Below are 72,089 nucleotides of genomic sequence, written 5' to 3'. Positions count from 1 at the left end.
CTTAACACTATCGGAAACCACCTCGATTACCCCTAATAGTGGAAGCAAGAGAAGCTTGGTAAGAATTCATTTCTGGAAATGTAGAACACTAAAAGCTGCCACTTCCAAGGGATGACTTTTTGAATTAATTTATTGTCACTGAAGGAAGCATGTGAGTAACAGATTACCATAGGTGGTGCAATGTTAAAACTCCCATTGAGTAAGTGATCTATTTTCCCACTTCTGGTCAACACCAGGTGAAGGACATGAACGCAAACAGCCAACCTATGAATGAAGGGACAACAGCGAAACGAATCAGACTTGAGCCAAATGCCACTATGAGGTACTGTAATATCAACCAATCCTTTGTTTGAAAGTTTTTGTGTTATTGCACAGTGTGCTGTTTTGCTCTTTCTCTGAATGTACTCACGCTATTGCAATGATCCTATATCCCACAAGTGTATTCAACGTACTCTTTTGAACTTAAAGCAGCTTCTTTGGATGAAAGGTTTACTGAATATTTAAGCACTTAAAGACTATTCTGAACATTGACAATATTTCCACTAGGTGGCTCCAAAGAACACACATCTGAATTTGATCCTTCATTTAAGTCTGGCAGTGCCGGTTTCAATTCTGCAATATCTGCACTGCTGGTTTCTACGCTCCCATATCTGTGGTGCTGGCTTCTCATCTGCAATGCTAATTTGAGACTGCAGTATCTGCACTGCCGGCTTATAGACTGCAGTATCTGCAGCGCCCGGTTCCGGACCGCAGTATCTGCAGCGCCCGGTTCCGGACCGCAGTATCTGCAGCGCCCGGTTCCGGACCGCAGTATCTGCAGCGCCCGGTTCCGGACCGCAGTATCTGCAGCGCCCGGTTCCGGACCGCAGTATCTGCAGCGCCCGGTTCCGGACCGCAGTATCTGCAGCGCCCGGTTCCGGACCGCAGTATCTGCAGCGCCCGGTTCCGGACCGCAGTATCTGCAGCGCCCGGTTCCGGACCGCAGTATCTGCAGCGCCCAGTTCCGGACCGCAGTATCTGCAGCGCCGGCTTCCGTACCACAGGCGATGGCACAGTGGTATTTTCGCTGGACTAGTAATCAAAAGTAAAGTTCAGTAAGGTTGCATGGGCAATGAGGGAGATGTCAGTTGAGTGAGGCAGAGGTCGAGTGAGTATAATTGGGAATTTGTTTCAAAGTGGGAATTCAACAGGTAAATATTTTTCTTTCTTGTTTTTTTATAATTAATTTTTTATTTAAAATATATTTTTTAACAAGTCATAATGAGTAAGCGTACCAAAAAAAGCTTACAGTAGAGCAATAATTCAGTACACTCACATTTGAAAGAGAAAGAAAGGAAAAGAGAAGCAGGGGGAATAAGAAGAAAAAGGAAAGAGAAAAATAGCCCTCCCCAGCGCACCCTCCCTAATAGTAAATAGTAAGAAAATCAACAACAATCGTAGGTCCGATATAGTTTCACCTGATATAATACATACAACCTAATTAAGTTCAGTTATATGAAAGTAGAGAACTGTAGTTCCTCAAAGTAATCTAAGAAAAGCTGCCAAGCCACATAAAACCCATCCATGGAACCTTTCAGGTAAATCTTTTTCAGGTTTAATTTTAGAGTAAGAGTCAGATTCTGACCCACAACTAATAGCCTTTAATAAGTCAAACTGCCCAGTTAGATAGGCAGCTGCCTGATAGTGGCAGTTTTCTGTCAATCACCTGAAAGCCTTTGCCTGAATACGTTTTGATTACTATAGCAGGAAGCCAAGCTAGAGAGTGACTCATCACAGCTCTATATAAGAATGGGACTTTTCAAAGCATACAGTCGGTAAGAGGCGCATGGTCAGTGAGGGTGACTGCGCCTGAGTGACATAAAGGCCAAGTGCATATACTTGGGAATTTGGTTCAAAGCAGGAATTCAGTGCATAGGGGAAAGAGATGCTTTAGGTAAGGTTTACTGCAGGAAGTAAAGTGTGCTGAGTGGGGACTAGGTGAAGGGTGGGGAGGAGGTGTCTTTTTTTCTTGTACTCTTTTCAGCCTCCAGTATTTGATTTCCACTTTGGGGCAGCAGAAGGAGCAGGTAAATCAGTAACTGGTATTATTAGAAACTGTAAGTACTGTATTGTTTTATCATTATTTTAAAGTTTACTGGCAGTGCCAAAACCTATTGGGGGTGTAGGCTTTATTAATTATAAATTAATTCGCAGTTAATTAATTAGCACATATTGGAGATGGCTGGGCAGGTGATGTGCTGCGATTACAGGATGTGGGAGCTGCTGAATACCAGTGTGATCCAGGACAAACGCATCTGCAGTAAGTTTCTTGTGGCTGCAAGAACTTCGGCTCAGAGTTATCGAGCTAGAGGCTGAGCTGCAGACACTGCGGCATATCAGGGAGGGGGAAAGTTACCTGGACACTTTATTCCAGGTGGCGGTCACACCCCACAGGATAGGGTCTTCTGATTTGGTCAGGAACAGGACGGTGTGACTGCAAGTGAGGCAGGCAAGGGGACCCAGAGGGCAGGAGTGCAGAAGCCTCAGCCCTTGCAATTGTCCAACAGGTTTGAGTTTTTTTCAGCTTGTTTGGATGAGACTGGGGGCTGCAAGGTCGATGAGCTAACTGGCCATGGCACCGAGGTACAGGAAGCCCATTCGAGCAGGGGGAGTAATGAGGAATGTAGTGGTAATAGGGGACAGTATAGCTAGAGGGATTGGCACTGTCCTCTGCAGTAAAGAGGGTGAGTCCAGACGGCTGGGGTGCCAGGGTCAGGACACCTGCTCAGGACTGGAGGGGAACTTGCAGTGGGAGGGGGAGGACCCAGTTGTCGTGGACCATGTAGGTATCAATGACATAGGCAGGACAAGAAAGGGGGTTCAGCATAGCCAATATGAGGATCTTGGCACCAAATTAAGAAGCAGAACCTCAAAGGTCAATCTCTAGATTGTTACCTGAGCCACGTGCAAATTGGCATAGAACAAATCAGATTAGGGAGATGAAAGCATGGTTCAAAGACCAGTGTGGGAGAAGTGCGTTCTGGTTTGTGGGGCATTGGCACCAGTACTGGGGAAAGTGAGATCTGTACTGTTGGGACGGTCTACACCTGAACCGTGCTGGAACCAGTGTTTTTGTGAGCCGCATAACTAGGGAAGTAGAGAGGGTTTTAAACTAAGTAGTGGGGGCATGTGATCAAAGTTTGGAAGATGTAGTAAATCAAAGAGTAGAGGCAAGGCAAAAGAAAAAGGTATATCACAGGAAATGAAAAACTGACCATGATAGGAGGGGTTAGAGAATGCAAATCCAACAGTAAATCAACAGATGAGACTAGAAGTTATAAAAAGAATTAAAGGATAAAACTAAAGGCTCTGTATCTGAATTCACGAAGCACTCAAAACTAAACAGATGAACTGAGAGTACACATAGAAATAAATAAGTACGATTTGATAGGCATTATGGAGACATGGCTGCAGGAGGACATGGATTTGGGACCTGAATATTGAAGAGTGCAGAATATTTAGGAAGGACAGGAAGTGAGGAAAAGGTGGTGGGGTGGCTCTGTTAGTTAATGATGGTATTAGCCCAATAGAGAGGGATGACCTAAGTTTAGGAAACCAGGATGTGGAAATGGTTTGGGTAGAGATGAGAAATGATAAAGACAAGAAGCCACTTGTGGGAGTGGTGTACAGGCCCCCATAACAGTAACCACATGGTAGGGTGGAGCATAAAGGAAGAAATAATTGGAACTTATCAGAAAGGCACGATAATCATGGAAGGTTTTAATCTATATATAGACTAGAAAAGCCATATGAGCAGAGGTAGCCTAGATGAGATCATAGAATGTTTTCGGGATTGTTTCTTGGAAAAGCATGTTCTGAAACCAACCAGTGAGCAGGCTATACTAGACCTGGTATTGTGCAGGGAGATGGGATTAATTAATGATCTCATAGTGAAGTCGCCCCTAGATAGCAACAACCATAATATGATTGAATTTTACATTTAGCTTGAGGGAGAGAGGAGTGGGTCCGATACCATGTTTTCAAACTTAAATAAGGATAATTATGAGGGCATGAAAGCAGAGCTGGCTGAAATGAATTGGCAAATTAGGTTAAGGGGTAGGTCAATAGAGATACAGTGGCAAACATTTAAAGGGATATTTCAGAATACGCAGAATAGATACATTCCAACAAGCAAGAAAATATCCAAGGGACGGATGCACGATCTGTGGTTAAGTAGAAAGGTTAAAGATAGTATCAAACTTAAAGAAGAAGCATATAATGGTGCAAAGACAGGTGGATGGTCAGAAGATTGGACAGAATATGAGGAACATCAAAAGATGACTAAGAGATTAATGAGAAGGGAAAAATTAGAGTATGAGAGAAAGCTATCCAGAAGTATAAAAACAGATAGTAAGAGTTTCTATAAATATTTAAAAAAGAAACAAGTTAACAAAGTGAGAGTTGGTGTTATAGAAATTGAGACTGGAGAATTGAAAATGGAAAACAGGGAGATGGCAGATGAATTGAACAGGTATTTTGCATCAGTCTTCACTATAGAGGATACAAGTAATACCCCAGAAGCTGTTATAAATCAGGAAATGGAAGGGAGGGAGGAACTCAGGAAAATTACAATCACCAGAGAACTGATACTGAGCAAGTCACTGGAGCTGCAGTCTGACAAATGCCGGGGTCCTGATAGACTACATCCTAGGGTCTTAAAAGAACTGGCTAGTGAAATAGTTGATGCATTGGTTTTAATTGGCCAAATATTCCTAGATTCGGGGAAGGTCCCATTAGATTGAATGATAGCAAATGTAACCCCACTATTCAGAAAGTGGGAAACTACAGGCCAGTTAGCTTAACATCTCTCATAGGGAAAGTATTAAAAGCTTTTATTAAGGAAGTTGTAGTAAGGCACTTGGATAAGCTCAAGGCAATCAGGCAGAGTCAACATGGTTTTGTGAAAGGAAAATCAAGTTTAACCAACTTATTGGAGTTCTTTGAAGAAGTATCAGGTGCTGTACATAAAGGGGAACCGGTGGATGTACTGTACCTAGATTTCCAGAAGGCATTTGACAAAGTGCCACATCAGAGGTTATTGCGTAAAATAAAAGCTCATGATATACAGGGTAACATGTTGGCATGACTAGAAGATTGGCTGGCTAAAGGAAGCAGAGAGTAGGCATAAATGGGTCCTTTTCAGGTTGGCAAGATGTATTGAGTGGTGTGCCACAGGGATCAGTGCTGGGACCTCAACCATTTACAATTTATATAACTGACTTGGATGAAGGGATGGAAGGGATAGTTGCCAAATTTGCTGATGAGACAAAGATAGGTAAGAAAGTAAGTTGTGAAGAGGACATAAGGAGGCTATAAAAAGATATAGATAGGTTAAGTGAGTGGGCAAAGATCTGACAAATGAAGTAAAATGTGGGAAAATGTGAAATTGCCCATTTTGGCAGGAAGAATAAAAGAGAGGCATAATATCTAAATGGTGAGAGATTGCAGAGCTCTGAGATGCAGAGGGATCTGGAAGACTTAGTGCATGAATCACAAAAGGCTAGTACAGCAAGTAATTAGGAAAGCTAAAAGAATGTTATAATTTATTGCAAGAGAATGGAATACAAAAGTAGGGAGGTTACACTTTAGTTATACAGAGGAGTGGTAAGACCACATCTGGCATACTGTATACAGTATTGGTCACCTGATTTAAGGAAGGATGTAAGTGCATTGGAAGCAGATCAGAGAAGGTTTACCAGACTAGAGAGGCCCAGACTAATACTCTGGTGACATGAATTTAAATCTAATTAATTAATAAATCTGGGATATAATATTAGCCTCATTAATAATAATCATGAAACTACCAGACTGTCGTAAAAATGCATCTGTTCCCTTCAGGGGAGGAAATCTGCCATCCTTACCTGGTCTGGCCTACATGTGACTCCAGACCCATGGCAAATGTAGTTGACTCTTAACTGCCCTTGGAAATTGCCTAGCAAGCAGCTCTGTTGGAGGCAGTTCTCCACCACCATTGCTCAAGGACAATTAGTGATGGACCATAAATTCTGGCCTTGCCAGCAATCCTCACACCCCGAAAACAAATTAAGAAAATACTTGTGGGGCTCTTGACCAGCTCTTTCAATACCACATTGAATTGACTCCTAGCTCTTGAGTATTCAGTTAGCCTTTGCTCAGTCATTATGCATGTTCAAGGCTGGGATCAATAAATATTTTGACTCCAAGGGAATCGAGGAATATAGAAATTGGGCAGCAAAGTGGAGTTGAGGTCGAAGGTCAGCCACAATGGAGCAAGTTTGAGGAGCTGTTTGGCCTACTCCTGTTCCTGTTTCTTTTTTTCCAGTATTGTCAGTGGATTAATTAATAGTTTGGGAAAAAAAGCAAAACACTCCACTCTGTCAGCCCTAGAAAATTCAGGAATTTTCATCCTTGGGCATGTGGAGCAGCACCCATAGTGTTCATAGTCCGTAGATGGTGTAGCCAATGTAACTGGGTAGCGACACTAAGCAGTACATTGCATAACTCTGTGCAGGGAGGATTGTAGTTACAGCATCATATAATATCAAGCGGAGACCATTCACCCCATGGAGTCTTCCTCGACTTTTACAAAGAGCAATCTAGTTAGCCCCATTCCTCCACTCTTTACCCATTTCCCTCCTATTTTTTCTCCTTCAAGTATTTACCCAATTTCTCTGAAGTCTACAATTGATTCTGTACCTCCTATTCTAACTGGTAGTGAAGTTCAAGTCTTGACGACATGTTGCATAAAAAAAGATTTTCCTAGTGTCGCTTCTTTTTTTCGCAAATCATCATAAATCTGTGCCCATTGATTATCAGCCCTTCAGCCACCGGAAACAATTTCTCTTGACTTTATCTGGACCATTAGTGATTTTAAGCACCTCTTATCAAATCTCCTCATAGACTTGTACGCTCTAAGGAGAACAGCCCTTACTTTGCATATAATATGAACTGTATCATCTGGCCAGAGTTTATTTGTTTCTGCCTATGTGCTTACCAACTAGGGTTTATGCTGATTCACTCAGAAGAGCACAGTGAATCATCAACATGCTTGGCATTTTCCAAATCAAAATATCGGCCAGTCCATAGTGTAGCTTTTTGGCCTGCCCAATGTGAAATGCACACCCTTGTTGTATGTTGATTTATCAAAGCCTGGAGGACTTGAATGCAGATTGGTAAAAGTGAACTTACTGATCAGGCTGGAGTTTAGCCAGTTGAAGCTGTGAAGCTCACCAGTAAAGACTATAATTGTAATGCTACCTGGAGCGCTAGTTGATGCTCCTGATTTCCTGGATTCTTCCAGTGCAAAATCTTCCAAAAGGTTGGCAACCTTACTCACTGGGACTTCTAATAATGTTGTGAATTTTGTTGCTTAAAAGGTACTGCCTAAGCTGCTGTTGGGACAATGTGACTTGAGTGTTGTTTTGAACTGGTTCCAGTAGCAACAGCAGGAGGCCGATACAGCCACCATCGTAGAGACCCTCAGGATCTTTTCTAGATGCAAACAAAATATATTGGACACATGGATTGTCTACTCCTAGGGAGAGGGTTAAATGTTTGGAATATATGAGTTAGGTGCTTACACACCTAGCAGATTCATCCAACAGTTTGTGAGAAAACATTGACTAATATTGTTTCTACCTTTCAACATAAGGAAAGCTAAAACTTTTGTTCTTTGCTTCAGTCTTCTGAAAGAATGACCCAAGAAGTATTTGCAGTCACGTCGCAACAGTTTCTGCTGCTCAATGCTTTGAGTTTACACAAGAGAGTAGCTGAGCCTTCTTTAGCCAGAAGATCCCAGGCTCATTTTCGCGTTGGTTCATCTCAGCCAGGGTGGTACTAGGATCACTACAATTAGCCTTAATGTCATTGTGTTGGGGAGAGGAAAATCAGACAACATTCAGACCCTCAAAGTTAGCAATACTGGAACTCCATATGTATGTGTGTGAGTTGAGGGCCAAATCAGGCTCAGCTGTCAATGCACCCTCTCTATCCCCTGTATTGCATGCCAATACTCACCAAAGCTTACATGTGAGAAGTGGACAATTGTGTGAGTTTCTTAAAAAGTGATCAGCACTTTTGAGCCAAACCACAGCAAGTAAGTGATGACTTTGAGAGGGGCAAAAGTCGTCAAAAGAAACTAGAATCAAATTTCATCCGTCTTGTAATATTTGCAATGCATCCTGTTTAGCAATTTGTGTAACTATATCATTAGTTATTTTTGTTAAGGAAAACCTCTCTTGACTTTTCTAGGCATCAGGATGCTGAACCCAGAACAGAGCAGACGGGCACCAGTTGTATCATTCTCTAAAGTTACTGTTGATCAACAAGGACTAGACACCATTTTGTATGTAGAGTGTTTTTTAAGTATTGTAATCTTACCATGGATTCCTCACAATCAAGCTGACATGTCTGGTTTGAAGTAATATTCTAGGAGTCGAAACTTAAACCGATGATTTGGAGATAACTGAAGAGTTGGCCAGATTGACAGAAGATGCTCCTCTTGAAATCTACTATGGTTTCATTTTGTGACTCAGTATCTGCCTCCTGCTGCTGTTGTGTGATGTGAAGCACCATGAGGACTACTCATAGGGAGGGAGTGAGGGACAACCAGGCAGCCTGTGTTAACACAGGTGCTAACTCACTATTCCATCGGGATTAGCCCTGGAGTTCTGTCAGACTGGGCTTCGAGTGCCAAATCATTCAGACCTGTTTGATCATATTTCTTATCTTCTGTTTGTTGGTTGAATTCCATGGTCTTGGAGGTTGGGGAGGACTTGTTCTTAACACTGTTGCTTTATTGGTAGTTAAGTCTGAAATGGGAATAAGAATGACTGTTCATATCAGCAACTTGAGCAATATGAAAGTTAATGGGAACTTGGATTGCTGAGCTGCATTCACACATAGGCTAAAGGTTATATAGCACAGAAACAGGCCATTCTGCCCAACCAACTGATGTTTGTGCTCCACATAAGCTTTCTCCCATCTTTCCTCATCTAAATTGTAACCACCTATTTCCTTCTCCTGCACAATTATAGTGTAAACCAATTTTAATATAAAACAGCAAATGGAAGTAGAGGCCCACTGAGATGGGTTGAATTTGAAAATCTGAGCAGTCTGAAAATCTGTAAATATTTGGCATGAATGGCGATCTTTAAACCAGATCAAAAATATGCTCCTTGTTGTAAGTGATGTGCAAGATTATAACCAAAAGGTTGTATGGTGTTACTTGCCAGTTTTACATAAATGAACCATCAAAGAGCAACCTGCATTTGCTCTTACCTTTGTAGACTTGGTATTGAGCCTTAATGATTGTTTTGAAGGAAATGGCCAGTGAAATGTTGTTAAGTGTGGAATTTTGCAGCTTGCAATGACACCAATTTGCCTTTATGTAACAGAGCTAAATGTTGGCTCCCTGCGCCCCCACCCTGGCTCCCCATTGAGCTTCACGAATGCCCAAATTTCCCGACCCGGCGCGTGGAAGATCATACTTCTCTCACAATTTGGAAGAGTGAAGTCATCGACAAATTACCTGAATTTGCTCATTAGCAGCGTCCAAGTGATCGATTAAGAACCTGATTCAAATCTATCTTAAAGCAATTTTGATTTGTGCTGTTGAAAATACCAAATGTATCTTTATTTAACAAGCAGTCTCCAAGCGGCCATTCCATGAGCCAAGACAAATATCTCTGTCACCAAATGGAAGCCTTAATTAATAGTTTAATTGTTATGTGCTCTTAATTGCAGCACATTCACCAATTTTATTAGTGCTAATTGTATAATGATCCTGCCTCAGTCATTATCAAAATAGCTAATAATTTGCATTGCATAATAACGACCAATAAATTTCCATCAATATTTTAAAATCGTTTGGCTGTGTGCATCATTTTTTCAACATGTACCCATTCTTATCCGTGTGATTTTCACTAAAAATGTAGCCATGCTTCACTCACAGCCCAAAATGATGAGCTTTTGTGCTTATAGAGAATTGGGGGAAAATATTGAATGAACACAGATGTAAAGCTGCTGTGCAGCGCAAACATCTTAACATTTATATTTTAAGTACATTATTTGATTAAAAGATGACTAAAATGATTATTTTGTTAAGGGAGTTTTAAAAACATCTTTAGTGGTCCTTCATGTGTGTGATATTGTTACAAAAAATTGACCCTGTTCTTTTTTTCATTCATGGGATGTGGGCGTTGCTGACTAGACCAGCATTTATTGCCCATCCCTAATTGCCCTTGAGGAGATAGTGATGAGCTGCCCTCTTAAAAACGCCGCAGTCCACGTGGCATCAGTACACCCACAGTGCTGTTAGGAAGGGGGTTCCAGGGTTTTTGACCCAACGTCAGTGAAAGAACTGCAATATAATTCCAAGTCAGGATGTTGAGTGGCTTGGAGGGGAACTTCCAGGTGGTGATGTTCCCATGCACCTGCTGCCCTGGTCCATCCTGACTTGGAGCTATATTGCAGTTATTTCACTGACGTTGGGTCAAAAACCCTGGAACCCCCTTCCTAACAGCACTGTGGGTGGACCTATGCCATGTGGATTGCAGTGGTTGAAGCCAGCTCATCACGATCTTCTCAAGGGCAGTTAGGGATGCCCTGGTCCTTCTAGATAGTAGCAGTCTTGGGTTTGCAAAGTGCTGTCTAAATAACCTTGGTGAGCTCCTGCAGTGCATCTTGTAGATGGTGCACACTGCTGCTACTGTGTGTCGGTGGTGGAGGGAGTGAATGTTTGCGGATGGGTGCCAATCAAGCAGGCTGCTTTGTCCTGATGGTGTCAAGTTTCTTGAGCGTTGTTGGAGCTGCACTCATTCAGCCAAGTGAAGAGTATTCTGCCACACTCCTGATTTGTGCTTTGTAGATGGTCAACAGGCTTTGGAGAGTCACGAGGTGAGTTACTCACCGCAGGATTCCTAGCCTCTGACCTGCTCTTGTAGCCACAGTATTTATATGGCTAATCCTGTTCAGTTTCTAGTTAATGGTAGCCCCAGGATGTTGATAGTGGGGGATTCAGCAATGGTAATGCCATTGAATGTCATCTCTTGTTTGAGATGGTCATTGCCTGGCACTTGTGTGGTGCGAAAGTTACTTGCCACTTGTCAGCTCCTGGATATTGTCCAGTTCTTGCTGCATTTGGACAGGGACTGCTTTGTTGTCCGAGGCGTTGAGAATGGTGCCAAACATTCTGCAATCATCAACGAACATCCCTATTTCTGACCTTATGATGCAGGGGAGGTCATTGATAAAGCAGCTGAAGAAGGTTGGGCCTAGGAAACCACCCTGAGGAACTCCTGTAGTGATATCCTGGAATTCAGATGTTTGACTCCAACAGCCACACTCATCTGTCTGTGCTAGGCATGACTCCAACCATCGGAGAGTTTTCCCTTTGATTCTCATTGACTCCAGTTTTGCTAGGACTCCTTGCTGCCAAACTCAGTCAAGGGCAGTCACTCTCACCTCCCATTGGTAGTTAGTTACCTGTTCTTATGAATCAAATTCGAAATTCTCAGACTCTCTACAAAAAGGTAACCTCTCCTAAACAATTTTGGCATGTAAGATTCTATTTTCATTAGATTTGCAGCCCATTTGAGGCAGATTTGCCCAATTTATATTTTTTGTGAGTTTCTTCATGTAGCAGAATCATTTTTTTAAAATTAATTGTTAGAAGACATTATAATTGAGTAAGTTTGCAGGAAAATTATATTCTAGATTAAATCATGAGGAATGTATTGCTTTGAATAACTGAATTTTATATTATAGTTTATTAATTATAGCTGTGCTCTAAGCACTTGTGAACATTGCAGCTTAATGTCTTTATTTCAATGTCTCTATTTGAAGTTACATGCAAGACTAGTGTTAAAGCATTTATATTATTGCAACTTGTTCAAAAAGTATTTTGAATCACATTCCATCTCCTGTCTTTTTTGTTAGAAAGTCAAAAATGAACAGATAAAATGACTGACATCTTGATGGATAGAGATCTGGCAATGTGTAGGGCTATGACAAGGTATGACATGGGTTAGCATCTGCTCCCTCTAATGTAGCGAGTTCCTAATCTCAGCTAGGCTGCTTTTCGGGCAGTCAAGTTACATCCTTATGTATTTAGAAAAGAAGTAGGGGGCCAAATCAAGCAAACTGGAAACAAGGAAGGAGTTGACCGACCCACCCTCCCATTGAAAGTGGTGCATTTTTTTCATAAAGGGAAAAGTATCAATTCTTGTTCGTTTTTAACATACAGTGTTTTAACACTGGTCAATTGTCTAACATTTGTCCACTTTTGTACCCATGGAATATTTGAGGGACAATTCACTGACCTCCACTCCCAGCTAGGAGTTTCAATAATATGAAGCACAGATGGTAGATGGAGTGAAAATTGACCTGCTCCCTCCTCTGGTGCTGTTTCTGTTGGGTAAAAATTCAGTTGTCTTCCCTCCCTTCTCCAAGAGACCACAGGAACTGTTAGTGATTCAGGTCGAACTAGTTTATTTCACTGATACAATGGTCAAGGTCGAACGTGTGGGACCAACTACTGAATGACAGTTGGCTTTGTAAAAAATAAGTGGGGGAAAATGTTTGATTTAAAACAAACAGTAATTATGGCTGTTGAATTTAGAAACCAAGTTTTATGTGCCTCCCAATATTTCAATCCAACTGCTTCTTTTCATGATGCAATCATTGCTATTTGAAGCAATCTGTTTTGGCCTCTGTTGTTTTGGGATTTCATGTTATTTGATGTGGTCTGAATATGCTTAGACCTGCCATATGAAGGATAATTCTAAGCAAGTTTGTCCGATTGCCCATGGAACTCTGTGAAGGAAGTTTCCAACATGGACTTTGTTTTTAAAAATTGGGCAAAATTCTTCTTCAAGTTCATAGACCATTAAGAAGAGGTTTAGCATTTTGCTCCTTTATTCACTGTCAGTTTGGATCAGTTAGCTCTCTCATCTGTTAAGTTAGCCAAGCTGATGTGCTCCAATCTGTCATGACCATTGATTCATGCAACTCTGACTTCACGGTGCAGTGGTGAGGGAATGTCCCATTGACACGAGAAACCTGCCTGCTCCGGTGGATGTGAAAGGTCTTGAAGCATTATTGAAAGAAAAAAAGGGAATCTCCCAATACCTTGGCCAATATTCCACCGCAACCAAGACAACTGGGCCAGAGACTCCTGTCAAAGAAAATGGTGAGGTGGGTGGCAATTGTCATTACTTTTGTGCCAACGTTACAGCAACTTCAGGCAAGGGGAAGATGCATGGTTAAATGACAATATCCAAAAGTTGCTGTCCAAGTTGCACCACTGCGGTTAGCTTCACAAAAATAACATCTTGCTATTTACCTCATCATCGAAATTCATGAAGTTGCTGTGTTGGCATGATAAATACAAACTAAACACCACAGAATGTTATATCTTGCCATTTAAAGCATAGGTACCCTTTTAACAATGTGATAACTATTAATTACTGACAATTCTGACACTGAAAATTAACCGTTACAAGTTTGGAGTCTCATTCCTACAGCTGTAAAACCTCAAACATTTAACAAATAATATTTTATTTATTTTTTACTTTTCCTTTCTGTCCCTCCTCTCTCAATCCAATCTTTCTTTTCCTCTTCATCTTTAACATCAAATTTACCCGCTATAATTTATGCTTCCTTCAGTCCTTCCACTATTAAATTCTCAATGCTTCAATCTGGTTATGAAGATGCGGAGTTGCTTGCCCTGTTCACCCAGGCTCCAGATGCCCTGTTTCTCTTGCTGCGATATTATCAACTCTCACTTTCAACAGCTCGGCATGCAAAAAATTGAAAATCCTAGTCAAGTCTGGCTAATGGCAGACGCTGTTAGATGTTCTGCTACAGCAAAATCTGACCCTCTCTTATCTATACATTCATCATTTGATGTGTACAAATTGTCTACTTTGTTTATCTGCACAACAACAGTGATTGCACTTCAAAAATAATTTACTGTGAAGAACGCTGTGACAACCTGAGGATGAAATGAGGTGCTGTTTAAATCTTTTTCATGCTTCCCTTCTTGTCTGTCAGCCTTTCCATCTCAATCTTGTAATGATTAAGTGGAAAACTCAATCATCATACTAATTTTTGCACAATGAGTTTCCATATCAGAAAAGTTAATTTTTAAAAATCTTAAATAAACAATTAAAAACACTAACATTCTTTAAGTTTAAATCTATTTAATTGGGATTTTGTTTCAGCTTGTGCAATACATTGCACAATTGTAGATAAATTACCATTTTTATTCATCTAATTGAAACATATTTTCAGGATGTCAAATGCTTAAGTGTGACAGGAATTTGAATGCCAAATAAGATTAACGGTAAATAAAACATTCTTTCATTGAACAGTTGCTTTCCAAAATAAGACGACAAGTCATTATAAAGAATAATTATTCCTTTGGTTGCGTGCTGGCCTCATGCTGAGTCAGAAGCAGGCTTCGCACTTGATAAAGCTGCAGATTTTAAAAAGCTTGTTGTGAGCTGGCAGCTGGGGAGATCAATAGGGTTTCAACCAATTACATCTACTGGAGATGATGCCAGAGAGGGAAAAAAAACAATGAGAATTAGAGACTGAAACTACGTAGCAGAATGTGAGAAGCTGAATAAATCTTAAAAGACCTTCCTCTTGATTAGGCCAGCCGAGGAAGATTTGAAAGACAGGCTGGAGACATTCAGCTGGTATGTCAGCATCTGTTGAGAGAGGAGAGAAGGGGGTAATGTCTTAGATATTGATCCTTTTAAAAACCGTTTTAGATTTCCACTACCTGGGGTTTTATGCTTTTTGGCCTTATGGTTAAAAATTTGGATATTTTTCAAACAGTGGGAAATGTATTAAGTGACAAATTCTAATTCTGCCACCACTAGTAGGAGTAAAAGAAATAAAGTTGCAGCCCAGAGAGAGAATTATCACCTGAGTGAAACAAGGTGCAGGAGCCAGGTGTGTGTCTTTTTCCCCTCCTGTTATGAATTAAGGAGGGCAACACCTTATCTGGAAGAGGATGCTGAATTTTTGAAGAATGGCACTCCAGTTGAGTAATTTAAACATTGGGCTGTGAAATAATTTAGTGCTGAAATGTTGCTGCAAAATCCTGTCTTGTGCTATGGTTTTAACACCTGTTGTTCCCTGGAGTACCTGATGATAGGCCTCCTCGGTGAAGAGTTATCTTTTGAGCAGAGAAGGGTGAGTGGTCACTTTGTTAAAGAGTTTTGCGGTCACTGCAGATTCCGACTTTCTTCGCCCCTTTCTTTTGTAACCTGGAGGTTGCCTTGATCCAAAAGTGGTCGGTAATGGCGAAACGTCAATTGAATGGCGCTTCTTTCTTGAACCTATTGGCTGAAAACACACACAACCTTTGTAGACGTTTCCTGGCCAAGTTCTTAAATATCTTCTACCTTTTTAAAAAAGGAATTAACCCACATTACTGAAGTGTAGTTTCTGCTTTGAGGGCATTAAGAGTCAACTACATCAGCTAGGCCTGCAATCATGAGAAGGCCTGATCAATTAAGAGTTGACGTTTCGAGTCCTCATGACCCTTCAAGAGAACTGATTGAATATTAGAAGAGGGGTGAAATATAAGCTGGTTTAAGGTGGGGGGGTGGGGGGGGGGGCGGTTGGTGCTGGGGGGAGAGAAGTGGGGGGGGGAGGGGTTTGTGTCATTGTAGGGACAAGCAAGCAGTAATAGGAGCAGATAATCAAAAGATGTCACAGACAAAGGAACAAAGAAGTGTTGAAGGTGGTGATATCTAAACGAATGTGCTAATTAAGAATGGATGGCAGGGCACTCAAGGTATAGCTCTAGTGGGGGTGGGGTGGAAAGACTAGCAGGGCATACAAGATTTAAAAATAATGAAAATAGGTGGGAAAAGAAAAATCTATATAAATTATTGGAAAAAACAAGGAAGGGGGAAGAAACGGAAAGGGGGTAGGGATGGAGGAGGGAGTTCAAGATCTAAAGTTGTTGAATTCAATATTCAGTCTGGAAGGCTGCAAAGTGCCTAGTCGGAAGATGAGGTGCTGTTCCTCCAGTTTGCGTTGGGCTTCACTGGAACAATGCAGCAAGCCAAGGACAGACATTTGGGCAAGAGAGTGTTGAAATGGCAAGCGACAGGGAGGTTTGGGTCTTTCTTGCAGACAGACCGCAGGTGTTCTGCAAAGCGGTCGCCCAGTTCACGTTTGGTCTCTCCAATGTAGAGGAGACCGCATTGGGAGCAATGAATGCAGTATACTAAGTTGGGGGAAATGCAAGTGAAATGCTGCTTCACTTGAAAGGAGTGTTTGAGCCCTTGGACAGTGAGGAGCGAGGAAGTGAAGGGGCAGGTGTTGCATCTTTTGCGTGGGCATGGGGAGGTGCTATAGGTAGGGGTTGAGGAGTAGGGCGTGATGGAGGAGTGGACCAGGGTGTCCCGGAGGGACCTCTCCCTCCAGCAGTACCGCCGCACCCTTTTTCAAAGCTGCACGTGCCCCCAGTTTCATTTTATTCTTCGTCTCACCCAACGCCTCAACAAGAAACTTTTTCTCTTTCTCTCAAGTGCTAAGAAACGCAAGCTGCAACAACTCATCGACACCAACACCCATCTAGGACCCTCCATCCCTACCTGTCCCTCCATCCCCATCCCATCTTCTAATCCCAGCCCCGGCCGTGTATTCACTATACCCCCTGACCTTCCCCTCTCCGATGCTGAACGTTCAGTGCTCAGCAAAGGACTTAGTTTCATATCCTTACGCCCTCATCTCAATGAATATCGGGCTCGGCACGTTGCTGAACTCTTCTTCCACCGTCTTCATCTCCATGCTCACTTCTTTGGGCAGGAGTCCTCTCCCCGTTCAACGGATCCTTTCACCCACCTCCAATATTCTCCCTCCACCTGGACCTCTCCCTCTGGATTCTTACCTTCTCCTGATCTTTTCATTGAGAACTGTCGGCATGACATTAGTCGTCTCAATTTCTCTGCTCCTCTCACCCATTCTAATCTGTCTCTCTCTCAATTTACTGCACTCCATTCTCTCAGGTCCAACCCCAACATTATCATCAAACCCGCTGACAAGGGTGGTGCTGTTGTTGTCTGGTGCACTGACCTCTACCTTGCAGAGGCTGAGTGTCAACTCGCAGACACTTCCTCCTACCTCTCCCTGGACCATGACCCCACCACTGAACATCAAGCCATTGTTTCCAGGACTGTCACTGACCTCATCTCCTCTGGAGATCTTCCTTCCACAGCTTCCAACCTGATAGTCGCCCAGCCTCGGATGGCCCGCTTCTATCTCCTACCCAAAATCCACAAACAGAACTGTCCTGGCAGACTGATCGTGTCAGCCTGTGCCTGCCCAACAGAACTCATTTCTCGTTATCTTGACTCCCTTCTCTCTCCCCTTGTCCAGTCCTTTCCCACCTACATCCGTGATTCCTCTGACACCTTACGTCACATCAACAATTTCCAGTTCCCTGGCCCCAACCGCTTCCTCTTCACCATGGGCGTCCAATCCCTCTATACCTCCATCCCCCACCAGGATGGTCTGAGGACCCTTAGCTTCTTCCTCGAACAGAGGCTGGAACAATGCCCACCACCGCTACTCTCCTCCATCTGGCTGAACTTGTTCTCACACTGAACAATTTCTCCTTTAACTCCTCTCACTTCCTCCAAATAAAAGGTGTGGCTATGGGTACCCGCATGGGCCCCAGCTATGTCTGTCTCTTTATGGGGTATGTGGAACATTCCTTGTTCCAGTCCTACTCCGGCCCCCTCCCACAACTCTTTCTCCGGTACATCGATGATGACTTCAGTGCTGCTTCATGCTCTCGTCGGGACTTGAAAAAATGTATTAATTTTGCTTCCGATCTCCACCCCTCCATCATTTTCACATGGTCCATCTCTGACACTTCCCTTCCCTTCCTTGACCTCTCTGTCTCAATTTCTGGTGATAGACTGTCCACCAATATCCATTACAAGCCTACCGACTCCCACAGCTACCTCAACTACAGCTCCTCACACCCCGCTTCCTGTAAGGACTCCATCCCATTCTCTCAGTTCCTTCGCCTCTGTCGCATCTGTTCTGATGATGCTACCTTCAAAAACAGTTCCTCTGACATGTCCTCCTTCTTCCTTAACCGAGGTTTTCCACCCACGGTCGTTGCCAGGGCCCTCAACCGTGTCCGGCCCATCTCCCGCGCATCCGCCCTCACGCCTTCTCCTCCCTCCCAGAAACATGATAGGGTCCCCCTTGTCCTCACTTATCACCCCACCGCCTCCGCATTCAAAGGATCATCCTCTGTCATTTCCGCCAACTCCAGCATGATGCCACCACCAAACATATCTTCCTTTCACCCCCCCGGCGGCATTCCATAGGGAGCGTTCCCTCCGGGACACCCTGGTCCACTCCTCCATCACCCCCTACTCCTCAACCCCTATATATGGCATCTCCCCATGCCCACGCAAAAGATGCAACACCTGCCCCTTCACTTCCTCTCTCCTCACCGTCCAAGGGCCCAAACACCCCTTTCAAGTGAAGCAGCATTTCACTTGCATTTCCTCCAACTTAGTCTATTGCATTCGTTGTTCCCAATGCGGTCTCCTCTACATTGGCGAGACCAAACGTAAACTGGGCGACCGCTTAGCAGAACACCTGCGGTCTGTCCGCAAGAAAGACCCAAACCTCCCTGTCGCTTGCCAATTTAACACTCCACCCTGCTCTCTTGCCCACATGTCTGTCCTTGGCTTGCTGCATTGTTCCAGTGAAGCCCAACGCAAACTGCAGGAACAGCACCTCATCTTCCGACTAGGCACTTTACAGCCTTCCGGACTGAATATTGAATTCAACAACTTTAGGTCTTGAACTCCCTCCTCCATCCCCACCCTCTTTCCATTTCTTCCCCCTTCCTTTTGTTTTTTCCAATAATTTATATAGATTTTTCTTTTCCCACTTATTTCTTGTACGCCCTGCTAGTCTTTCCACCCCATCCCCACTATTGCTATACCTTGAGTGCCTGCCATCTATTCTTAATTAGCACATTTGTTTAGATAATATCACCATCTTCAACACTTCTTCGTTCCTTTGTCTGTGACATCTTTTGATTATCTGCTCCTATCATTGCTTGCTTGTCACTACAACCATACCAACCCCCCCACAACTTCTTTCCCCCCAGCACCCCCCACCCCCCACCTTAAACCAGCTTATATTTCACCCCTCTTCTAATATTCAATCAGTTCTCCTGAAGGGTCATGAGGACTCGAAGTGTCAACTCTTTTCTTCTCCGCAAAAGCTGCCAGACCTGCTGAGTTTTTCCAGGTAATTCTGTTTTTGTTTTGGATTTCCAGCATCCGCAGTTTTTTGTTTTTGTTTTTATCTCTGATCAATTAAGTCTGCCAGTTTCCCTTCCTCGGATATTACTGAACCTCTTGGATTTTTTTTGCAACAGTTTGGCAGCTTTGTCAATAATCATTCCCTGTTTCCAACCCACCAAGTTTATTGAATTTGAACTCGAGACCTCTAACCTGCGAATCAAAAGGGATGAAGAGCTGTAGCTATGAGGATTGATTGGAGAGGCTAGAACTGTTTTCCTTGGAGAAAAGAAAGCTGAGAGGAGACTTGATAGAGGTATTCAAGATCCTGAGGCGTACAGACAGGGTAAATAGTGAGAAACTGTTCCCACTCGAGAGAGCATCGAGAACTAGAGGGCACAGACTCAGAATAATTGGCAAAAGGAGTAATAGTGATGTGAGGAAAAATGGTTTCACCCAGAGGGTGATTGGAATCTGGAACAAACTTCCTGAGAGGGTGGTGGAGGCAGGTTCGATCAAGGTATTCAAAAGGGAATCGGATTGCTGCCTGAAAAGAGAGAATGTGTGAGGTTATGGGGATAAAGCAGGGCAATGGGACTAAATGGAATGCTCTTTCAGAGACCCACTGCAGACTCAATGGCCTCCTACACTGTAAAGACACTGTGATACTGCGAACTAGCATAACCTCTAGGTTACAACCCCATTTAGAGACTGGCACTTTGGGGAGCAACACAGGCTATAGATATGGAAATTAAGAAATTAACTTCTGAATCTTACGATAATGCTCTTTGCAGGAAGGCATCCCAAAAGTTATATTTACACACTGGTCATTTGCAGAGAAATAACAGGTGTTAAATTTTAATTTAACTTGTTGCTCCCGCACACAGAACAAATTGGAATTAAAAAGAAACAAAAGCATAGACTCCACCCTAATTTTGATCTCTGCTTATACCAGTATGCAATAATTAGCTTGAATATTGGTGACAAACTATAAATTCGTACCCATCTGAATTTTGAAGTCGCTGCAACAATTTTAACATTTAAAAAGAAATTTTTAAAAATCTGTGGAAGGAAAATTCTTATTGTCTCCATGAATTTATTCACAGTTGTTTCCATAAGTTGCCTCTTCCCCTGGAAAATACTAAGGCACCATTCAGGTAAGTCTATGAATAGCTGAAGGCCAACCCGCCAGCTATTTCCATCTCCGTGAATTCACATCACTATTACTCCTTTTGCCAATTATTCTGAATCTGTGCCCTCTAGTTCTTGATGCTCTCTCGAGTGGGAACAATTTCTCACTGTCCGTACCCCTCAGGATTTTGAATACCTCTATTAAGTCTCATCTCAGCCTTCTTTTCTCCAATTCTCGGCCCTCACAATCTCTTCCAGCAAAAGCCAAACTAATCTTTAACACCAAAGTTACTTGGTTACATTAGTACCCATTGATATGAAATAATAGTCGTCAAGCATATTTAAATCTATATGTCTGCCTTTATGTGAATTTATAATTGGCTTCTTTATACTAATTATTGGCTTTTTGATAATTATCACCCTCTTTCACATTCTTGTTTTATGTGAATTATCGGTCAGGATTTAGTTTGCTGATGGAACTGGTCTTGGCTGTTCTTAGACAATTGAGCTGAAGCTACTGGCATATCTGACAGAAGAACCAAAGTTTTTATAAACTCAGTTGAAATAAATAAAAGTCAAGCTAAGCCATTCCTGTAGTGAAATATGACACCTAGGCTGCAAACATACAAACATACAATTATTCACTATTTAATAAGATCACAGCTGATCTGATTGTAACCTCAACTCAACATTCCTGCCTACCCCGATAACCTTTCATCCCCTTGCAAAATCTCTCAACAAATAGTACACATCACAGCAAGTAGGGCAAGCAAAAAAAGCTTAACACACAGTTCGAGATAATGAAATGGGATGTATTTCAACTGAAGTTTGTTTAAGTCGAAGCACAGCAAAGGCCATCACTTCCAGCTGCTCATTCCTGATGACTAGTTACTAAAATATTGAGGGCTGATCCTCACGGTTAGATTTTGTTTGTAGCCTATGAATGAGACTAATTTGATTGTGAGGGGCTGAAAGAACTGCTCAGATCATCGCAAATCTTTTTTTGTGTTTCTCTATTTCAGGTAAATCTGAAATAAACAGCAGGAAAATCTTTTTAATTGATTTTGCACCATCAAACGGAAGATGCAATTCTGCCCAACAGCAAGAATCTTCAAATCAAACAGTGCAGAAGGAGGCCGATTGGTCCATTGCATTGGTAATAAATGTGCCAGGCCCTGCTTTGGGAAACTATCTCAAAGGTTGGCAGTATGATCTGTGCCCACTTGTATGTCACATGGGAAGATACCAGCCCACCTTGAACCCTGGCAACAGGGAAATACAGTGAAAGAAGAGCATGAAAATGGTGGAAATATTCAACAGGTCTGGAGGTAGCCTTGGGGAGAGAAAGAGTTAACATTTCATGTTGATGACCTTTCATCCAAACTGGTCAGATGCCCAGAATAATTGACAAAAGGAGTAATAGTGATGTGAGGAAAAATGGTTTCACCCAGAGGGTGATTGGAATCTGGAACAAACTTCCTGAGAGGGTGGTGGAGGCAGGTTCGATCAAGGTATTCAAAAGAGAACCGGATGGATTGCTGCCTGAAAAGAGAGAATGTGCGAGGTTATGGGGATAAAGCAGGGCAGTGGGACTGAATGGAATGCTCTTAAAGAGAGCCACTGCAGACTCAATGGCCTCTTACACTGTAAAGATACTGTGATACTGCGAACTAGCATAACCTCTAGGCTACAACCCCACTTAGAGACTGGCACTTTGGGGAGCAACACAGGCTATAGATATGGAAATTAAGAAATTAACTTCTGAATCTTACGATAATGCTCTTTGCAGGAAGGCATCCCAAAAGTTATATTTACACACTGGTCATTTGCAGAGAAATAACAGGCATTAAATTTTAATTTAACTTGTTGCTCCTGCACACAGAACAAATTGGAATTAGGTGTTTCCAGCATTTTCTGTTTTTTAATCTTTCCAATTTCCGGTATCTGCAGTATTTTGGTTCTGGAATGCAGTGAAACAACTGGGGACTCTCAACGGGGACATAATTGCACCCATGAGGTGGCAGCACTTCACAAAAGAATTATCGCTCGAGGGAACAGCTTAAGTGAAGGCTCACGCTTAATAGACACATCGCAGTTATACTTTCTTCTTGTACTTGACAGCAGAGGGTATCAGTTTTAATCCTAATATTAATTCACTCATAACTGGCCATTTAATGGACTATTGCAATTAAATTCAACATGCAAAGTGCAAGAATGGGGTATGCTGTATTTTTTGCATTTATTTAATAAAAACACTGAGTACCACGTGCATCTGCAGAAACAATCTCTTTCCTGGGTTAATCAGTATGTAATCAAAGATCAAAACATTATATTGGTATCTGTGGGCATTAGGAATGAGTTTTAGTTTTAAAGTTAAAGTTTAATTTGTATTTTTGTACCTGTGTGTTAAGAAAGGTCAACTGGAGTTTTAGTTTCGCTTTAAAAGGCTGCTTGCATTTTTAATAAGTTTACGATGCCTATAAAATGAAAGTAAACACTCAGGAGCAGAAAGCATAATGCTGTTGCCTGGCAACAGGGAGGGCGGATTAGTAGATTCTTCCCACAGACATACACACAGAACTAAAGAAACAGCAGTTTTAAGTTCAGTTGAAGCCAGGACCCCAGAAAGACTGGACACTGGGAGGGGGAACTGCAGATTTCCCAAAAGAACAAATGGCTGCCATGTTTCTACATTGCATTAACTGCACATCAAAAGCACTTTGGGACATCTTGGGGCCATGAAAGACTATATAAATACAAGTCATTGGATTCAATGGAAATTTGCAAGCCAGACTTCTGATTTGCTATCACCCATTTTCTGCAAAGCAACAAGCATTAAAATTGCCCCCTTTTTATTCTTATGGTAAAGTTATGTCCTCCATTTACAGTCAATGGGAATAGCTTTTCCTTATTTACCTTATCTAAATTCCTGATAATTTTGAACAGATCCCCTTCAAGTGTTCTTGGTTCTGATGAGGGAAGTCCCATTTTCTCAAATGTCTCCTCTTATCCAAACCTCTCAACTCTGGAATCATCATATCTAGTCATTCACTTCGCTACCCTTTTTGAAGTCTTCCTGGGTGCAGAAAACCCTGCTTTGTCTGTCTCTACACTTCCAATTAGTTCATTTTGTGACAGGCTTTAAAGCATTCCCATGAGAATGGATGCAGGACTATGCAAATATAAGTGATTATTTAAAGGTGTTTTAAAATAAATACCTTTGCAGTCGGTGGAAGTACTTTGTTGGAGTTGAAGTCTGTCTTTGTGTCTGTTTCAGAATGGGCCAGGTTGTTATCCTCACTCACCCCATTCTCTTTTACTAGTTCCTCCTCATTGTCACTAATGATGTCTAGTTTCCATTGTTTCATCATTTCCAACACATTTTTAGGCCGTTGTTTCTTATTGGCGTCTCCCTGAAAGTGCACAAAATTAAACTCTAAGCTAAGTTCTCTTTAATATGGCAATACTGTCAGTGGGAGCAGGCACAGATCAAAGATGATGATTGACTTTTTGCAAGTTTCCAACTAGCACCCTTCTTGTATAAGCATTGCTTGTAAAGCTGGATTTGACTCTCTACAAATTTCAAAAAAACTTGCAAACTCAGGCAACTGCGTTAGGTAAAACAGTTCTTTGAAATTATTTCATACGGTATTTTAGCTCTTAGTCTATACAGCTTTTTGAGTATTTATTACACTATAAATACTTTTGAATGAATGTGGAAAAAGCTGTTTTATGAATGATTTTGTTAAAATAACAACGGAGGCTGGGATTTTCCATGCCCTCCAGCGTTGGACATGTTCAGTGGCGTGAGCAGACAATATGGCATAATTGGTTTCACGACAACGGGAAAACACACCGACGTGTTTCACAACAGCACGTATGTGATGTGCACTTAGCAGCCTGCACTTTGCTCAGGACTTCAAGGTTTGTTTGCCTGCCTTGCTTCAGTCAGCACTAGCAGTCATTGGCGCCAGGCTTCACAGACAACACCACATCACTTTTAGGAGGCCTCACAGGCAGGTCTCTACCTACCAAATCAGCCATATGTCGGTGGCTTTTCAATGGCTGTAGGGCTAGGGCTTGCTTGGGGAAGAGCAAGAAATGGCCTCAGGCAAGGGAAGAGGCTGCAGCACAAGAGCTGTACTGGGGAAGGAGGGCATCCCATGGTGTGTGTGGGAGCACATGTTGATTTGTGCAAGTAGCCTCAAGATGGTGAGGGCTGAGGAGGCAGTCTCCAGAGGTGATGAAGCCAGATGGACATGTGAGAGTATGTGAGGGAGAATGGGTGGTGGTGTCCCTTGAGCTCACAGTGAGTGAGATGTCAGTGAATGTGTGATGGGCATGTGTGTGAGAGTTTAGAGTGATGAGATAGTTGCCATACCCTGACTGCACAGATGAGATCATTCATTCTCTATCTGCATTGGGTAGCCAACCTCTTCTGTGCAGCATTGGCACTCCCACACCTGCCAAATTGTAGTACTGTAGTGGTAATGTTACTACCCCTCCTGTGGCCAAAGCTGGGGTAGAGGACATCACTGCGGGCCTCCATGGCATCCAAAAGATGCTCGAGGGCTGTAGTCTTTTTGCCTTTTGGGGCCAAGTCTTCTTTGCTGCAGTCCTGGTCTGGAAGCACTGAGTGCAGCTGTACTTTAAATGTGGTGCCTGGCGTGATGAAGCAACAAGGTGATGATGTGGCAGGTGAATCGGTGTGTTTCCTGGGAATGCATAAATAATGTGGCAGATTTGGGACAATAGACCATGATAACACGCCAACACTGCCGATGGATAAAACATCATTTTACCCGCCTGCTACTGCACTTAGTGCAAATCTGGGATGGTTCTGCCTGCAGTTTTCTACCAGGGTATTTTACGACAGGTTATTCCTCAGGGCTTTTATATACAGAGGTACAACTTCAATGTATTTTTTTTGGCAAAATTAAAATGTACATCTTCATTTATGATCATCTTACCCATGGTTTGTTTGTCAGTGTACAGTATAGGAAACATATTCAGCCTACGAAACCTAAGTACCCATTTAAACATGGGAATTCAACATAGTCCAATTACAACATGCCAGTGAAGTGTATTTACCATATGCAACTGCTGTTATTCCCTCAATTGCCTCATGGTTAGAGGTCTATGTGCATTTAAATGTATTTGTGTGGATGGTGAGAATCTAAGTTTAAACTGTCTACTCTCGAGATGGAGCTGAAAACCTACAAAAACAAATACAGCACAACAAATAGACCCCACTTGAATGCATGTGGTTCAATTGTAACTGCAATGTTCACTCACTGCGGTCAGTCTCGTAATTCAAAGTAATTTACTAATAATTACTCACAGTTATCCAATGGTGATTTAGCAATTCGCTGGCTGTCATTCTGTGGGCTGGATCTACTATAAGAAGGCCTTTTAAAACGCAGCGAGCTGTTAAAAAGAGATACAAAACATGATACAATATTCCCATTGTATGGTATTCCAGTAGATGAGTCACTCCTGCATACTAATAAAATTCGGTCATGTGTAGCAGTAGAATTGCAATAAGTAAATTTTGCTATCTGAATGGTTGGTATCACATCACTATTTAAAGTATTGGCTCACAGGAGACCCAGCAGTAGGAGCTATTCATTGCTTAGCCTGTACACCTTCACGTAACGACTCACATTTTGTCGTCAATGGGTTTGACATCTAACATGCTGAAGAAACATGGAGAGTTAGGCCGGATTTTCGAGCCCTGCCTGCCGCCGGGATCTTCTGGTCCCACCGAAAGTTTTTGGACTTATGACTGGCCTGCCACATAGCCTGCGGCGGGCCCCACCACAACAGGTCCAGGAAATCACTGCCTTAGTCTATTCTTGAATAAATCAGTCAGTGATATGTTTTACCTTTGAGCAAGGGTACATTCTGCCTGCCAGCAATTGATTAGAAAAAGAATTTGCATTTGTATAGCACCTATGACATCATCAAGGCCTCACAAAGTGACCCAAAACATTTGTTTTTGAATTACAATCAGTACTGGTACATTGATAAACACAGCAGTCAACTTCTGTTAACTTATCCTTGAAGTGTGGATGTTGTTGGCAAGGCCAGCATTAATTGCCCGTTCCTTGTTGCCCCTGAGAAGTTGGTGTGCTGCCTTCTTGGGCTGCTGCAGTTCATGTGGTGAAGGTGCTCCCACAATAATGTTAGCTAGGGAGCAATATTCCATGTGAGCTGCACGGCAACATGAAAGTCCCCATGCAAGTCATTTTTTAAAATTATCACGCATGTGAGGCTGTGCAAAAAATTTAACTAAATCACCTGCATTCTGCAAAGAAAAATGAGAGATAGCGTTGGTAGGGAGTCCCAGAGTTTTGACCCAGAAACATTAGAGAAACAGTAATATATATCTAAACTGGCGTGGTGACTGAAGGTGATGGTGGATGTTTTAGGCTTGGGAAGTCCTGGTGAATTCCTGAAGGTGCATTCTGTGGATCTGGATTCATGGTGGTGGAAGAAGTGGATCTTTAAGGTGTTGGATGGGCCACCGATCAAGCAAACTGATTTGTCCTGGAAATGTATATAGCAGAATCCCACAGAGAGAGAAACTAGATGAATGACCAATTGGCCTGATTTTTGGCAGTTCAAGGAAAATGTGAGCTAAGACACCAGGAGATTATCCTGCTTTCTTCGAATATTGCTGCGGGATCTTTATCACAGGCACCAGATAGGAACACTCTTTTATGTCTCATCAAAATGTCCACACTTCTGACAACACTGCACTGGAGTGTCAGCCTAGGTTATATCTGTGGTCCTGGAGTAGGTCTTGAACCTACAAACTGCTGGATGAGATGCCACTAACTGATCCAAGCTGACGAATATGAGGTACAATGAAGAAACTTTGCAACCCCTTAACTCTATTCTCCCATAAGCACGAGTGTTTTAATGAAAAGAAATGGAAATGAAGGCAATAGCTTAAGGAATAGAAGATGTTATACAATTAATTTCAAAAACTGTTCCTTGAACGTATTCCTCATAGATTTATTGTGCAAAACAAAAAGATGGTTTATCCCAAGTTTTTGGTGCACTCTTTTGACATAATATTCTGATAAAAGGACATCACTTGTAACACTAATGCAGTTTTTCTCTCCATAGGCTTCGCCTTATCTGCTGAGTATTTCCAGCATTTTCTGTCTTTATTTGCAATATAATATTTTGCCCGTGTGCACTTTTGAAGTTGTCTTGCCTCATGTTTATTTTCCTACGTATTTACATGAGATATATTGTACCTTAGTTACCTAGCCACATATTTAGTGGGGTAGAAAAGTTTGTAAAGTCCATTCTTTGGCCATAGAGAGCTGACAATAAACTTTTTGATAATTTTTGCTCATCTTCCTGGAAAGAATCAGGTATTGGGAAAATATTTCAGGAGAGATTTGTAGGGAGGAGCTCATCTGAACTAAGAGAGTTTTAACTGTTCTCTATCTTTTGGGATCCCCACCAATAATAAAAATGAAAAAAAATTAAAGCTTAAAGGAGTGATATGAATAGAATAAATGATCCCAGGTATGAAGCATGCAATGGATATTTACAGGGCAGTTCACTACAAAACAAATAAACCTATTTTGCCCTTATTAGGCCTCATTAGAATACTATGTCCAGTTTTGCTCTCCTCACTTCATAAGCAATACTGGGGCTTTGGAGAGGACAGCCACAAAATTAATTCCTAGTTTAATATATTAGTTACCAAGATAGGCTCAAAGAACTGGGTTTCTATACCTTAACTCAACCATTAAGTCTACACCTTTCCAATCAAGATTTATAAGATGTTGAAAGGGCCAGACTTGAGATTGTGTGGATAATTTGTTTCAACTGTATAGGTTAGGGAGGATCAGAGCTCTCAGTCTCAAGGCAGAATTAGGTTGGATGTCAGACGGTTCCTTTCTTAAAGTATACTCGGCCTGTGAAATAGGCTGCTGGCTTGTGAAGTCCTTCAGGCAAGAGCTGCACCTGTTCCTGGCTGGGATACAGATCACTTACGTGTAACATTAATCAGAGCCAGAGTAGACTCCTGAACTAGGTTTGATTGCCCGAGGAGATCAGGGAAGTCTTTTCCGATTTGTTTTTCCATAATTGAGCTCGATTTTTATCTGTTAATCAGCTCTCCTAAGAGATTTATAGCTTCTGATTGGGATTGGAAGTATATATAGTGGTGGACTAGACAAAATAATTATATAGGGCAAACTGGATGGACCGGTAGGCCTTTTCCACTCTACTATTTTTTATAAGTTCATTTGGCAAAAACTCTCAAATATATATAATATAAAAACATGGAAACATAGAAAAATAGAAGCAGGAGTAGGTTATTTGGCCCTTTGAGCCTGCTCCACCATTCAATATGATCTTGGCTTATCCTCTATCTCAACGCCATACTCCGGCACTCTCCTCATACTCCTTGATGCCTTTAAGAGCTTAGAAATCTATTTCATTCTTAAATATATTCAGAGACTTGGCCTCCACAGCCCTCTGTGGTAGAGAATTCCATAGGTTCACCACCCTCTGAGTGAAGACGTTTCTCCTCATCTCAGTCTTAAATGGCCTAAATTCCTGAGACTGTGACCCCTTGTTCTTGATCCCCAAGCCAGAGGAAACATCATCCCTGCATTCAGTCTGTCCAGCCCTGAGATCTTCTCTCGTTCTTCTAAACTCCAGTGAATATAGGCCCAATTGCTCCTCATGTAACAATCCTGCCATCTCAGGAATCAGACTGGTGAACCTTTGCTGCACTCCCTCTCTGGCAAGTATATCCTTTCTTAGGTAAGAAGACCAAACTGCAAACAATACTCCACATGTGGTCTCACCAAGGGCCTGTATAGCTGCAGTAAGATGTCCTTGCTCCTGTACCCAAGTCCTCTTGCAATGAAGGCCAACCTTCTTAACTGCTTGATGCGCCTGCATGCTTGCTTTCACTGACTAGTATACAAGAACACCCAAATCCCTTTGTACATCAACATTTCCCAATATATCACCAATTAAATAATACTCTGCCATTTTGTTTTTCCTACCAAAGTGAATAACTTCATACTTATCCATGTTATACTGCATCTGCCATGTATTTGCCCACTCACTCAACTTGTCTAAATCACTTTGAAGCCTCTTAACATCCTCCTCACCACTCACATTCCCACCAATTTTGAATCGTCAGCAAATTTGAAAATATTTAATTTGGTCCCCTCATCCAAATCACCATCTCTCATTCCAAAAAAGACCCATTTATTCCTACCTTCTCTTTCCTGTCTGCTAACCAATTCTCAATCCATGCCAATACATTACCACCAGTCCCTTGTGCTTTAATTTTGCATGCTTATCTGTTATGTGGGACTTTATTGAAAGTTTTCTGAAAATCCAAATACACCACATCCATTGGTTCTCCCTTATCTATTCTGCTAGTTACATCCTCAAAAAAACTCTAGTAGGTTTGTCAAACATGATTTCCCTTCCATAAATCCATGTTGACTTTATTTAATCCCATTGAGATTTTCTAAGTGTCCTATTATCAAACCCTTTATAATAGATTCTAACAATTTCCCTACCATTGATCTTATTTCCCTCCCTCCTTTTTTAAATTGTGGGATTACATTTGCTACCCTCCAGTCTGCCGGGACTGTTCAAGAATCTACAGAATTTTGGAAGATGACAACCAACACATCCACTATTTCCATGGCCACCTCCTTTAATAGCCTGGGATGTAAATTATCAGGTCCTGGGGATTTATTGGCTTTCAGTCCCATTAATTTCTCCAGCACTGTTTTTCGAATAATACTAATTTCATTCAATTCCTCACCTCACTAGACCTTTGACTCCTAGTATTTCTGGAAAGTTATTTGTGTCTTCCTCTGTGAAGACAGAACTAAAGTAGTTGTTTAATTGCTCTGCCATATCCTTGTTCTCTACTATAAATTCTCCTGTTTTGGACTGTAAGAGACTGACATTTGTCTTCACTAAGCCTTTTCTTCTTACATACTTATAGAAGCTTTATAGTCCTCTTTTATGTACCTTGCAAACTTACTCTCATACTCTACTTTCCCCTCTTAATCAATCTCTTGGTCCTCCTTTGCTGAATTGTAAACTGCTCCCAATCCTCAGGCTTGCTACTTTTTTTAGCAACTTTATATGATTCCTCTTTGGATATAATACTATCCTTAATTTCTTTTGTTAGCCATGGTTGGGACACTTTTCCTGTTGTGTTTTTGTGCCAGAAAGGAATGTATAACTGTTGCAATGCATATATTCACTCCTTAAATATTAGCAATTGCCTATCCACCATCATGCCTTTTAATGATGTTCCTCAATCTATGTTAGTCAACTCACGCCTCATACCTTTGTAGTTTCCTTTGTTTGTGGCCCTAGTTTTGGACTGGACTACCTTATATTCCAAACTAAGGAAGATTTCTACCTTGTTATGGTCACTGTTCCCTAAAGGACACCACACAACAGGATTATGAATGAACCCTTCTCATTGCACAAAACCAAATCTAGGATAGCTTCTTCCCTAGCTGGTTCCTCAATGTACTGGCCTAAAAACCCATCTCGTACACACTCCAGGAATTCGTCCACCACGGTATTATTGCTAATTTGGTTTGCCCAGCCTACATGTAGATTAAAGTCACCCATGATTACTGTAGCACCCTTGTTACAAGCATCTATAATTTCCTATTTAATACTGTCCCCTACCTTACCACTACTGTTTGGAGGCCTATATACAATTCCCACTAATGTTTTCCACCCCTTGTTGCTTCTTAGCTCCACCCAGGCTGATTCTACATCTAGATTTTCTGAGCTCACTATTGCACCAATTTTATACTTAACTAACAATGCCACACCACCTCCTTTTCCTTTTTGCCTGTCCATCCTAAATATTGAGTACCCTTGGATTCAGTTCCCAGCCTTGGTCACCCTGCAGCCATGTCTCTGTAATTTCAGTCATATCATACCTGTTTACGTCTATTTGCGCTATTAATTTGTCCATCTTATTGCCAATGCTCTGTGCATTCAGATACAGTGCCTTCAGACTTGTCTTTTTACACATCTTTTTTTGTACGTGGCCCATTTGCTGCTAGCCCCGTTTCTTCTGCCTTCCATTTTTGCCTTTTATTTTTCTGTCTTTCATTTCTATCTTTGGTTCCATCTCTTGCGTCTCCTCACTTAGGTTCCCATCCCTCTGCCTCTACAGTTTAAACCCTCCCCCACAGTATTAGCAAGTACCCCTGCGAGGATATTGGTCCCAGTCCTGCTGGGGTGCAACCTGTCCAGCTTGTTCAGGTCCCAACCTCCCCAGAATCAGTCCTAATGCCTCAGAAATCTAAATCCCTCCCTCCTACACCATCTCTCCAGCCACACATTCATCCGATCTATTCTCCTATTCCTGATCTCACTAGCATGTTGCACTGGGGGTAATCCTGAGATCACTACCTTTGAGGTCCTGCTTTTTAATTTATTTCCAGCTTTAATGCAGACCTCATCCCGCTTTTTACCTATGTCACTGGTACTGATAAGGACCATGACCTTTGGCTGTTCATCCTCCCCCTTCAGAATGTCCTGCAGCTGCTCAGTGACATCCTTGACCCTGGCACCAGGGAGGCAACATACCGTCCTGGTGTCACATCTGTGGCAGCAGAAACATCTATCTGTTTCCCTGATAATAGAATCCCCTATCACTATTTCTCTCCCATTCTTTTTTTCTCTCCCCCCCACCCCTAAGCCACCCATGGTGCCACTGACTTGACTCTTACTGCATTCCCCTGAGAAACCATTTCCCCCTAGCAGTATCCAAAATGGAAAATCTGTTAGAGAGGGACATGGACCCAGGGGACTTGTGCACTACCTGCCTAGTGCCTTTACTCAGTCTGGTGGTCATTCATTCCCTTTCTGCCTGTGAACTCTTTCCCTGTGGTGTGAGCACCTCACTGCACATGCTATCCACAAATATCTCAGCCCTGCGGATGCTCCACGATGACTCTAGCCGCTGCTTCAGATCCGAAATGCAGATTTCAAGTAGCTGCAGCTGGAGACACTTCCTGCGCACATGGTCACCATGGACATTGGAAGTGTCCCTGACTTCCCACATCACACAGGAGGAGCATTCCATGTGACCGAGCTCCCTTGCCATGACTTACCCTTAAATTACTCCATTTAGTTTTACTTCCTCTCATTTAGAGCATATTAAGGACAGTAGAAATACTCGCCAAGTCCTACTTACCAAGGCCACACTCTTCTTTCTGAGGAAAGGTAGAAAATAAAAGGATAACCTCCTTCTGTCTTCAGCAAACTCCCTCACTCCAACTGAAGCACTCAAATGCAGCCCAATGCAGCACCCCAGAAAAATTATAATGTAGTAACCAGTCAGACTGATCTCTTGAAATATAAGCTGTTCCTGTAGATGATCCTACTATTTCTACACCTAACACGGTAAGCAAAGCTTCCATTGTGGGGAACATTATTAGATGGGAATACAGGTCGTAGATTCATCCCTCTGGTGTCCTAGCTCCATCCCTGTCTGTGAGCCGTGCTCCCATCTAGTGATGTCCTCCAGAGATTCTCTATATCTTTTATTCCAGTTTCTGAGAAATAGTTTGTTTCTTTAAAATTATGATAAAATAAATAATGTGCATTTATATAGTGCCTTTCCAGAGTGACCCAAAGCACTTTAGGACCATTGAAATTAAATGATTATTGTAATATGGTGGAGAGGACACTGAGCGAATGTTAAATCTTGAGAAAAATTTCAGAGGTTGGGATTATTTCTGGGTCCCAAACCCACATGGGTTGGAGGTGTATCATATGGTGCAATCTTATGGGAGGTGGCTAATTAGCAGGCTGCTTCTGTGTTAACCCTCTGATTAAGGATGGTGGATGGGTTCCCTTGACTGAAGGTCCAATCAGAGGACCTGAAAGTGTGGAAGGCCGATAGCCTGACCAGGAGGGGTGGGTGCACTGATGCAGGAAGAGCAGTGCAAGTGTGATTTAAAAAGGAGGTGCTCTCTGAACAGTCCAGCAAAGTTAAAAATAAAGAATGGCCATAGTTGTCAGGCCATCATTGTGAATGGGATCCTCAACAGGATTGCTTTATCATGTGTCTCTGGGGTGGGGGTGGATTTTGAGGAGGTGTCGTTGGCCTCAGCAAGGGGTCTCTCCAACCTCACGAAGAATCTTGGTGGCTTCACCAATTTTCCCCCAAGTGGGCAATTAATCATCTTAATTAACCACCCTCTGCTGTCAGGCGGGGTTTTTTTTATTTGTTCTTGGGACATGAGCATCATTGGCTAGGCCAGCATATATTGCTCATTCTGAATTATGCTTGAGTAGGTGGTGGTGAGCCGCATTCATGAACTGCTGCAGTCCATGCGCTGTGGGTACACCCACTTTGCTGTTTGGAAGGAAGTTCCAGGATTTTGATCCAGTGACACTGAAGGAACAGCAGTATAGTTCCATGTTAGGGCGGTGTGCAACTTGGGTGGGAGTGTTCCCATGCATCTGCTGCCCTTGTCCTTCTGGGTGGCAGAGGTCACAGGTTTGGAAGGTGCTATCTTGGCGAGTTGCTGCACTGCATCTTGTACATGTTGCACACTACAGCTGTAATGTGCCAATGATGGAGGGAATGAATGATTAAGATGGTGGATGCACTGCCAATCAAGTGGGCTGCTTTGTCCTGAAAGGAGTGGAGCCTTTTGAGTGTTGTTAGAGTTGCAGTCATTCAGGCAAGTGGAGAGTGTTCCATCACACTCCTAACTTGTGCCATGAAGGTTGTGGATAGGCTTTGGGGAGTCAGGAGGTGAATCACTCGCTGGAGAATTCCCAGCCTCTGACCTGCTCTTGTAGCCACACTATTTATATGGCTGGTCTGGTTAGGTTTCTGATCAATGGTAACCCCGACCCCAAAGTGTTGATGTTTGACTCTATTTCCAGTAGGATTGCTTGGAGTTGGGAATGCATCACTGAGCTGACCAGCAGCACAGTTTTCTCATCTTGCTCTCAATCCTACCTCTAGAACGTCTCTGTGGGACCAAGAAGATTACGCCCACAGAGACAGGTCCGTAAACCTTCCTATAATGCAGTACGATGTGTTCAAATGGTGCTATATTTATTAAGAGACTTGTTGAGAATTGTATTAAAGCCTTTTAAAGCCCATTCCTTCAGAGGTGAAATGTTGCAAGATTCAGCAATGAATGGAGGTGTGGAACATAGCCAAGTGCGGGAAGACTAAAGTAAAAGGAAAGCCAATGATCAGTGTTGACAGTAGTTGCTCATGGTCACTGACGTGTCTGATCAGGAGCCCAAGGTAGACAGATCTAATCTTGAAAAATGAGGTTTTTACGCTTTTGGCTGAGCCTCACTATTGAAATGTGAATTAAGAAGCAACTGCCATATCCCAACACCATTGTTATTGGAAACAGTCTCCAGTGAGAAAACAATCATTGTTTAAAATAACTCACAATCAGTAACATTATCTTGGATCCTTAACCTTTTTAATCTCTGTTTCAAAATTAATCACATAGGGGAGCTGCAGCTTCTATGTCCTTCAGAATGTTTTCACTAGTCTTAATATCTATAAAGTTTTAGTGGGTATATTGAACAGATAACCACTCTTGGGATTGTTTTAGCCACAGGTTCCAGCTCTTGCCTCCTTCTCTTCATAAGGTTGAATATAACACTAACATTAGCCCTTATGTAGGCGCTAATGCCAAAGAAATTTATTAAGAGTAAATAAACACAATAGCATAAACAAATCATAAATATTAGCACTAGTATTTCAGCTTTTCTAACTTCTTGTATAGTAAAAAATAGTTTAGCGTAGAGTTGTGAGTTACTATGTTCTTGTGTTATTTTCTTCAAGTAGCTGGCTTTAGTGGTCCCAGATTGTTTTCTCTTCAGACTCACATTTGAAGAGAAGTAGACAGATAAATACCTTTGAACCATTAACTAAAACCTCTTTGTCATAATGTTGAACTTCCAGACAACTTTTCTTGATGGACACATTTAGCTTTATTTAGAGGACAGCAGCAGCAACTACATGTGTGCATCAAGCTCCATAACTAAAGAAAGACAGTCTCCTAGGGGTTCCCTGCTAACAGATGGGTTTACACAGATCATGTGATCTTACAGCACAGGATTATTCTTAAAGCTACAGTCCTATGTTTCTTAAAACTATAATTACTACAGTCTTAAAGAACTGTCCGTTAAATTCAGAACATTGCCAATCAGATATACCTCTGAACAAATCTCATAGCATGTTTGTATTTGAACTGAGTGGCTTCTCTTGTCCCTCAAGCAAATTGGCTAGACACCAACTAAACAATTGTCACAATGTAGAGAGTGAACCTAGAACAGGATTTTGATTAATCAAGCTGGTTTTGACTCTTTTATGTACCATGACAGAACTTTTTAAAAGCCAATAAATTATCAAGCTAAAGCTTCAACAAAAACAATCCAACAGCTGAAAAATTCTGACAGGGTGATCACTCATTACCTGTCTTATTGCATTGGGTTTATTTGCAATGCTACTGTACTTAAGGATCTTACCACTCTCACTAATGGACTTCAGACTTGAATGAGAAAAATTTAGGTCTCCTTTTTTGATTTCCTCATATAGTTTTTCTGAAGTTGTAGCTGTAAATGGAGCCTGACCACACAGCCTGCAACACAAAACAGAATAATGAATCTTTTTTAGCTTTTCAATTCACTCAGAACTGTGTTTGCAGTAACTCTTTGGATATTCCCTTTAGATGAATGAGTGGAATGTCCTGATCAACTATCTTCCTTGGAGATGTTAGCTCCAAGAAGACACACCTAGCAATAGAATATTGGAAACTAATTAACTGCCTCTGCAGTCTCATAATCTACAACACAAGCTAGACATGGCATAATCTTCTTCTTGAGTTCTTTCCCTGAAGACAGGTCCATCTCATAATGCCATGAACTCCACCATGGGTAGGACAAGGAGGCACGTCCTGAATCTAACCCAGAATCAAACCTCGTGCTGTTGGCACCAATCTGATGCCAGCCAGCCCCTGGAGGAGTTCAAGTTGATGAGACAACATACACTTTTACGTGCATGTTGTAACCTGGGGCTATGAATAGTGATGGTAGAGGCTCCAATTCCTTTCCATCACATGGTTGACCAGGACTGTTTCAAGCTCTTAACACCTGTTATTGGCATGTGTTGGAACAATTTACAAATTGATACTCAACCTGATTGGCCACACTATGAACGCACCTTCCTTGACCATCAAGTCCAGGAGTGGGACACAAACCCAGAGCTTCCGGCTCAGAGGCAGGGACACTACCCACTGCGCCACAAGACCTCCGTCCAGGCTTGACTGCAGATCTCCGAAGTGCTGTTGATGATGGACCAGTTAGTGCAATTTTCAAACAAATAATGCAGTCTCCTCTTTGGCTTGTGTAAAGTCTTGTTCTGCGGCTGCCCAGGGATTAAAAGCCGTTAACTGCGGTTGTGGTGAATGGAAATCACAAAGACTGATTTGGCTTCCACAGCATTGATTTTTGCATAAGGCACAGAAACAGGCCAACAGATCCTTGGCAGCATTTATGCACCTCAAGGGCTCCTACCGCCTTACTTCATCTAACCCGATCAGTATTTCTTTCTCGTTCATGTACTTATCTGGCTTTCCCTTAATTGTACCTGTTATTCATTTCAAATGCTTCCTATGGTAGCAAGCTCCTTGTTCTCACCACTTTCAAGTAAAGAAATTGCTCTTGAATTCCTTATTGGATTTATTAATGATTATCTTATCATGGCCTTCGTTTTGAACTTGCCCACGAGTGGAAACATCTTCACTACATCTAACCTATAATCTGGAGTGTGATTGGCTGGATTGATTCTACTCATGCACATGTATAAGGCTGCACATGAATTTTCATGAGAAGTAAGACAGTCAGAAAATCCCAAAAAGCATTGGGTTGGGTACATACAGGATATACATGATGATTCCAATGCTCCAGAGATCACACTGCTGACTGTAGTCATAGTTATTGATTATCTCTGGGGCTGTCAAATAATGAGAAAAGAATTAGAAATGTAAGTGGAGAATCAAAGCTCCTTGTTTACAATTACATTTTTCATCACCTAATCTGAGCAAAGTGCCTGCAATTTACCCATGTATAAAGGTGTACCACACGCATCCTGTAACATTGATTCGCTGCCAACACCAGCACCATCCTTCAGCACAGACAAGCCAAAGTCTGTCACCTGTGAACACAAAAGGCAAATGTGTGTGAAAATATACTTTTAAGAACAGCTTGTTCTCCTCTGCTTCCTAAAGCCAGAGACTCGTACTAGAGTATGTCACCACCAGCCCCTCTAATAACCAATCCTGGGGTAAAGCACTACCAACGCCTTTAATATCTCAGCCAAGTGGCCATTCTTCATGTGAGCCAGGACAATTAGTGTTGGAAGGTTAGTGGGCTATTGAACCCAATTATGTCTTCATTTGACATCTGCCATGCGATTAGTTTCCAGCAAAGGGGAGACAGGGTGTGATTGGATAATGATCAGAATTGGGATATCTGGCTGATATTTGCAGAGTCATCAAGGAAAGCTGTGGCTAAACGTAATGCTTTCACTGAAACACAAGGTGACATAAGCTGACTCAGTACAGATCAGTGAATGAATCTGGGATCTTCTGAATGACTCACTACCTTATCATACCATGGGATACCAAACCATGAAGTTTCCTACAAAGATCAATTATCGGAAAACATATTTCTGGTTGCACTTTGTTTAAACTTGATTGAGGCAGAGTAAGCTCACAGCAGATTGATGGATCATCATGAAGGTGTTGCAGAAGACAATTTGCCATTGCCCTGTGCACATATGGGAGGAAGAGGTGGCTCAGACATTTAAGTGAGAGTCTTGTATTTGAGACTCTGGCATTTGACTTTGGCTCCAAAGATGTTTCAGCGGGGATATGTTCTGGGTCATTGTCCATTATCTTGCTTGGTCATAGGATAAGTTTAGGCCTTTCTGGAAGCTGCAAAAGTCTACAATAATATGTCCCTCAACTATCCAGACATCTAAAGTGCTGTGCCAATGTGAATGTAACATGCTCGATAATTATTTTCCTTGGTGAAGGGTGTTGTTCAACCTGTGTTCATCTGATAGTTTACCACGTTTGTGAGGGTGTCAATAACCAGAATAGAAGGCTGATTGTGGAACCTTGTTTGCACAAATTATCCACTGTATTTCCCTGCATTACAACAATGACTACACTTCAAAAATATTCCTACCAAATTTATGGAGGAGAAACCCCAATCCATGCTATCATAAATTCTCCTTCAAACAACCCAGGCACAAAGTGTCTTTAAATACATGATGGGTGACTGTGTCCTGGAAAATGGTCATTGTGATTTTGAACACCATCACACTAGGTGTAAGGAACCAGCTGACCATGGGTGTCATTAATACTGCCTGATCTTTGGGAACTCCCGAATCCATCGCATTCCCCTACTGGTTTTGCACAGAGGGAAAGTAAAGAAGGTGTATCAGACCAGATCAGAGACTTGCGTGAAATATTCTCACATTGGAGACAGGTTGATGCTACCGGTGTCCTCTGACATAATTTGAAAGGAGCTGGAGGCATAAAGGTTCAGTGATGTAGTAAGCTTTACTTTCACAGACAATACGACTCCTGTGGTCAATGCTGGTCTGCAGGTTAGATTTGAGGCTTTGCCATTACTTAATCACTGCCTTCTTAAAGCAGAGCATGTGAAAACAGAGTCCCAATAAAATCCTTGGACATCATTAACACCCTGGGGAGGGGAGTTGGAATTTCCTTGTGAAAAAGTTCAGCACCACTGTGACCTTCAGGTTGACGGGCTTCAGAAGGCTCCCAAGGCAGCTTGATGAAATCTTTCCAGCCAGCATCCCACGAAAGGATGTGACAGTTGCCCTTGAGAGCCTCAGTCATCTTCACTGAGTCTCAGTCATTTGCAGGTCATTGAATTGCATGATGTCTTCTGCACCTCTGCTAAGGCTCCCGAGGCTACTCCTGACCATTGGGACCTGGTGCTACTCTGTCCCCACCCTACAGGCCCACAGTCTCCTGGGTCTCCCTCTGATCCCTTAGTCCTCTTGTCCTGCTCTTACCTCCTCCTCCTCCTCTTAATGCTCATCTCCCCCTCACTGGAGGTTGTGTTTTCTACTGAGAGCACAATCCCCATCTGTGTCCGAGAGTTGACACCACTCACTCCTAGGTTACAGATAGAATATTAAATAATGTTTCCGAAGACATCTCTCAATAAGAGGAGAGTCCTTCTGAAGAGAAAATATCCAAAATTCTACTCTGCCCAGTGAAATGAGCACTCCAAGCAGCTAAAGGTTTCTGAACTGCCAGTTCTCAGCTGCAGTTTAAAAGCCCGCCCAAACAAGGTAACGCTGAATAAAACAGGTTTCCCACCTGAAGTGAAACTGACCTTGAAGGCATATTATTGCCTTCTGGCTGTATATTTCAATCAGAGCGGTTGTTAATTGCCTCAATAGGCATTTAAATTGATATTTGACCAAAGCGGGCGGGTTCCGGACTTTTTGACCTGCCCAACGACATCATGTCACAGAAACCACTCCACAAAGCGGGAAATGCACCCGATCGCGGAGCATAAGATTCTGCCTCAGGCATGATCTAACCAGTGATTTGTATAACTAAAGCATGACTTCTACCCCTTAGCATTCTAGTCCTCTAGGTATAAAGGCCCGTGCTCCATTAGCCTTATTTGATTATCTCCTGTTGCCTTCCATGACACTTCATCCAGCTTGAGTACTGTGTGCAGCTCTGGTCACCACATTGCTGGAAAGCTATGATTGGGCTGGAAAGGGCGCAGGGGTTTATAAGGATGTTGCCAGGACTAGAAGTTTTAGCTATGAGGAAGAATTGGATAGGCTTTTTTACCCCTCCTTGGAACAGAGGAGGCTGAGGGGTGACTGAATTCAAGCGTATAAAATCTTGTGGGACATAGATAGGGTTGACTAAACTTAAGTATTAAACTTAGCAGAGGGGTTCATAGATTTAAAGTAATTGGCAGAAGAATTAGAGGGGAGATGAGGAAAGATTTTTTTTCACCCAGAGGGTGGTGGGACCTGGAACTCACTGCTTGAAAAGGTGATAGAGGCAAAACTCTCACCACATTTCAAAAGTAATTTTTTTATATAGTTGTTCATGGGATGTGGGCGTCACTGGCTGGGCCAGCATTTATTGCCCATCCCTAGTTGCCCTTGAGAAGGTGGTGGTGAGCTGCCATGTTGAACCGCTGCAGTCCATGTAGGTACACCCACAGTGCTGTTAGGGTGGGAGTTCCAGGATTTTGACCCAGCAACAGTGAAGGAACAGTGATATATTTCCAGGTCAGGATGGTGTGTGGCTTGGAGGGAAACCTGAAGCTGGTGGTGTTCCCATGCATATGCCCTTTTCCTTCCAAGTGGTAGGGGTCACGAGTTTGGAGGATGCTGTCTGAGAACTTGGACATCTACTTGAAGAGCCATGAACTGCCGTGCCACCAAACTAGTGCAGGAAGGTGGGATTAGGTTGAGTAGCTCACCATCAACCAGCATTGACATGATGGGCTGAATGGCCTCCTTCTGTGTTTTAAATTTTCTATGATTTCTATGAATAAGAAGGTTAGTCTAAGGGTCAAGTCTGTTATAAATCACTTTTGCTCACCATAATCAAAGAGTTCTAGGTAGGGGAACAAAGGCACCAGGTCTTAAATCAATGAGTTCTGAAGACAAACTCTACAAGTTGAATCTTGTCAGAAAAATCAACTTGTAGGGCCAAGATCCTGGTTTTGACATTGAAAGAGGGCCAGTGAAGTGGGTGCAGTGAAGGTCTTTGTGCTGATCTGGGAGAACAGAATAAAGAGAGATAACTATGAATTAGAACAAAAGCACATATCTGAATGTAACTTTAACCAGGGACTAGCGATTTACAAATTTGTTCAGTTTTAGAATGTCACTTGATGCAAGGACAAGTCCATGGTAAGGCTACACTCTGTAACCCACCATTACAGCCATGCCCTGTGAATGACACAGTGTCTATGAAAGTGAGCTATTTTAAAACATTCAGAAAGAAAACTGATTTCTGATTCAAAAGGGAGAAATGGAATATGAATTTTGGAAAGACCATTAGGTGTCTTTTGGAAAGATCACGATGAATTTAACCAATTAGTCTTTTCTCATTTTTAGCTGCTTCTTATACACCACTTATGTCTCTTGTTTGCAATAAATTATGAAAGATTGTTTTTCTGCAAGGCACTTGAAAATATGTCTTGTATACCTACTTAAGACTTGTTTTAAATATCCATCGATACTTTTTCATAGTTAACCAGAATTATTACAATGGGCTGAATCTCCTGAGAAATGGGAGTCACCGTCCAATTGTCACTCTGCTTCTATTTCACTAACTCTGCATTTCTAGCCCAGGCGTCTGGTCAGGGCCAGAAAGGTGAAGCGTACTTGTTCTGGGAGTCCTTCTTCATAGGGCAGGATTGTCGGGGGAAGCCAAGCCAGGGCACTAGCTGTCATATTCCGGTAAGTAGAGAGTTTAAAGTCCCCAAAGCCACTTTGAGAAGCTACACAGAGAAGGTAAGTGTGTAAGTTGAGGGAGCAGGGAGGTGGGTCGGTGAGGGGGTAGGGTGAGTCGGGTGGGGGTGGGGGTGTGGGGTGGTAGTTGGGTCAGGGGTGTGGTTGGGGGGGGGGTTTATTTGCGGGGTGGGGGAGTTGTCAGTAGTTACCCAGGAGTTACAACTGGTTTTAATCCTTCTAACCTTTCCTGGGATGTTATTCTGGTAAGTGAGTCAGAACCATCCAAAGCCTCTGACTTTAACTCAGTGTTTCAAAGGGTTCCAAAGACACAAGGGAAATGCACATCAGAAGTCCAAATTTCCCGGACAATTCTGATGTGCCAGTGCACTGGGACCTCTGAGGTGTCCCCCAGTGCATCCTCGGGAGATACTTCCAGGGTACAACTATCCAAATATCGGAAGTTCTGGGCCAACATAAAATCAGAATGGCTTACAAACTGCCAATTCCACTGTATTACATTGTATACAGACTGATAGCGGAAGGTGCATCACTGGTAAAGCTTACTTTGATATTGAGTTTCATTCCATTGTCATCTGCATCATCATTACTTTTAACCAGGATATTTTCCAGCTTCAAATCCCTGTGAATAATATCTAAAAAAAACAGAGAATATTTAAAAATGAGTGTTCTGGAATAGCGTAGATCCAAAATAATGGGAAGAATTTTCTCCCCGTTGGACGGGCTGGGTGGGCGTGAGCAAGTGCGCAACTGATCGCCGCCATTTTATGTGGGCGGGCCAATTAAGGCCCGCTCAACGTGACACACACCTGGAAGCACTGAGCGCTCCCTGTGCGAGCAGGGGGCAGAGGGAGAGTCAGGGCCTGCAATCTTTCATGCATGCACGCGAAAGCACGCAGAAATCTCCCTGAGGCATGGATCTGCCTCCAGGAGATTATTTTCTTTATGAAAACTTAAAAAAAAATAGAAACAATTATTCAAACATGTCCCCTCATGTGACAGTGTCACATGAGCTGGGACATATCAATGAATTTTAATGAAAATTTTTGTTTAATTAATAAACACTTCACGAAACCTCATCCCGCCCGTGGATGAGGTTTCATGATAAATGCAAAGGCCAACCTGGGCTCTTCGCCTGCCTGCCAACCTTAAGATTGGATGGGCAGCCCTGAGAATCAGTTAAATTAATTAATTAATGGCCTTAATAGGCCTTTGACAGTTCTGTGGGTGTGCAGTGGACTTCGCTGCGCGCCCGCTGAACTGAGAATCAGAATGAGGCGCAGTGACATTGGGATGCACTGCCGATGTCACCGTGCGCCATTTTACGTGTTGACAATTGGGGCCCGTCCCCGGACGCTGACCAGAAGATTCAGGCCAATGTTCCCAGTTTTATGTTAGTATAACAACATCTAATCAGGTAGAACAGGGTGCCCAGATTGGGACCCAAGGACTAGGGTCTGTCCCCTTCCATGACACTTTATCCAGTTTGCTCTGCTCAAAGCTCAAATAACTCAATTGTATTTTCACTTGCTATGGCTTATTCCACAACCCTGTAGGGACAACCATTGATGGGTGCAATCCATTGATGGATAACCTCCCCTGAGTGCCACTACCCATTGGATACATGGATTCATCCTTATTGGTCTTATTTGCTGGCTTGGTCTGTTTGAAATTCCTGGGCCTCAAATTCTCAAATGGATGTTCTTAGTATTCTTGCATCAATGGTACATATTCAGAACTTCCCATAGATACTTCCTTGGATTCAGTAAGCCGATCTCATGCCCATTGCTTTCCACTAACACAGCCCAATTTCTGCCGATCTGATCATGTAACTCAGAGGAGGAAATGCCAACCTCTTGTCATGCTAACAGGACACAGGCCTGGAGTTTTCTCTAGGTTGTTTGTTTACACCCAAAATAAGCCAAACCAGTGCAAAGGAATGAGAAATTTCAAGCACAAATTACTTCCAGAATAAATTGTGTTTTCATGATTTATTGCGCTGGTTTTAAAAACCATAATGCTGGAATTCAGCCTCGCTCCCCCGCCCCTCACCCACACCCATCCATCCCCCCAACCCCCATCACCACACACCCATAGATTGAATTAATCGTATGGCGAGTTTCCGCTAATTGTGCTCACTTTGGGCTTTCAAAAAGACTCATAATTTTAAGCACCTTTTTAAAAAAAAGTGTTGTGGGACACTAATAGATATGTTTTAGTAGCTTGGAAATTCTCTATTAATTTACTAAGAAACTGTCTATTGTACACCAATGTAACCGGCAAATGTAAAAGTTCTTTTAAAGTAATTTTCAGTTATCTAAAATCAGGTTACTCACAGTTGGTGAACTAGACACTCTGCTTAAGAGGCTTATTCTTTGTGAAATGGGATTAAATATTGGGAAAACCGATACCATTGTTTTTGGATCCTCGCTCCAAACTCAGTTTCCCAGCTACTGACTCCATCCTTCTCCCTGACACTGACTGAGACCAAACCTGGTTGTTTGCAACCTTGGTGTTATGTTTGACAGTGTGTTGAGCTTCCCACCACATATTCGCACCATTGTACGATCGCCAGTTTCCACCTCTGTAACATCAGCTGACTCCTGGCTCAGCTCACCTGCTGCGGAAACCCTCGCTCTTGCTTGGACTTCACTATTCCCACACACTCCTGGCTGCTCTCCCACATTCTACCCTCAGTAAACTTGAGGTCATCCAAAGCTCTCGTCTTAACTCGCTCAAAGTCTCATTCACCTATAATCCCTGTGCTTGTTGACCTATGTTGGCTTCTGATCAAGCAGTGTCTTGACTTTTAAAATTATTATCCTTGTTTTCAAGTCCCTGGACAGTCTCACCTCTCCCTATATCCATAATCTCCTCCTGCTTCATAACCTTCCAAGATATCAGTGCTCATCTAATTCTGGCCTCTTGAGCATCCCTGATTTTAATTGGTCCATTGTTGGTGGTCATGCTTTCAATTGCCTAGGTCCCAGCCTCTGGAATTCCTTCAGCACTTCTCTACCTCTCTTTCCTCCTTTAAGCCATTCCTTAAAAACTAACCATTTGACAAAGCTTTTGACCATTTGACCTAATTATCTCCATATGTGGCTTGGTGTTTTGTTTTGTAACTCTCCAGTGAAGCACCTTAGACACATTATCACATTCATTAAATGTGTTATATAACTATAAGTTGTTGCTAATAAGTCAATGTTCGGTTGTATTAATAAAACTGCACCAGGTTAGCACTCCTTAAATATATCAAGGAGTATTTTTGAATCCAATTTTTAAAAAAAATTACATTCTAACTGTTGCCTGATTGTGTTGGTTCATGGAATATTTTATTTTTGGCAATAGATAAATTGGTTTGGGCAGAGCAAAAAGAACTTCTGAAAACCAGAGCAATCTGTGGCCAGATCGCCCATTGCACCCAAGCAGCAACTCTTGGCCTGCTTCTTTTGCGTGCTCTATCACATACTTCTTTAGCCTTTCATTAGGCAAATGGTTTGTACTTTATTTAGATGAGGTCAGAATGAAGTATTGAGCTGCTTTATTTCTCAAGCACCAAGTGAACATTTGCAGCAACAGTTATAAGTGGATTTGCTTAATTGAATCACGCAATTTCTTTTTAAATAATAAGACAAAATAATTAATGATCACCTGGGTCTAGTACACAATGGGTGTGATGCACTCATTGATTACTGAGGCAGTATAATGAATTACTTATTGTTTTGGATCTTTGGCGAATAACATCAATGCCTCATCACTCATTTGTATTTTAACCAGTTTTTGTTTCAGTACATTTTTATATATTAACTTGTGTGAATGTACTTTGATTTCTGGGGTACGGTGGCATAGTGGTTATGTTACTGGACTAGTAGTCCAGTAGGTTTGGCTATTAATCTTGAGGTGAGCTCAAATCCCAACAATGCAAATGAGGAACTTAAGTTTAGTTAATTAATTGAATAAATAAAGCTAGTGTCCATAATGGTAACCATAAAACAACTGATTTGTCATAAAAACTCAACTGTTTCACCAATATCCTTTAGGGAAGGAAACTCACTGCCTGTACTCAGTTTGATCTAAATGTGACTCTGGACCCTCAGTAATGTGGTTACACTTAACTGCCCTCTGAGATGGCCTAGCAAGCCATTCACTTGAATCAAAACTATGTTAATCCATAATCCTCATGATCTGCAGCAGTTCAAGAAGGCAGCTGATCACCACCTTCTCAAAGCCAGTTAGGGATGGGCAATAAATGCTGGCCTTGTCAACAACACCCACCTCTCATGAATGAATGAAAAAAAAGCCCAACATTTAACTGCAGCAGTATCCAAATTATTTATGAGGAATATTGATGTTTCTTAAGTCTCTAAATGTGACAGTACATAAATCCTAAACTTGAATACAAAGATCTGTTAGTGTTAGCAACTTGAGATATATGCAAATTAATAGGAAGATGGGTTTAAACATTATAACAGGTTATGTAGTACATACAGTGTGGTCCATGAGGACGAAATGTTTTTCCTCACCTGATCCCAACTGTCAGACAGACTGGATTAGTCCTTTGACATGGTTTACAAGGGCGAATATTGCAAAGCTTTGCTCAGTTTAACATTTCAATCCAAACAACAGTACCGTCAAAATGTCAGCATAGATTATATGATCAAATCTCTGGACTGGGGCTTTTGACTGGACAATTGTACCAGCACTGAGTCAAGCCTAATACTTAGGGCAATAGCTTTATCTATTATCTATTATAATTTCATGAAGCCCCACACTCCCTACAAATTTTTCCCCCATATTGTCTAATGTTATTAAACTGTTAGAATGACAACTAAACAAACGTGTGGAATAAATCTTAACACTTGAGTCCCTGAATTTAGGAGATTAAGGAGTGATCTAATTGAGGTGCTTATAAGGTGACTGAATCAATTGATGGGGTAGATAAGAGAGAAATTTTTTCAACTGGTGCGGGAATCCAGGACAAGGGGCAATAACCTTAAAATTAGAGCTATGTCAGGATGACGTCAGGAAGCACTTCTTCACAGGAATGGTCGTGAACATCTGGAAGTCTCCCTCAAAAAGTCATTGAGGCTACAGCCATTGAAAATTTCAAAACAGGGATTGATAGAATTTGTTAGGTCACTGTTTTAAAGACTATGGAAAGAAGGTGGTAAATGGAGTTGAGGTACAGATGAGCCATGAACAAGCTCGAGGGGATGAATGGCCAATTCCTGTTCTTAGCTTCCTACTTCAAGGATATGTTGAAAATGTTAGATGTGCCACAATATAGTTACAAATAGTTTTTTTTTCGCTAATACAGTAAGTTGTCAATTGGTGCAATGTAAATATTGCAGGTCAAAGGTCACACAGTGTGAGCCACCACATGGTTTAATTGTAGCATTTTCTATTTAATATTTCTAGAGGGGGCATAAATAACGTACTTGGGTTTGATCAGCAGCAGATGACCACAAGAGACCCCCAAGGAAATAGAACATATAGAATTACTGAGGGTCGTTGGTAAGTATTAGTTAAAATGCTACAGCTGTTAAGGTAGTACAGAGCATCTTACCATTTTTGTGGAGGTAAAAGATTGCACTTGCCAAGCTGGAAATTATCTGTTTCGTTTCAGACTCACTGAAATTGCCTTTCTCTTCCAGAATTCCCTTGAGCTCCCCAAGTTCACAGAATTCAATGACAAGGTAGACTTTCTAAATCAGAAAGGAGGAATGGAGAAGAGTACAGTGACCTTCAGTTAGTGATTTTGCTTATGCAGTAATTTACCTCACATCACCCAATGAAGGAATAGTTGTATGGGAAACAGTCCTATCAATAAACGAGACAAGAAGATAAATGACCTTTTTTTTAATAATAAAAACAGGAAATGCTGGAAAATCTCAGCAGGTCTGGCAACATTTAGTCTTCGGTACTTAATATTGAGTGCAACAACTTCAGACCATGAGCTCTGCCATCCATTTTGTTTTTTTCCAGCCCATCCCCAAGGGCCAGTCTCTAACTTGTTGCCATGTTTTGCTTTCAGAAAGTGCTGACCCTTGTTCTGCTATCTGACCTTTATGCCACTATTAACATCTGCCTTAGTCTTTAATCCTATCATTACCTCTCCCTTTGTCTTTTATCCATGATATCTTTGTCATTTAATCTCTCCTGAGCACCAATCTATCCTTGGCCTTCTATTTTGCTCCACCTGCCCCAACCCCTCTCTTCAACAGCATAAAACCCATCACATTTTTATCTCTTTGAAATGTTAACCCTGTTTCTCTTTCCACAGGTGCTGCCAGATTTGCTGAGTTTTTCCAGCATTACCTGTTTTTAATTTCAGATTTCCAGCATCTGCAGTATTTTGCTTTTATTTTTTGATCTTCATGCCTTCTCTGAAATGAACTTATTTTTAAAAAGTGTGGATTGACTCAATGACAGCTTTATGCACACTTTGAACTAAAGATCATTAACACACTCCAAGGCACCTGCCAACATCAAATTTGAGCTAACCAGCAGGGTGAAATGAGAGCAGTTTCAATCAGTGACTCTGTCACCCTTCCTCCCTCTGTTCAGCATCCCTCCCAGACAGCATGGCTGAGAATAGCAATTGTATGGAACTAAATGCTTGTTCCACTACTTGGAGGTATAATGTGTTGATGGACCACACCTAAACACCAACTCCATCATGTTTTATTGTAACTAAATAAAATGATATCTACCCAACTCCATGATGAAGTGAAGGGCAGATTATCACCACTTGCTAAAATCACAAGAAGGGGCACTTCTTCCTTGTTTGAGCTTGGACGATCAGGTGGGAACTATGATGTGAAATTCACTTGACTTTCTGTCCATGAATTTAAATAGCAAGGTAGGGAGAATAAATGGGGCAGATGTGGCATGACCTCACCATGCATGCTCCAGCCATGCCCCTGCCCCCTACCAGTGGGAAGCCTTTCATCTCATCCAGTGATTTGCATGATTGCAGCAGTTGGGTTTATGAAGCTCTATGGATTAAACTTCACTCTGTTCTACCCAATTTATGGGCCTAAAACAAGCACAATTGTGACCAGTTTAGCAGTATAGAGGCTAATGTCTAACTGGCACCTAAGTTTGGGCCGTTGCTAAATTGGCTGAAGGCTTTCTTTTAAACTGTCCTGGCAGTCGCCTAGAATTAGCACAAGTCTCATTTTAATATTGAAATAAGGTTCTAGTGCTCATCTTAGCCCAGGAGAGAGGGTTTGTGGCCAATGCACTCCCTATCCCTCCAAAGGCAGGAGTTGGAGTTTCCAGCTGCCATGGTTGGAAGATGCCAGAGATGCACTGGAAAGGTCACTTGCATCAGCTGTCTCATGGTAATGAGGAGCCCTCTTACTGATCACACAGGTTCCGATGGCACTGGAGGGCACTGACTGGTGCAATGGTGGTATAACTGCTTGGATTGCGAGCTGCTAATTTTTGGTCACTCTCTTCTCTTCCTGTTACACTTACATTTCACTCATAGTAGTTAATGATTATTGTGACTGATTTAGTTTTCACTTTATAAATCATGGTATGAATGACTTCATAAATCTTTGATTTGTGTCTAATATTTGCCACTGTACAAGGAGTTGGGTGACCTGAGGCAAACCTTATTGCGTAGATTACTGCAAGTGGGATAATGCGAGCCCTTGGGTTATAGCTGTGCAAGAGCAGAGGATTCTAATTGTACAGCTTCAGATTTTAGGAGATAATTGCTTATTGAAATTGCAGTAAAAACTGTGATCGCACAGGATGACTACCGCATGCCTGAGGCTTCCATCCACATAACATTGAGATTTAAATAAGCTTTTGTTTTTTTTAAAAAAAGTCGTTTGGAGAAACAATTGATTTTGAAGAGTGAAATCAAGTAAGTGATAAATGGAGCTGCTTTATATCCAAATGATTAGAGAAATACTGTGGAAATTCAGGGAAAGACTGAGGAAAGCATTTCATCTTTCAAAGGGTGTTACAAGACAGCCCAGAATAGAATGCAGGGCTACGTGACTTTGTGCCACTAGTTACTCAGGTTGTGGAAAATACAGTGCTCCTATTGAAGAAGACAGATGGGTTTGCGTCAATGTTTAATCATGTTTTGTAATAGTGCTCTGCATTAAGCCCATTAGAGTAAGTGGTTCCATTTTGGAACAATGCTCAGATTTTAAACGAAGTGATTTGTTTTCTAGTCCATTAGATAGAATATATAAGTTTTGCAATTTATTCTCACTGGGAGTTGAGTAACCCTTGCATTCATGTCCCAGACAAACTTTTATTTTATTGAGGACTAATGTGGGAAGATTCATTGAAATGATAAAAATTTCCAGTTATTATTTTAAGTGGGATAAAAAATGTTCTTAGAACCATTGAAGGAAAATGTGCCCATAGGTACCCAGGAACAGGAGCAGGCCACTTAACCCTTGAAGCCTGTTCATTCAGTGAGATCATGGCTGATTTATGACCTAACTCCATGAACCTCTCTTTTCCCTATATTCCTTAAGAGCTTTGCTTAACCAAAATCTATCAATTGAAGACTTAAAATTAACAATTGACCAGGAATCAAATCAACAATTATGAAGAGAGTTTTAAACTTCTACCATCAATACATGTAGAAGTGTTTCCTAACCTCACTCATGAAAAGTCTGGCTCTAATTTTTAGGTTATGTTGCCTAGTCCTACATTTCCCAATCTGTGGAAAAAATGTCTCTCTATCTACCCTATCTGTTCCCTGAAAATTTTGACCAAATCGCCCATTAACCTTCAAAATTCAAGAAAATCCAATCCTGGTTTGTGCAATCTCTCTTGATAATTTGACTCTTGAAATCCAAGCATCATTTGAGTCAATCTACACTGTTCTCCCTCCTAGGCCTATATATCTTCCCTGAGGTGTGGTTACCAGAATTGAACATGATAGTCCATGTGTGGTCTAACCACGTCCTTGTATGGTTGTAGCATGACTTTTAATTCCTTGTGTTCTTATTGGGCAGAATTTTACAGCAGCGGGACTTTACCTTCCCGCTGAAGTCAATGAGATTTAGAATGTCTCGCCGCATTTTACAGCCTCGTTCCCACCGAAACGGGGCCGTAAAATTCTGCCCATCATCTCGACATAAAGCCCAGCATTCCATTAGCCTTTTTGGTTATTCTTTATACTTGTTCATTATATTTCATTAATCTATGTTCATGCAACATTAAGTGTCTTTAGACCTTCACTACCTCTAGCTTTTTAGGTTTAGAAAGTTTTCTGATCTTTTCTAGATCCAAAGGAGATTGTCTCACACTTGTCTGCACTGAAATCCATTTACCAGTTTTGCCCATTCACTTAATCTATCAATATCCGTTTGTAATTTTATGCTTCCATCTACACTGACTGTAATGTGGCCTATCTTTATGTCATCAGCAAAACTGAATATATGGCTCTTTATCTCATTATCACAGTTCTTAGTAAATATAGTGAATAGCTGAGGCCCCGAGCTGAATCCCTGTGGAAACCCTGTAAAAAGAAAGGGTGCATCTATTGATGTTACAACGCCAGAGGCAGTACTTGATGCACGTGCGCGCTCCATTGTTAGACAAATGAACGGCATCGTAGATTTTGGAGTGCCATCTATATTCCTGGCGACAAGACATCATAAATGTGCAACATTTTGCATCATTTAGTGCAAAGCAACAAATTACTTCAAAAATTCTTTTTAAAGGCCTTTCATTTAGTTGATTCTCAAGTAAATAAACTAGATTTCTCCAAGGAAGGGTGGAATTGAAACGCTGTGATGCAGCACTAAACATAATTACAAATTTTCACCACAAACTTGATTTCATGTTTGGAGGGTGGTGAAGAGGGAGTTTTATTATTGTAATTTTATCAGAAGCCTGCACTTTGTGGGGAACAGATTTACCTCAAATTGGCCAAGTAATGGCCAGCAGATGGGCACACCATCTAATTTAGGACAGCAAGTGAACTCTCGAAACTGGAGGGTCAATAGGCCCCTCCTATTCTCCCTCTACGATGGGAGAAGCAACCAAATGCCTTTGCAGATAGGCATCCCAACACCATCTCAAACTTTTTTAACTTTAACATCAAAAAATGTATTCAGTATCCAGACCACCATTGGAGGGGAGGGGGTACCCGCTCTGCTGGCTGGCCTTTGGCTGCAGCTGAAGCCAGTCAGACTGAAAGGGCCGCTAAGTCCACTTGGATTATTGGGCCCTTGGTCTGCTGCTGGAAGGCCACCCCCAGGCAGCTGGCCTGTTCCCCAATGCCTCCAGAGATCTTGAGGCCAGCTGAAAAATTCCAGTCAGCATCCAGTATTAGGCCTCAATACTATCGATGTCAGTGTATAAGTCAACCTTTGAAGTATCAAAAAATCCCTACAAAAACGGGGGTCGACTTAGTATAAAGTGAACCGTTGGCGTGGATGATTGCGATTTTGAAATGTCATCGTGGACGTGTATTAAACCCCCATGCATCATCGCTACAGTCCATATCACTTGCTTGATCCCTTGCGCCTAGATAGAAGATGACTGGTAAGCAAAATGTGCATTTGTGGGGTGAAAAATTGAGGCTGACTGCTAATGACAATATAGCATAATATGGCTGAAAAGGGTCAACTATGCCAAATATATGCAATAAAAAAATTTGAGGGGAGTGGAAAAATGGGGTTGTCTTATATGCCGGTTCCACTTACGTACTGCAATTTACAGTAAGGTGAATTGGCTACCCAAAGCTGTGGGCAGTTAGTTCTGTCCACGTTGCCACCCCTTCCCCCTACCCCGCACCCGGCAATTGCATCTCCAGAAAAATCAGCCAGGGGCAGGGTGAAACCCACAACCCTGCATGCTAGCCAGCATATCCCTGTTCCCATCAGGGTCTAAAATTTCAGCCTTACAACAGGCCCAAATGTCCTGGTGTTCAGGAAAAAAGCAAAGGATTCCCACTCCCGATTATTGTCTCTGTTCTACGTGAGGGAATGTGTACTTTGGGTGAGAGACATGTATCAATCTTGACTGTTGTGTCCTCCAAGGTTGGATAACCTGCTGATCCCACACATAGGAGCCAACCATAAGCTTCCTTGATGTTGTACAAGGGGTGAGATTGATTGGTCATCATCCACAGTGGGAAGGAAAATCTGGCGAGTTGTATAATAAGCAGCCAATCCAATATTGCCCATTCTACACCACTGAAAGTTAAAGTTAGCTCTGCAGAGTGTCCCCTTTGAAGAGGTGCCCGAGGGCTACTGGGGGGACCATAGCCCATGAACAGTTATCTGCTTCCAAGTAGGAGGGAAGATAAACAGAGAAAACTGAAGTGAATTAAATAAATTGGTTAAAATTAGAAATAGAAACAGAATAGAAAGGTCACCTACATAATCTGGAACTCTCTCCCACAAAAAGCTGTTAAGGCTAGGTAACTGAAAATTTCAAACTGAAATTGATAGATTTTTTGTTAGGCCTTGGTATAAAAGCTTATAGAATCAAGGTGGGTAGACAGAGCTTAGGAAATGATCAGCAATGATCTAACTGAATGATACATTTGGCCCGGGAAGCTGAATGTTGTCCTGTCTCAATGATCCCATAACAATGTAAGTTGCAGCCTGAGAGATCTGATGAGGTGCAATAGAAAATGCAAATCCTTTTCTCCTCCTAACAATGTGTTCTTAATTGCTGATCTGCAAATATTCCTGATAGCTTCTCCCAATGTTATGGAAAACAATTTATCACGATAGATTTGTTGTAAAAAAACAAAACCATTACTGATTAAGTATCATACAAAGTTCAAAGCTTGTTTTCTGAATTTCTTAGCTTGAAACCCAATACCTTTGTGGTCTCATAAACTTCTGCTAGTTTAATAATATGTTCATGGTTCACCATCTTCAAGATGGCAATCTCCCTCTCCAGCATTTTAACAGCTTGGCTTCCAGCCTGAAATAAGAAGACAGGAGTCTCGTTCAACCTCCACAGTGGATATCACAGCAAACAGTTTAAATACAACACTTGGGAAAAGGACTTTTTTTTTCCCCTGGCCTGAATTAATCATGCTATGGTAGGGCCACTGCTGTTGGTTTCAGGATCCCTAGGTTAAACGTTAGCCTCTCCTCTTGAAATCGGTCCAGTGACCCCTGCTGGGGTTATGTATTGGTGCCAGGTGTGCAGATTGTCATGTTATTATAATGATATAAGACTTTGGGCTTATTTACTGTACAAGACTCAAGGCACCAATCACTCATAAGGAATTGGATAAACATGTTGTGGGTTCGTTTATTAAGACTAGGCACATGGAAACAGTTCTACATAGGTATAAAACTTGAAGGCATTGGTATAAGTATGAGCTCTGCTCAAAGCAAAAGTGAAACTAAGAACAGATCACATGACACATTTCCCTTCTAGTGATGTCATGCTGCTACCCCTTAATGGCATATTTCAACAGATCTGTGACTGCTTGACTTATATAACTCACTGACACCCAGCATTGAGGCAATAATGGGCACTTGGGTGAGGCATTGGAAGGCAACTGGATCATGCAGGATCCTAGGGGCTGCATCTTCCAATGCTGTGCTGCCAGGCAAGGACTTAGATAGCCTCTCCTGAAATATTTGAAATGTTTTGATCATCTGAGAAATAGAAGAATGTTGAATAGCCAGTAAAAGTACAGGTTTTATGTTGCCCCATAATACATCAGGGCTAGGGGTGGTGGTGGTGGTAGATTGGGGGGAGGGTTTGTAGGAGCAGAATAAATGATTACTAAATACATTTAAAAATTTCAACAAAACCAAGCTGCATTCCTATATAGGAATAAACTGGAAAAGGCCAGCTGGGCAAACAATCCCAAAGACAAATCCCTTTTCATCACCTATTTCATCACCTTTATACTCAAATATCCATACAATTCTCTTCTATGCTATCTGACTCACTGACTAATTCATTTCACATACTCACCATAAAGTAATTAAACACCCCAGATACAGAGACTTGAACACATCATCCAGGCTTTAAGAAAAACTTTCTTGGGCTATTGGCATTGTTAACAAAGCCAGCCTTTATGGCCCTTCCCTGGAATGACACACCAGCAGAGTACTGCTGCAGTCTTGCACTGTCAGAGGTGCCATCTTTTAGTGAAGCCAAGACTGCTCTCTCAGGTGGATGAAAAAGATCTTGTGGCACAAGACAAAGAAGGGCACAGTTCTCCCCTGTATCCTTTCCAGTTTTTGTTATTATATATTTTACAGTTTAATGTATTAATGGCTTGGACTTAGGTATGCAAGGCATAATTTCAAAGTTTGTAGGCAACGTGAAACTCAGAAATATAGTAAACAGTAAGGAGTTTAGTAACTGACCCCAGGAACGCATTGACAGACTGGTGAGATGAGCATACACATGGCAGATGTAACTTTACGCAGAAAGGTGTGAAGTGATACATTTTAGTAGGATGAATGAGGAGGAGCAATATAAACTAAACAGCACAATTTTAAAGGGGCTCTCGGAACAAAGGTGGTGAACATACATACATGTTTAAGAGTGCAGTATATGTTGAGAAAGTTGTTGCAAAAGCATCTGGGATCCATGGATCACAGGGTACAAAAGCAAAAGTGTTTGCTGAATGTTTACAAATCACCGGTTAGGCCCCAGCTCAAATATTGCAGCCAGTTCTAAACACGACACTTTAGGAAGGATGTCAAGGCCTTACAGAGGGAGCAAGGAGGATTTCTTAGAATGGTACTGGAGATGAAGAATTTCAGATTTGTGGAGAAACTGGAGAAGCTAGGGTTATTCTGTTTACAGCAGAGAAGGTTAAGGGGAGACTTAATAGAGGTGTTCAAATACATGAAGGGTTTTGTGGGAGTGAATAATGCAAAAACTGTTCCCTGTAGTGACAGAAAGGTTGATGACCAGACGATGCACATTTCTAGAGGTGAGGTGAGGGGAATATTTCTACACGATGACTTGTTCTGTTCCAGAATGCATTGCCTGAAAGTGTGGTGGAAACAGATTCAATATTGACTTCAAATAAATAATTGAAAGGACAAACATTTGTAGGAATATGGAAAAGGGCAGGCAAATAAGGCTAATTGGATAGCTCATTCAAAGAACTGGCACAGACACAATGGGATGAATGGCCTCTTTGTATACTGTATCATTCTATGATAATTGAATGTAGAAGCCAAACTGAATTGAGCAGTCATTCCTGCTTTGAGATTTCCCCCAATTCCAGCTGTATTCACGGCCCTGGTGTTATTATTATACGAAAGGTGGGCAACTGGGGAGTTGCACTAGTCTGAGCCGAAATGGAGAGCCCTAAATTCCAGGGGCTTTCCACATGATGAAAGAAATAGGCTGCTTTCTACCTAATAATGTAAAAAATATTTTTAGCTGTTTTGATCAGGAAGCCCTTTGCAGGACCATAAAGTGTTTGCAGAGACCACCCTTCCAACTCTACCCCCATGTTCCTCTTCCAACCATCAGGTCCATCAGGCAGCCCCTGTGCCCATTGTTCCTGCAGTGCAATTGACAAAAACAGAGCAGAGGCTATGGTTTTCCTTATTTGCATGTTTACAGCATGCTGTGGTGCCGTTATGAGGGGGGTTATTGTTTCTTCTGTGACAGCTTGGCAGTGCAGAGGCATAGCGCAACAGCCTAGTACATGGATATCAATCTCTTTGCACTTGTCCTTAGATCATCCAGAGGAGGAAGGGTTTCCCTGTAACATCCATCTCCACGTCATATCCCCAATCATTTCTCTGTCCCACAGACAACCTGGCCGCGACTGGCAGAGTTTAGTGAGTTGTGAAACATGTGAAAAATTCAGTTTCCTTTAGAAAGCATGTTACCTTTTCCTTGCTCAGTTTCTTGATGGCCCACTTTGTGTCTGTGGGTATGTGTGTAGCTTGAATGACAACACCAAAGCTACCTTTCCCCAGATCTTGTCCAAACTGGTAGTAAAGCTAAAAAGTAATTCAAAGAGTCATTGTGACTTAGTATTAGGCAATTCAACAGTAGCTTAAAACAAGTTAACACATAGGACCACAGCAATGAAGCTCTAACGTAACCCAAAGTTCAATTAAGATCCAAATAAATATATATCTTGAACATGTTGTTTTGTTTTGCGATTCTAATAGGAGAAGCTTAGGAGACTTAAAGGAAAATTTAATGATATAATGCTCTACTGTGAGCTACCTCCTCTGCTGTGGAATGCATGTCCTTAATGAACAACATATTGTGCACGTGCTGCGTGAGTTTCCTCCTCAGGGATGTGACCCCGTCAAAAGAATTCTGTGGTGAAATTTCTGTTCTTCAATGTGAGGTATGTTAATAAAGGAGGACAAAAGGGATCTCGTTTTTTTCATTCAATTTCAAGTGACTCTTGACCAGATACAGTGAGCTTTAGGTGCTGAATACGGATTCCATTCTACCAGGGCTCAACAATGGAGACAAAATTCTACATCATCAAATTTATGGACTGGTGCACTCAGTTTTCTTTTCAGTATTCCGTGTTGCTCAATAGTTATGTTTACAAATGTTAGCAGAGCAGAGATTTTCCTGTTTTCACTTTTTAGGATGAAAGAAATGAGCTAAAGATATGGTGAGCAAAAATTTTAGATTTATAAAAAGTTGACCAGAAAAATACACATTACTCCCACAGTGGCGAAACTGTATGTGAGATAATGGCCAAAGCAACCACAATAAACTGATGCACAGACTCCCCTCCCCCAATTCACAGGTAAGCAAACAATCCTGAGAGAACTTCGAGCTGAGTGATCACTATACCCAACAGTAGAAAGTGGCAGGAAATCAACAGAAGATTCTATGAAGATGAGAAATGAGCAAAGCCAAGTGTAGTTTTCATTCACCAGGCAAGGGTGATGGATCAGAGGAGGTCAAAGTGTTGACACTACCCAAAGAAGCTGTTGCTTGGATTGTTTGGCTGGGAAAGTCTGGAAGGGTGACATGTATTGAGATGAGTACATTTGTCAGTAACAACACTAAATTGCCTTTCTTTTATCTTTGCTTTCCCATATTACTATCTGATAGGAAGTATATCCTGTAACAGAGTTGGCCTTCTTTATGGATAGTACCACAGGTACCAGAGCAATACTTTGAATTCATACTGTTTATGCACAGTAACATTTTATTTAGCCTCTATTGCCATCCCAAAACAACCTGTGCATTGAGACTCTAAAACACAGTTGTATCAGACACCACAGGCTGAATTTTTAGGCTTGCCAGGGGCAGGAACAAAGGCAGACTGGTCCAAAAATATAACTGTACTGTCTAGTACGCTGGTTTCTTGACGCCATTTCCGGTGTGGCCATTTTTGTGGAAGTGGGTTCTAAAGGCCGATTATGCTCATTAATAGCCTAACTAAGGCCAGTTAAAACAGGTTGGGATTTTCCAATTGTAGCTTCCTACACTGGCAGAGTTAGTTTAGGTGCCTGAAGGCTGGCCTTTGGCAGAAGGCCAGAGGGCCAGTGCTCCAGGCAGGCCTAGCGGTCCTCCCTGCTGCCTGAGTGCTAGAGAAGCCCTCCCAGAATGCCCGCATGGTGACTGTGTCTATTTTTCTAACTTCCTGTACTGTTCTGTCCTGCTAGTAGCTACTCTTACCGGGAGATCTGCTGTCATGGTACATCCTGCTCATCATCTTGCACATCCTCTGCAGCTCATCTACAGCCACTCTGCGACATCTGTCATCCAACTACACCTAGGCTGACCCCTCTTTCTTCTGACCTCCACTTTGTCCTCTAGAAGAGTTCTCTGTAACTTTTCAGCTCTGATCAAATGGCTGAAATACTGACACTTTCTTTTCTGATGTCACTTTTTATTGTTATTTTTGTTGTCATAATTTCAAACACCTCTTCATTTATCTTATGGGCCAGAATTTTACACAGTAGTAGCAGGCACATAGCCGACCCAAAAAAAATGTTAAACCTCGTGAGGTTGGGTGCACTGTGTGATATTTCCACTGGCAAACACATGCGGGACTCAGAAGTGCTGCTGCTGATTATTAATCAGCCTCTTAAGACAATTGAAAGTACAATTGAAGCCAATTTTACGTTGCTCGTGCAATTTTGCGTTCATCGCACAGACAAAATGGGAAGGCAGCCAACTCGTTTATTCACTTTTCTCGTCTCAGGGAAGGATGAAAGGGGAGCTAAGCATTGGCTGTGTGGGTTGTTAGGAGTTCAGGTGAGAGTTTGCTGCTGCTTGTTGCTGAGAGTTCAGACCTTTTCCTGTGGTTTCTTCTGAAGTTTTTGCTTTGTTAGTTAGTTTTGAGGGCTCTTTAGTTCTGTCAGCTCTCTTGGAGCATTTCTGCCGAGTGCAGCCTTCAGTGCACGAGGCACCTGCATCTCAGCAGATGGGGATTGTGTTTTCCATGGGGGGTGGCACCTCCTTCCCCTCTCTTCTGCCTCAGAGAAGGGAGAGGAGGCCAGTTGTCTACAGGCAGCATTGCAAGGAGAGACCTGTGGGAGGCAAGGCACAGGCACAGGAGATGCAGGGCCAGCAGGGAATGCAAGGCAAGAGGGACCGCAGAAGACACCACATTCCTGAAGCCAGATTCTACAGGCAGTGATCCAGCTACCTCAACATGCCTGAGGTCCAGTGCTGTAGGAGACTCCACCACTCTGGAGGCACCATGACATAAATATTCCAGATGATTGGCCCAGAGATTGCTTCCAACTGTGTGGGTGGGCACCCAATGCCAGTGGCTCTGAATGTCACAATAGCCCTTAATTTTTTGCATCCGGATCTTTTCAGGAGTCAATAGGGGATCTGTGTGGAGTGTCTCAATCAGCTGTCCACAGTTGCATCAAGCTCATCACTTATGCTTTGTTCAGATGGGTCCTCACATTCATTCATTTCTGTATGGACAAGGACAGCCAGGCTGAGCGAGCCAGAGGCTTCACAACAATTGCTGGGTTCCCCTGCATGCAGGGTGCCATTGACTGCACTCATGTGGCCATCAAGGTGCCAGTGGGTCAGCCGGGTGCCTTTGTGAATCGAAAGGGTTACTCCTCCATGAACGTGCAGATAGTTTGTAACCACAAGACCCATATTCTGCAAGTCTGTGCAAGGTACCCTGGCAGCTCCCATGATGCATACACCCTGCAATACTCCCAGGTGCCCAGGCTGTTTGTGGTTCAGGCTCAGCTGGATGATTGGCTGTCGGGTGACAGAGAATATCCCTTGAAAAGGTGCCTCATGACACCACTCCAGCACCCAAAGACAGAGACAGAAGAGAGGTACAACAGGAGTCATTCCACCACAAGGGCGATGGTTGAGAGGACCATTGGGCTGCTGAAGATAAGGTCCCTCTGTCTGGACCTATCCGAGGTGCACTGCAATATCCTCCAGAGAGCGTGTCACTTATCGTTGTTGTATGTTGTGCTCTGCACAATCTGGCACTGACAAGGGGGGGACCCACTGGAGGATGAGGATGAGGATGAGCGAGGCAGCTCCACAGTCCTCAGAGGAAGACTCTACCAATGGATCTGATGAGGAGACCGGGAAGGCACAGAGTGAGGACATGGAGGCAGACTTGAGGAACCTTCAAGGAGGCAGGGACACCAGGAAGGCCTTGAATCATTGCACCTTCAGCTAGGCTGCCAAGACACAGCTTCACACTCATGGCAAGGGTGCCACCGCCTTCACACACGTTTCTGAGGAGGCAAGCCCTTGACCGCAATGTTGCCTCAAAACCTCTGTAATAAAGTTTGTTGCCCTCACCATCTATCATAAGGCACTGCTGAGGCCCGCACCTGTGGGAAAAATGAAGGACACTCAGGGCATTGAAAGAAAATCTAGATTGATCTCTTTGCCAGAGTTGCAAATGAGGAACATAACAAAATATGGTTGCTGCTGTCATACAAAAGCAGTACATAACACGGATGAAATGAAAGAATGTCACCTGTGATAACCCCACCTGTGCTCACGGTGCCTTAAACTTATTCTTGCAAATGATACATCCTGGTGCCCCCGCCCCATCACTGCCAATGGCACTGGGGGCAGATTGTTGGCTTTTCTCTTGTGTTGGCCCTGATGACCTTGGCGTCATCCTGATGAGCCTGCGAGGGTACGGCCAGCAACAATGCTGGGCACTCATCAGTCATTGTGGCCTTTAAAAATGCCATGGTCACTGGCAGAGGGGCGGAGGAGCTGCTGTCCTTGTAAAGAGCACTGTGAGAGGAACCCAAAGACAACAGGCAGTTCATTCACCAGTGTGAGGCATGTCCGTACCTCCCTGCTCACCATTGATGGACGGGCATCTAGCAAAGAGACCTGCTAAGGTCACTGCCAGTGTGTGTACTTGCAGGTCAAAGCGCGACCCAGGAAATCGCTGATCCTGTTCCTGGAACAGCCTCTCCATGAGAGTCACCACTCTCTCAATGGAGGAGGTTGTGCACTTGGAGCTCAGAGTCAATGCAGTGCTCAAGCTCCTGATGGACTCCTCCATGATAGAGACAATGGCACTCAAACCCTCAAGGATCTCTGCCAGATCTTCTCACGCATCACACTGGACATCCAGCATCTGCCGCCTGATGGACAAATCCAAAGGCTTATCATCTGCCGCCAACTCAGCATCGTCCTGATCTCCAGCAGTCCTTCAACAGCTGGCACCCTGGGCACTCTCTGCCTCCGCCAGCTCCTCGTGGGTGTGAAGTGCCGTCCCCACAGTGCACAGCCATCTGAGCCGATGAACTGCAGTCTACCGACATCCTTGTATCTGAGCTGGTGCCTGGCAATGAGAAAGGGTGTGACGCAGGTGGCTCTGTGTGTGGCTCCTCCTCTGGTCTCAACTGAGGGTCTTCGCGATCCCGGGTGCCTCTGGAGGATGGTGCAACTGAGGGTGGAAGACAATGTGTCAGTGGTAACAATCATCACATATTGAATGTGCATGCTAGTGGCCTGGCAAGACTATGGACAGCAGCTTCATGGAGCCATCGTCAATGCTGGATCACTGGGGACTCTTGATTAGAAGTTATTTTTTGAGATGAGGGGACCCTACATTGTTTGCAGTCTTTGCCTGTCCCACATCTGTCCACTGGGATCTTACCTTCCTCTGTGATGCCTGCTTCTCCGCGACCTGATGACCTTGGTGCACACTTTCTCTCGATTTCTAGGGCGTCCATCTCACATTTGCTCAGGATGAGCAGGTTGGCCACCGCACCATCCATTCTTATGCGCTCACCGGTATTGTGGCTTCTATTCTGTAGGACAAAGGTTCATTCATTTGACCACCCTCTACCTGCAACACCATACCATGTTGGCCCCCGCTTCCCCACCCCCCCATACCAGGAAGCAGGTTGAAGTGCCCATCATATTCACACACCTGAGCCTTATATACACCCAGGGCTACTGGTCTGATCTCCCAGCTTTAGCAGACACAGGTAGATGAGCCTCCTGTTACTCTGAATCTTACAGCCCTGAACACCACAAAGGATGGTCACCCTTCAAGACTTCTCCACACAGTACCATGCTAAATTGGTACTCACCCTTGCCAAGCACAGAAGATCATTAAAACTTTTTTGGCACTGAATCCAGATGTGGTGCACCACATCATGCCTGCTGACCTGGGACGGCACCTCTGCCCAGGCCTTCTTCATTTGTTTGGGTGGCCTCCTCTTGCCATCCCACAGTATCACGATGTCGTGCCTCGCACTCTGCCTCCATGAGAGTGCTCAGGCACTTGTCTGAGAAGCAGGGGGCAGAGTGCCCACCTGCATTGCTCTCCTGCCTGGCCTGCTGAGCAGGTGCTGATGCCATAACTTTAGTTCATATTTGGACAGCTCCCTGTGCCTCCTCTGGAACTCCTGGCAGCCTTCAGGATGCTGCCTCAGCCACTTTAAACCCCCTTGTCGGGTTCCCATTGGGCCAGGCACCCACCACACTCCCGTCCCTGCCGGCAGCCTTTCACCAATGTGGGGGCGCATTTCATGCTAGCTGGCCCTTAAATGGGCAGCCAGCATGAAATTGCATTGCTTCAATGTACATGGGCAGAAGCGGAAATCCGGGCAGGTTCCAGCACCCTCCCCCACTGAACCACCACCCCCCGACACCCCGACCTCGCATGCCCAAGAGGCGCAAAGTTCAGGCCATGGCCTGTAAATGGAATTTTTAGCATATGTCTTAGCGTCCACATTTCAAAAGCCTCTATGTTCTCCCACAGACCTTTATTTATCGTCCAGGTTTCTGAGGTAAACGGGGGAAGTGGATAGAATGTAGAATCATATGAGTTTATTCATCGTTACAAGCTTGGGTTTTCTTGTTGATAATACACCCTTCATTTTTTACTGAAAGATTTTTAAAAATTGGAATGAGGGCCTGTCCGTGCTGAAGTGCCCTTTCTCTTACCAAATATTCCAGCTTGCTGCTCCTTTCAAGCTGAAAGACATCTGGATTGGCCTTGGTAGCCATCTCACCACCCTTAATTGGACAGAAAGCTCTAACTATGCCAATTAAGGGGGCACCCCTCTTAAAAACCTAATGTGTGACTCTTATTCCTCCCAGGGTGGGCTCAGAGCTGGAAACTACCTCGTGCAAAGGCTCTAGAATCCCCACCCTCCCCAGCACCTACCCTCCCGTAGCAGCTGGCTTGCAGTGACCACTGAGAGGTTATAGATATCCTAGATCTAAAAGCCAAACAGAGAGAGTGTGCTGTAGAGTAAAGGGTTAACATCAGAAGCGTACATGATGCCGATGTAATAATGTCAGATCACATGACTGAGAAGCAAGAAAGATCTAGAAGGAGGAGAATCTCCAACCTCATGCACAGGTCCAAGTATGTTAATAGCCACTGTAAGTAAAGAGTGATGGTTCTAAGAAACAAAAGACTTTAGTGGCATATTTTGGGAAAGTAGACAATCCCCAAAACTTCCCGTCTAGACCTCAGGCACACAATAAAACATCCAGCCCTCAGAAGCAGGTGGCTTGTAGTGACCACAGAGAGGATGTAGATATCCTAGATCTAAATGTCAAAGAGTCTGTGTGCTGGATACAGGCAGAGTGAGCCTGCCTTCCTATTGAGGACACTGGAACACCAGTAACTTACATACATTGTTCTGATTTCCATGCACAATATGGTAAGGAGAGTTTGGAGAAATCCACCTCAGAAGACCTCCAGACCAGTACTTTAGAGATGAGGAGCTCCACATCTGGCATTCACAATGTGCCAAACTAATAGTTGTTTTATGTAGAAAGCTCCTTGAACTAGAGTTTACGCATCTGGATAGCACTCTATAAAAAAGACATGGGGCAGAATTTTTCATCCCATGGGCGGGCACGTGCCCGACCCAAACAGGAGTGAAATAGTGCACTCTCACGATCTTTCAGTCAGCAGGCACGAGCAAGAGGTGACAGTGTGCCCGCTGACAGTTAAGAGGCCTATTAAAGCCTTTACACAATTAACTAATTTGCATTTTTGCAGCTAGCTCAACCGCTCGGGTGGCAAGTGGGCAAATAGGCCAGGCAGCCCTTGAGTTTTTAATGAAACCTCATTCACAGGCAGGATGAAGTTTCCAACAATTACTAAAAAAAAATTAAACATTTTTAATATCACTTTTAACATGTCCCTCTTCATGTGACTGAATCACATGTTTACATCATTTGTAAAATGTTTACGTTTCATTTTACAACCCTTCAGCTCCCTTAGGCAGCTCTGAACCTTCAGGGAGCTGTCAGTGCACACTACCCAGTGCATGCGCAGACTTCAGTGCTCGCCCTCCTTCCATCCCCACCCCGGCAGTGCTGAGGATCTCATCACGTGTTTCACGCTGGCTGGCCGTTAGTTGGTCAGCCAGCGTGAAATCATGGGCAACAGTCCGTCTTGTGGCCATTCCCAGGCCCACTCGCCCGACAAGGGGAAAATCCTGCCCGTGCATACATTGGAGAAGTGTAAGGCAGAGCAATAGGATTGATCCCAAGTAGAAAAGAAATTATTTACAAGGAAAAATTTACAAACCTCAACCTCTACTCTCTAGAAGAAAAGTGAAGGAGCTCTCATCAACATATTCAAAATATTAAAAATATAGATGAAGTCAACCTGGAATCTTATTTAAAAGCAAGATCGAGCTCACATGAACCAAAGGAAATAGCTTTAAAGTGCAAGTAAATTTAGAATTGATATTAGGAATAACTTCTTTAAATCGATAATATGTCGGGCAGGCCAGTTAAGGGAATATATCAGAGATGTTCAAAATACGGTTGAATTATGAGATTGTGAGAGTCTGTACACTAGAAAGTGGAGTTTTAATAGATTTAATAGCCTTTGGTTTATCTTCGTCTGTCTTATTTCTTAAAACAAAGATTAATTTAAATAGAATGAGCTATCTTAGAAGACCTATGGTTATTTTAAGGTAGTCTTGGAGAGAGATTGGAGCGGTGATGTAGAACTTTGCTATTTCAGATACATATTTTTCTGCCTTCAGACAGCCATCAGGAGATACCTACCATTAAGTGGGACACCAGTGAGGCAAGATGTTAGAACCCATGCCAGGAGTCTGCCCTTTATATCATGAAGCCTTTATCATATTTCTTTCATCTAATTGAACATTGAAAGGATGGGCACTCTGCACAATTAACAATTTGAGATATTCTTAGCCTTAATACCCCACCATCCTCATGCATCCTTGATTGTGCATCATTTGCTGCAGAATGGAGCATTGATGGAGGGGAGGGGTTGCACTGCCACAGCTATGCACTCATTAAGAAAGACATACACGTGGACCACAAAATATCCACAAGTAGGTGTGCGCTCCATCCATGAAAGGTATGCAATAAATATTTTTAGCAACAGCTATCTCTACTGCCTTTATTATGTGCCTGTTTAATCAGGCATAAGGCATCAGAAAGTTTGTGTAGAAAGACCATTGCTTGTGGCTCTCACCTCTGAGTCAGTGGAGACTTGAACATGTAATCTAGGTCGAGGGAATACTCAATTGTCAGACAGGCAGTGTTCGATTATTCCTGATTTAGTTGTATTAAAACCTGCTTGATGGGCTGAATGACCTGCTCCAGTTCTCGTGAATGGTTGCTGGTTTAAGAAAAGTTAACTATGGCCAACCATGAGGGTTTACTAAAAAAGTTTATATAAGGATAGAGGAGCATTAGTAAGGTTATCGGAGTGATACCAGAACTGCAGGGTTATATCTATCCGGAAAAGATGAATAGGCTGGATCTTTTTCTTTTTTAAAGAGAAGACTGAGGTGTGACCTGATAGAGCTTTTTAAAATTATGGAAGGTTTTGATACAGTAGACAGAGAGACATTGTTTACACTAGAGCAAAACCAAAGGCCATCAATTTCAAATAGTCAACAAGAAATCAATTAGGAAATTTAAAAGAAGCAATTTTTTTTTACATAGTGTTGAGAGTATGAAACTTGCTACCATGGGGAATAGTTGGGGCTTATAGTGTGCATTTATTTAAGGAGAAGCTAGGTAAACATATGAATGCAAAGGCAATAGACAGTTCTGCTAATAGAGTTCGATGAGAAGAGGGCTCAAATGGAACATAACTGCCTATATGAACTGATTGGGCTGAATGACTTGTTTCCATGCTGCATGTTCTATGTAATTTTATGTAATGTTCCCTACAGATTCATAATATGTCTGACCTGGTAGCAGTCAGACCCTCATACAAATGTATTCCCTTTGTAAATGTATTCCATTTGTTATAGGAAAGTAACTAACTACATGATGATCAGATGTCCCCGAAGCTCGTGTGTGCTTCATTCCCTTTGAAAGAAAGATGGGAACCTCAGAAAATAAACTCCAAAGTCAGTGCTGCTGTGTTATGTCTGCATTTGACTTTGTACCTCTCAGTGCCAGTTCCGAACCGCATTTATCAGAGGCAAGACTTTTTTTATCCTTTCATGGCACATGGGTGTCGCTGGCAATGCCAGCATTTGTTGCTCATTCCTAATTGCCTTTGAACTGAGTGGCTTGCAAGCATATTTCAGAAGGCAGCTAGGAGTTGACCACATTGATATAGAGCTGGAGTCACATGTGAGCCAGACCGGATAAGATGGTCGATTTCCTTCCCTGAGGGACATTAGTGAACCAATGTTTTTTTTACAACAATCAATGATAGGTTCATGGTCACAATTACTGAGGCTAGCTTTAAAATTACAGATTTATTAATTGAGTTCAAATTCCATCCACTGCCTTGGTGGGATTTGAACTCTTAAGCCCAGAGTATTAGCCTGGTCCCCTGGATTGCTAGTCGAGTGACATTATCACTGTGGCACCATCTCCCCATAAAGGGCTGTAGGCCATTTGAGTGGGTAGAAACTGCATTGTAACCCTCTTAAATCAATCCCCATCTCCAGTTAATGGCCTGAATTGGTGTTTTTTTTACTGCATTTGCTAATTCATTTACATTAGGACCACAGTTAGAAACTTATAACTATCATCTCTGAGCGGATGAACGTGCCAAGCTATGCAACATAATAGCCCGGATGTCATTCTAGAAATTATTAAGTTCATGTCATGCAGAATTTCACTTGCAACGTTCCTTACTCCGATCTAAGAACAAAATGCACTAGTGTGACATCCTCATTTTCCCTATACCAACCACTTTCCTGGCATCTCCGAAAAAGATTATGAATTTCCTGATGAGCAGCTATTGTTCATGTTCCACAAAGACACATTGAAATTGTCTGAACTCATTATGCTTTGGACCCATACAATCAACAGAGAGTGGAACCTTCCAGATTGCCAGTCCAGACTTGATGTGCGTATATGCCCCAGGGAAGAAATTATTATTCCACAAAGTGGTGAAATTTAATAATTTCATGAATGTTAAATAAACATGCTTCATCCAGGACGATTGCCAGACACAGCATTTTGCTTGCTAATGCAATACTTGGAAGTAGAAACTGAGGAATCATTTCAGATGGAAGCAGGTCTTTATTTTATTTTTATCAAGATATATTTATCAAGAAATTATATTTAACCTGATTACAAGCTTCTCCTTCCAGAATAGTGTGATTTATAGTGAAGGGCAGCACTTTTACAAAGCTGAGCCGCCGGGGAGGTCTTATTACATAACTTCCTGCCTTCAATTGCCCCACCCCCAACAGTCCCGCCATTGGTCGTGACATACCACCTTCCCACACCAATTGGAAAACAAACAGACTCAATTACCTGATTGGATGATGCCTGACTGTCAACCATCCATCCTTTTCATCCCATCTCCAATATCTTATATCTCATAAATAAAAGTGTTCAAAGGAAATGAAAACAAATTCACACACTATTATTTTTCATGTCCCTATAATTTTACTCCTGGGTTGTTTGCAGCAGTGCCCTGGAGATAAATCTGTAATTCCTGGAGACTCTTAGACAATCTTGGCAGATTAACAAATGCACAACCTGTGCTTTTCCATTCAGTGGATTTTGTGACTTTCTAACATTAGGAGAACAGGGCCTAATTCAGATCATCAAGTCACAAAGTCACCCACAACTTGCCTTTAATAATGACATGCTAATTGTCTTTGATTAACTCAGGCATTTCTAAATGCTTACTAATTTTATCTTGAGTTAGGAATTCTATGAATTTTGTCTAGAACTGATGTTAGACTGACTGATCTATCATTTAGCCTGATTATCTCTTCCTGAGCAAGATGCGTTACATGAGCTATTCTCCAGTCGCATGACACAATATTTGAGAATTGATTAATTGAGGGACAGTCTCTGCTGTCGTCTTCTTTGGCCTCTTTGAACAGCCTTCAGGGCCTGGTGATTTATTCACCTTGTGTTCCATTAATTTGTTCAGGAGCAGTTCTGTTTCTACAGTTAGCACTAGCCGGCTGTTTAACAAAGTGCTTTCTGACCCCAGTGCTGAACTTGTCTTTTATCAGTTTATGTGTCACTTGTCATAAAAATATAAAAACACAGTAGCAGGAGTAGACCATATGGCACTCCAGCCTGTTGTGCCATTTAATATAACAATGACTGATCTTCTGTCTCAGCTCCACTTTTCTGTCCATTCCCTGTATCCCTTTATTCCTTGAAAAATCTAACTATCCCAACCTTAAAAATATTCAACGATGGAGCATCCACAACTCTCTGGGTTAGAAAATTCCAAAGATTCATAACCTTCTGAGTGAATTGAGAAATATCTCCTCATCTCAGTCCTAAATAGTTAACCCCTTATCCGGACACTGTGCTCCCTTGTTCTAGATTCCCCGACCAGGGGAAATCATGGTTTAACTTGAAATAATGATTAGCATTAACATTTTCTATTTCACTTTATTTTCCTCTACATACGACCCCCTCTCATTCAGATTCCCTTGAGCTAAATCTAAGTATTTCTCAGAACTTGCTTGCCTAGAATTTTTTAAAAATTCATTCATGGGATGTGGGCATTGCTGGCAAGGCCAACATTTATCACCCTTCCTTAATTGCCCTCGGGAAGAAGGTGGTGAGCCATCTTCTTGAACTGCTGCAGTCCATGTAGTGTAAGTACACCCACAGTGCTGTGAGGGAGGGAGTTCCAGCTAATGGCACACAATTTGCTGGATTGGGCATCTCACATTCGCCGTGATGGGGGCCCGTTACTTAGATTATTTTCCTTACTACTTAGCATGAAAGAAGATCTTGCACAGCATGTTGATTTTCGTGTGAGCTAATAGCAGCATGGTGAGGACAACAAGGCACCTGAGACCGTGATGGACAACGGGACCAACAGACTATCTCCTTGGCCAATGAGACTGAAGGATTGAGAAAGAAATGGAAGAATCACAGAGAAGGAAATGGGTCAATTATCATCAGATTAGGTACAGAAAGAGAAATAAAGGGAAAGGAACATTCTATGTTCGCAAGGCCAACAGCAAGCTTCTGCAATTCGCAACTCATGAGGTATCTCTTCCTTGCTTGATGATTTACACATTAATAATGGTAAGGTACCTTAAACTGCTATTATTTTCCCAGCAAATTCTGGGCCGTTGACACCTTATGCCAAAATCATTTTGTAACACCAGGGATAATTCATTCCAGCTGAGATCCCACACAGTGGGTGATGCCTTCTCTTCCCAGCAACTGAAGAAGAGCTTTATGAGATTACACTATCGAGAATCCTTACACAAAATGTTTGTCTCAGGTCTACAAAGCATGAAAAGGTGGCCCACAAACAATTGTGCTTACCCTGGGAATTTTGTTTCAGTTTGATGCTCTAATATTTGACATATCTATTGTAGAGGGGCAAATTTGATCAGGCCTTGTGAGATGGGAGTGTGGTTCAGATAATTGATGTCATGGAGTTATTGCCTTATCTCTGACTTGTGTTCTTAGCCAACAAGGCTCTGCTCTGGGAGACTGGCCTCTACCCATCATTTTTAAGCAGGCATCACAATGTATGGGAAATAAAGAGGCGGGAAGTTCAGTAACCGGGGAATATAGATTTAAGAGGGCTGATAAGAATATATTTTATTCAGTCCGTTGTTGTGATAGCAATTGCATTGCCTGAAAGGGTGGTGGAAACATATTCAACAGGAACTTTCAAAAGAGAATCAGATAAAAACTTGAAAAGGAAGATTTTACAAGGCTGTAGGAAGAGTGCAAGGGAATGGGACTAATTGGATAGTTTTTTCAAAGAGCCAACACAGACACAATGGGCCAAATGGCTGTCTGCTATGCTGTAAGACTATATAATTCTATGCTATGTGTAGATAGATATACTTTTATGTATCGCTGAGGCAGAGATTTGTGAGGTCACGAGGAGGCTTGTAGGCATACAGCTTTTTAACTTGGGATTATTTAATAGTTGAAAAGAACACACTTTCCCTTCAAAGGGAAAAAGAAGTATAACACGGGAGCGCTAATTTAAAAAAGTAAATCACAAATAAAAGATTTCAGTGAAACTATGGCCAGAATTTTCCGGCCCCATTGGCATCGGGCACTATTGTGGGTGAGGGGGAACGTCATCGTGAAACACGTTTGCGATCATCCACTCCAACCGTCAATGGAGAGCTGTGTTTACTGCCACCGCACATCAGGAACCTAGTTTCAATACTTTAGCATGTTATTATAAGCCCTGCTCACCAGAATCATCCCCCCACCCTAGATCGTCCGGGCGACCACGCCGACGTGTTTCACAACTGTACATAAGCAATGTGCTCCTGGCTAGCTTCACTTCACTCGGGACCTTGAGGTTTGTTTGTCTACCTTGTTTCAGGCAGCATTCGAGATCATCAGTGCCAGGCTTCACAGGCAGCACCACATTACTTTTAGGCAGGCTCATGGGTAGCTCCCTACCTACCAGACCAGCCGCAAGGCCGGGGTGGCTTTTCAATGGCTGCAGGGTTAGGACTAGTTTGGTGGTCTCAGGCAAGGGAAGAGGCTGCGGGGTGAGCGTTGTACTGGGGAAGGGGGTATCCCAGGATGTGTGTGGGGGCACATGTTCATTTGTGTAAATGGCTTGAAAATGGCAAGAGCTGAGGAGGCAGCCTCCAGAAGAGATGAGGCCACATGGAGTTGTGAGGATTTGTGAGAGAGTGAGTGGTGATTTCCACTGAGCTGGCAGTGAATGTGTAATGGCCTTGTGAGTGTGTGAGTTTAGAGTGATGAGATGGTTGCCTTAACCTGGCAGTACAGATGAGATCATTCATCTGTTATCTGCACTGGATGGCCAACTTCTTGTGTGCAGCATTGACACTGATCACCTCTGCCACTGCCTCCCAAGCTGGAGTGGTGAGACTGATGGCCCTCCTGTGGCCAGAATGGGAATAGAGGACTTCACAGCGGGCCTCCATGGCATCCAGAAAGCATCCCAGGGATGTGTCACTGAATCGGGGGGGGCTGCACTCTTCTTGGCTTTTGGGGCCTTGTCTTCAGTGGACCAGTCCTGGGCTGCAAGCAGTAAGAAGTGTGCACGTAGCTGCAGTTTAAATATGTCACCCTACATGAGGAAGCAGTGAGGTAACGGAGTGGCGGGCAAATCAGAGGCTGCCCACCGTCAAGATGGAGTGTTTCCTGTGGCTGCATAATCAGTGAGGAGGAGATGGGATGATGCAGTGCGAAAATGACTTTTATCCTGTCCTTCTGCATCTTGTGCAAATCTG

General features: G+C 42.6%; 2 protein-coding genes across 3 annotated transcripts in view; one reads left to right on the top strand and one right to left on the bottom strand.

The window, feature by feature from the left end:
* arhgef39 (Rho guanine nucleotide exchange factor (GEF) 39) overlaps positions 1 to 9,878 on the top strand; it is an 83,410-nt gene extending 73,532 nt beyond the window's left edge. For both annotated transcript variants that reach the window (XM_041202051.1, XM_041202052.1), the window contains exons 11-13: positions 1 to 58; positions 237 to 322; positions 8,269 to 9,878. The exon at positions 1 to 58 is cut by the window's left edge and continues 75 nt beyond it. In XM_041202051.1, the coding sequence (XP_041057985.1) occupies positions 1 to 58; positions 237 to 322; positions 8,269 to 8,326 (202 nt within the window). In that variant the 3' untranslated portion in view covers positions 8,327 to 9,878. The remainder of the gene's footprint in view (positions 59 to 236; positions 323 to 8,268) is intronic.
* Positions 9,879 to 13,840: 3,962 nt separating this feature from the next.
* Positions 13,841 to 62,207, bottom strand: LOC121286111 (serine/threonine-protein kinase 33-like). The gene is made up of 11 exons (XM_041203101.1): positions 62,087 to 62,207; positions 61,743 to 61,873; positions 56,868 to 56,981; positions 53,860 to 53,964; positions 47,606 to 47,744; positions 42,583 to 42,671; positions 37,602 to 37,695; positions 37,419 to 37,494; positions 35,956 to 36,121; positions 23,669 to 23,863; positions 13,841 to 13,951 (listed from the first exon to the last, which is right to left on the bottom strand). The coding sequence occupies exons 1-11, from the start codon at positions 62,205 to 62,207 to the stop codon at positions 13,841 to 13,843; spliced, it is 1,341 nt and encodes a 446-aa protein (XP_041059035.1).
* Between the last annotated feature and the right edge of the window lie 9,882 nt (positions 62,208 to 72,089).

This window comes from Carcharodon carcharias, chromosome 13 (assembly GCF_017639515.1).
Source record: "Carcharodon carcharias isolate sCarCar2 chromosome 13, sCarCar2.pri, whole genome shotgun sequence".
Taxonomy (NCBI): domain Eukaryota; kingdom Metazoa; phylum Chordata; class Chondrichthyes; order Lamniformes; family Lamnidae; genus Carcharodon; species Carcharodon carcharias.
This window is presented reverse-complemented; position numbering and strand designations above follow the sequence as displayed.

Bases quoted from the DNA above. Each gene is read 5' to 3' on its own strand.
- LOC121286111 (XM_041203101.1), bottom strand. From the start codon at position 62,207: ATGGATGGTGCGGTGGCCAACCTGCTCATCCTGAGCAAATGTGAGATG. The intron at 56,982-61,742 runs GTAGACTGCAGT...ATTACTTTTTAG, and splicing joins GCTCAGATACAAGGATGTCG to CTTTACTACCAGTTTGGACA. The intron at 23,864-35,955 runs GTAATGAGTGAT...GTGCACTTTCAG, and splicing joins AACCCAATGCAATAAGACAG to GGAGACGCCAATAAGAAACA.